The sequence below is a fragment of the Glycine max genome, chromosome 5, assembly GCF_000004515.6.
Source record: "Glycine max cultivar Williams 82 chromosome 5, Glycine_max_v4.0, whole genome shotgun sequence".
Lineage (NCBI taxonomy): Eukaryota > Viridiplantae > Streptophyta > Magnoliopsida > Fabales > Fabaceae > Glycine > Glycine max.
The window spans coordinates 6,873,571-6,936,235 of NC_038241.2; the positions used below are offsets into that span (position 1 = coordinate 6,873,571).

Below are 62,665 nucleotides of genomic sequence, written 5' to 3' on the forward strand. Positions count from 1 at the left end.
CCTAGCCATGGTAGAAGTCTCCACAGAGTCCATTGCCTCCCTCGCCCAGTATTATGATCAGCCGTTGAGGTGCTTCACTTTTGGGGACTTCCAGCTATCACCCATGGTGGAAGAATTCGAAGAAATCCTAGGATGTCCTCTAGGGGGAAGGAAACCATACCTCTTCTCAGGGTTCTATCCCTCATTAGCTAGAATTTCTAAAATAGTCCAAATCTCAGCGCAAGAATTAGACCGCCAAAAGCAAGTCGAAAATGGGGTGGTCGGGATACCGAGAAAATGTTTGGAGGCAAAAGCAAGAATCTTGGCAGGTAGAAGCGAATAGGCCCCGTTCATAGACGTTCTCGCACTGTTGATCTTTGGAGGAGTCCTTTTTCCGAATGTGGATGGGTTGGTGGACCTGGCAGGGATCGATGCTTTTCTCGCCTATCATAACCACAAGGAAAGACCGGTTGTCACTATGCTAGCCGACCTATATGACACCTTCGACCGAAGATGTGAGAAGAGCAGTACGAGGATTGTCTGTTGTACTCCCGCTCTATATGTATGGTTGGTTTCACACTTTTTTCGCCAAGAGGTAAGGCATGCTTGCCCGTTAGAAGGTCACCGTTCATGCACAGAGAAAAGAGGCGCAAATTGGGACCAACTCTTATCAAACAAAGAAGGAGCGTCTGTCAACTGGTTCCCTCGATGGAAAGAAGGAAGAACCGAAGTTCTTGTCTCGTGCGAGGATTTCCGAATGTTCCCTTGATGGGGACAAGGGGTTGCATCAGTTACAATCCTGTTCTTACTATAAGACAACTTGGCTACCCTATGAGAGGGGCACCACTAGAGGAAGAGCTCGCACTTGTCATTTCACGAGGGTTCAGTCAGACCAATGTGGAGACACTTCGGAAGGTCTGCAAAGCATGGGAAGTGGTACAAAAGAAGGACAAAGAGCTCAGAGGCAGCAACAATGGGCCCATTGGTGGCTACGGTAAGTGGTTGAAAGCCCACGTGCAAGGTTTGGATTGGCTCCCAAGTCTGAGGACCGCTAAAAGGGAAGAAGTTGAGGCACCGGAGGAAGACAAAGAGGTGCAGGCCCTTAGGGCGGAACTCGAGCAAGCCCAAACAATTAAAGAAAGGTTCAAATCAGCGGCTCTAAAAATCTGAAAGGAGAATACCGAACTGAGAGATGTAAATGTGGCTACCACCAAAGCCTTGGAATGAGAAACCAAGAGGGCTTGTAGGGAAGAACACAGCCGGAACAAGTTCCGAGGGGCTCTGTGGGGTAGCAACAACGAGCTTAAACTCCAAAGAAAGGAAAGGGACCAATCGCGAATAGATAGTTTGATCTTAAAGGATGAGTTGAAGGCTTGCTCGAGGTCCAAAAGAAGTCTATCTCAACGTTTATGCGAGACGGAGACCAACATGTTGGCCATCATCAGCAAGTACCAAGAGGAACTAAGTCTAGCCACGACCCACGAGCATAGAGTGGCGGATGAGTATGCCCAAGTGTACGCGGAAAAGGAGGCTAGAGGAAGGGTGATCGACTCATTACACCAAGAGGCAACAATGTGGATGGACTGATTTGCTCTTACCTTGAACGGGAGTCAAGAACTTCCCCGATTACTAGCCAAGGCTAAAGCGATGGCAGACACATGCTCCGCCCCCGAGGAGATCCACGGACTTCTCAGCTATTGTCAGCATATGATAGACTTAATGGCCCATATAATTAGAAACCGCTAGGAAAGTTTGTATTGTCACTCAGATCTTGACTAGTTATAAACTTTCTGAATAAAATGAGTTTATCCCACGTTTTTACTCCAAAAAATTATTGTGAATCAAGTCACTCCCACATGTTATCTCTAGCATGCACTGTATGTTGGTCTCGGGAAGCCGGAAGGTCCATATCACCTTCTTAACTGTAAACATGGGGCACTGTGCCCCCAAATGCGCAAGTAAGAAAAGATAATTTTCTAGGCTCTCGTATCCATAAATGCATTCATATCACGCATCACATAAGCATCTCTTCATAGCATCATAATATCGTTCCTGCATTTGTCCGTTATCATATTCCAACATCGCATTTTGCATGAGTCATTGCATCATCATGCATATGCGTTCAACATACTTTTTGTTCTACAAACTGCATACCTTTTGTTTTCACGTTTGCTCATGCGTGGTCCTTGCATTTTCCTCTACAAAACAAAAACAAGAAGGGAAGCATGAAAATTCATGATACATTCTTGGTTGCATATATTCGGTACCATGAGCCAACCATGTTGGGATCATAAATCCGTTTCACTTAAAAACAAAATGAGTGAACATGGTACCTAATGTGTGGTTAACTAGGAAATGATATTTCTTTGGGCATCTCAATTTCATAATTACATTTTCCATGCATAGCTAAAGTATGCTCGAGTCATTCATCCCTATGAAAGGTTGTTGAAGTATTGGCGATCAGAATTGCCATTCCTTGGATTATAGGGTTGAACCAAGCTCACGCTTTTACGAAAATGTTCATCAAGTCAAGTTGAAGCATGGAAGTAACCATCTTTCAAAAATTGGGGCAAAAGATGGATCGAGTTACATCGTTGTTTCATCTACTGCCAAACACATTTAGGACTGTTCATGTCCTTGTTACTTCCAGTTTCACCCTGACAAAGATATCATGGACCATGTTGAAAATCTAAATTGATTCAACCCCATGTCCTGCGTAAAAATTCGCAATACTTCAAATTGTGCATCATTCACATACATCCATCCTTTTCATTGGTTGCATTGCTCATTGCATTCTTTCCTTGAAAAAAAAAACGAACTTAATCATTGTTATAAAAAAGAAAAGAACACACTTTACGGCGCCCTTACCGAACTCGTGCTAGAGCTAGAGTAATAAGTGAAGTAGAGGAGGTGCAAGAGTAGAGGAAGGCCGACATGGAGGCCATGAAAGAGCAAATGACCACAATGATGGAGGCCATGATGAGCATGAAGAAAATAATGAAAGCCAATGCGGTTACAGTTGCCGCTACCAGCGCTATTGCTAAGGTGAACCCGATGCCCCCATCTGGCCTTTACCAAATGAATCATCCAACCTCAGATATGGTAGGCAAAGATTTGGGAAGTACGGGCGACCCCCCATTATGCGCAAATTCAAAACAAGCATGCCTTCCCACCATATGGCTTACCTCCCAACTATACACCACCCAATGTGGCATACATTCCCAATGAAGATGTCAATAACTCCGCTCCCATACTCATTGAAAGCTGACAACCTCATCATGCACATCTCTCTTAAACCGTGGGGGAGACACATGAAATGCCCCACCACAATCTAGCGGACTTTGAGCCTTGCCTCGGATATGCCACTGAAGGGCAAGCAGTTGGTGGTATACCCATGCCAAACACTTTGAAGGGCCCTCAGTTTTTCCCACAACCACAACCCTTGCATTTTGCGGTGGGAAGAGCCCCTCCTGCTATGGCTGAAAAGGGAAAGTTGGATCATATAGAGGAAAGGCTCAAGGACATTGAAGGAGGCGAAGATTGTGCCTTTGCTAACCTAGAAGAGTTGTTCCTAGTACCCGAACATGGTCATTCCCAAGTTCAAGGTGCCGGACTTTGACAAGTACAAGGGGACTACTTGCCCTAAGAACCATCTAAAGATGTGTTGTCGAAAGATGGGGGCATACGCAAAAGATGAGAAGCTGCTGATACATTTTTCCCAAGAAAGTCTTACTGGGACAACTGTCACCTGGTATACTAACTTAGGAACCTTCCTGAGTCCATTCTTGGAAGGACCTAATGGTTGCCTTCGTTAGGCAGTGTCAGTACAATTCTGATATGGCTTCGGATAGGATGCAACTATAGAACATGTGCAAAAAAGAGCATGAATCCTTCAAGGAATATACCCAAAGGTGGAGGGATCTGGCAGCCCAAGTGGTTCCCTCAATGACGGAGAAAGAAATGATCACAATAATAGTAGACACATTACCAGTGTTTTACTATGAAAAATGGTGGGGTACACACCTTCAAGCTTTGCTGATTTAGTTTTCACTTACGAAAGGATCAAAGTGGGTCTAAAAAGAGGCAAATTTAATCATCCTGCTTGGACGAATGAGAAAACTGGGGCAAATGAAGAGGGTGAGGATGAGGGAGAAACCCATGCTATGACTGCCATTCCTATACGGCTAAGTTTCCCACCAACCCAACAATGTCATTACTCAACCCTTCTCCTTACCTACCACCCAGTTATCCACAAAGGCCATCCTTAAATCAACCACAAAACCCTCCTACCACACGACCAATGCTAAACACCACCTTTAGCACAAACCAAAACACCAACCAAGAAATGAATTTTGCAGCAAAAAAGCCTGTAGAATTAACCCCAATTCCGGTGTCCTATGCTGACTTGCTCCCATATCTACTTGATACTGCAATGGTAGCCATAACCCCAGCCAAGGTTCATCAACCTCCATTTCTCCGAGAATACGACTCAAACGCAACGTGTGCTTGTCATGGAGAAGCCCCGGGGCATTCCATTGAGCATTGTAGGGCCCTGAAGCGTAAGGGGCAAGGTCTAATTGATGTGGGCTGGTTAAAATTTGAGGAGAATAACGTATGAGTCCTGACATTGACAAACGACACCACACATGGGGCAATTTTGAAAGCCGTTGTTAGATGTCTCTAATGACTCCTCAGGATTTTCAAGTTTATGCCATTATTATAAACCACGATTACAATGCTAAAATGGATGAATTTGACATCCTTGTCTCTCTCTTCCTCTCACAAACACATCTTTGCTTATTCAACTTCCATCGGAATGTGAGTGTGAGTCATTGGTTTGTTTGCTCAAGGCGACCTGCGCTCCTGAGTGTTGACTTTCAAGACCGTTCAATTAGAAATTACTCGTGCTACACATTTGGTGGGGGTGCCGTAAAACGACAAGTAAAGCAAAAAAGTTCAAAAAGAAAAAAAAAGGGCATTTGATTGACTGTGTTTTCAAGTAAAAATATAAACATTCATGTTACCTCATTTTATCATTCTAGAAAGTTTGTCTTTTTTAGAGAGAAGTGAGTTATCGAGAATAGGAGTCATTTGACTTAATCCATCAACTGAAAAAAATCCTTCAATTATTTCTCGAGAATCAATCGCTTCTTTCGTTCTTCCTTGCTACAAGGTTGTGAAAACAAGACAACGATTGATACCTCGAAGCCCTACACTGGGGCAATGAGGGGCATCGTGCATGAACCTCAAGTGAACCTAAGGGCAGATTAGAAGTTTCCACCTAATAGGTTCCCAGCTACAAGGTCATGACGAAAGATAAAAATTGGTACCTCAAAGCCTTAAACTGGGGCAATGAGGGGCACCGTGCATAAACCTCAAGTAAACCTAGGGGCAGATTAGAAGTTCTCACCCAATAGGTTCCCTACTACAAGGTCATGACAAAAGACAATGATTGGTACCTCAAAGCCCTACACTGGGGCAATGAGGGACATCGTGCACGAGCCTCAAGTGAACATAGGAACAGATAAAAAGTTCTCACCCGTTGATGTTTTTAAACAAAAAAAAAAGGCAGGGGGGGGGACAAACCCTGGAATTTATATGGATTGATTAAACGTCAAATGACTCTATTTCCGTCACTCCAAAATGGTCAAGAGACTAAATCAAACAGAACATACACTCTGAGGGAGTTCCCGAAAAGATTTGCAAAAGATAGGATAAGGTTGCATGAATTATCACCTCTTTCAAAAGGACAGTCAATCTGTGTTTTCCAAAAAAAAAAAAATCAAAATCAAAATCACAAAATAGGGAAAGAATGTCATAAACATTGTATAACTTTCCATTACATTGCATTGTTTCATATGAAGTCCGCACTTACCAAATTTCACGACAAAGGTTGCATGCATCTGCATCCCTAAAAATCATGTTAACTGCATAGATTTCCTACATCTAATCTTGTGAATTTGGGATGACCGGCCCTCTCGATGAGTCGATCTCTTGCTTTCTCATAAGGTTGGACCCTTGGGTACTAGTACCTATCACCTTCAGAGGACTGTACGTCCTCACCTTAAGAGGGCTACACGTCCTCGCCTTCAGAGGGCTACACGCCCTCACCGTCAGAGGACTACACGTCCTCGCCTTCAGAGGACTTCACGTCCTCACCTTCAGAGGGCTACATGCCTTCGCCTTCAGAGGACTACACGTCCTCACCTTCAAAGGGCTTCACGTCCTTGCCTTAAGAGGGCTGCACACCCTCGCCTTCAGAGGACTACACGTCCTCGCCATCAGAGGACTATACGTCCTCACCTTCAGAGGACTACACGTCCTCACCTTCAGATGGCTTCACGCCCTCGCCTTCAGAGGACTACATGTACTCCAAAGGATTACACGTCCTCGCCTTCAGAGGGCTACACACTCTCGCCTTCAGTGGACTCCACATCTGCACCTTAAGAGAATTTAAGGTCCTCTGCCCTTAAATGCTTAACCGAGACTTGCACTCCCGGTTAAGGGGCTAGTAGTTTCCTTTTATCAGTTCCTAGGCCACCCCTTGATCCTGGAGGAGTGCCAACTATGAAAGTACAACCAGAGGAGGAGGCTATCGTGCAGCTACTATGCATACCGGGGCAAGATTTCACCCGTGCCGCTGCAAAGAGACGAGTGCGGATCATACGCACCAACATGACCACTCATACACAGATATGGATGACGTTACTACTTAGCAACATTCCATCCAGCGACCGCAATAACGATCTCCCCCTACGGAAGTATCAGTTGGTCTGTGTCGTTCCGACATAGGTAAGTATGCATGTGGCTAAACTGATTTCTGATGCCATCCACTATTTGCAGGGATTATGCCCACAAGACACCCAGTGGACCCGGAGAAGTCCAACAGGGCCCTGGGGTTTCCAGCTCTAGTTACAGGCCTCTATCAGTCCTACAGGGTGCCCGTACCCCCCGGCAAGGTCATGCCATCGCGACATAGGTAAGTATGCATATGGTTCAAACTGATTTCTGATGTCATCCATTGTTTGTAGGGATCGTGCCCGCAAGACACCCAGTGGACCCGGAGAAGCCCAACAGGGTCTTGGGGTTTCCAGCTCTGATTACTGGCTTCTGTCAGTTCTACGGAGTGCCTGTCACCCCCGGCAAGGTCATCAGGTCCCCTACTAATCAAGCTTTCATCAAGGAGTACTGCGCCCCCAAGCAGGCGCGGGGCGAAACACCACAACAGCCTAGGGATGGCTGGCAGCGGGCAACAAACGCACCACCACCACCTCTATAGTTCATCTCAGCTCATCCACAAAAAAGGTTAGAGCATTGCCTACGACACATGGCCGACCAATAGGCAACCATAGTCCAAAGCCAAAGGTAAGCAAAGTACTAGGTCCGTGACCGACAAATCATCATGCATCCAGCTCAAGACGTTAAAGAAGCGCTACTAGGAGGCAACCTAGTACCTTTTAAATCTCTGCTTGTTATTTGATCACCTTTGTTTCTCAAGTCATAGTAGGACACACCTAGTTGCTCATGATCATAGGAATTTAAATAAAACAAGCACAAGCTCGGAAGGTAGTCATACCTCACAAAATATATATATGTATGTTTAGGTAGTGAAAATACCTTAGATATGCATGTATGTAAACAAAAAAATACTTCACAAAATATATATATGTATGTTTAGGTAGAAAGATACCTTAGATATGCATGTATTTAAACAAAAAATACTTCACAAAATATATATATGTATGTTTAGGTAGAAAGATACCTTGGATATGCATGTATGTAGCAAAGATACCTCACAAAAAATATATATGTATGTTTAGGTAGCAAGATAACTTGGATATGCATGTATATAGCAAAAATATCTCACAAAACATATATATGTATGTTTAGGTAGCAAGATACCTTGGACACGCATGTATATAGCAAAATACCTCACAAAAATATACATATGTTTAGGTAGCAAAATACCTCATGGAAAAAGAAAAAAAAGAGAAAAAAAGAAAGAAGAGATAGGAAATGAACAAATGATAAATAACTTAAAAAAGAAAAAAAAGAGGAAAAGGAAAAGAGAGCAAGTAAGGAAAGAAAAAGAAGGAAGGAAAAAAGAAAATAATAAGAATAAAAAGTTGTCTATCTAAAAAACAACATGCTCGTGAAAAGAGATAACTTCCATCTTTTCTTTGAAAAAATTCACCGATCATAACCAGTTTTTGAAAAAAAATGTGTGTACACATTTGAAGGGTAAATGCTGTGAAAGGTTTTTCGAACACCCAAGATAGACTCGGATGAATGCACAAATTGATAAAAGAACATATTTTGGAAACACTGGGTTGACTAAAATAGGGAAAATGAATTATGAGCCCTAGGCATCACATGACCAAAAAATTTTCGACATTTGAGTGTCCACATAGGTGCATGCATGATTAGTTTTGCATAAAATTTCCAAATCATCATTATTGCATTTTTGTCATGGAAATAATATGGGACATCCCCTTTTATCCTGGGACCAAACCAAACCCTGACATATATCAAGTCCAGCCGTGCTACAAGCCTTAAGCCAAAATCCCAATTTACCATAAATCTTGACCCAGGGTGAGAATGTCAATCCTTGCCCTTAGAAGAAAACAAAAAAGGGGAAGCAAAAAGAGAAAATTCTCAATCAAAGAGCGAGAGAAAGCAAAAAAGAAAAAAGAAAGAAAATTCCCGATCAAGGATCGGAATAAAAACAGAAGAAATATGCAGAAAAGTCTTTGGATCAGACAATATCTGAACAATACATAATTGTCACCAAGTAAAAGAAAGGAAACCACGACCTAAAGTGGTCCTCTCCCTTTGATTGCCAACCTAAATCCTATGCGTCGGTGACTTGTTCACCTCACACTAAACAAAAACAGAAAAGGAAAAAGTCAAAAACACTCAAAGCCAAAGTTCCCACCAAATAAACACCATTCCCAAGAAAAAGTCCTATTGATCCATGATCACGCATGTAATCTTTGATTTGATAGGAAATAATTTGCAAAATCAAGTCATGGCATATCTATGGTTCGGAATTAGGATGAAACACTTACCTGTGTGAGATTGATACACTTTGAGTGATTTTCTTCTATTTTTGTTGAACCCAGTGTTTCCTCTAAATGCTCATTTAGAAGCGAAATGCTAACATCCAAAATCTCATTTATGGTTATGAGAAGATTTCATCAGTATACTTCCCTTCCCCGGTAGACACATTGTTTTTCATCCGAAAAGCATATGTTGCTCTGATTAGTTGGAAGTTTTCTCTCTTTACTAAAGCATGTTCTCATTTTAGTGAAGAAAACACCGAGACTATTTTTAATCTCACGAGTTATCCAGAACTACGTAGGTCTGAGTTCCTCATTGAGGATACGTAGGAGCAAGAGCCTCGCTTTTTTCGGCCGCCCCACAATTTCTGTCATACTGACACTGGAGTCACGTGACATGCGGAGATACCCGAGTGGTTATCCGTTTAAACTTTCTTTTGATATCTCTAAGACTCAAAGCATGATAGCACGCAGAGACTAACGTTGTCTTTTGCACCCTTTGTCAATCGCGGCCAACAAGCCCGTTGACACGCGGAGATTTACGTCATCTTCCGCACAGACAATTTCTGTCATACTGACACTGGAGTCACGTGACATGCGGAGATACCCGAGTGGTTATCCGTTTAAACTTTCTTTTGTTATCTCTAAGACTCAAAGCATGATAGCACGCAGAGACTAACTTCGTCTTCTGCACCCTTTGTCAATCGCGGCCAACAAGCCTGTTGACACGCGGAGATTTACGTCATCATCCGCGCAGACAATTTATGTCATACTGACACTGGAGTCACGTGACATGAGGAGATACCCGAGTGGTTATCCATTTAAACTTTATTTTGCTATCTCTAAGACTCAAAGCATGATAGAGACTAACGTCATCTTCTGCACCTTTTGTCATCCAGAGGCGGCGGGCCCGATGACATGCGGGAACCAGTTGGTCCCGCATTTTTACCTTTATCATTCAAGAGCAACAGGTTGGATGGTAAACGCGCATAGACGAATTTTGCGCCTTTGTCATCCAGGGACAGCGAGTCAGTTTCATGCGGAGATATCTTATAGTCACCCGCGACTTTCGTCAACCGAGAGGAACGAAATTAGTGTCTTATCTTTACTTTCCTTTTATCTCCAATAAAAGACAAGTAAAGAGGGGCAACTGTCATACCCTAATTTCGTCCGGGGACCATTGTTTGGTGGCATTCAACTTTCGTTTGACCACTTTGAGGTAATTGGCACCCATCGTTAGGCAATTCGTGAAGTTCCGTGACATGCCGGAAATCAAAAGAAAGCATCGTTGCACAATTCGTGAAGTTCCGTGACATTCTGGAAGTAAAAAAAAGGGGATGGTTGCGTAATCCGTAAATTTTTGTGACATTACGGAAAGAAAACAAGTATCGTTACGTAATCCGTAAGGTTCCGTAACGTTACGGAAAAAGAATCAGCAAAGAAGGGGGGGTGAACTTATCAAGATAGGGGTGTAAATAGCAATTCAAATCTAGGCCCTTCCGGAACATTTTTGGAAGTTGGGTTGCTTAAGGAGGAAGCAACTGGGCGGCAAGCTCCTCCAGGTTTTTGAAAAATGGTTTCCGGGGCTTCCGTGGCTTCCGTAAAATTTCTGAAAATCTTGGGTAAGCATATTCCACTTAACATTGGTGAAAGGGAAGAGAAAAAAAATGAAAATCAAATCCGAAACACTTCCGTAAGGCTTCCGTAACTTTTCTGTAAAATACGAAAAGGGGGGTGAACTTAGTAATTTGGGTGCGCTTAGAAATCTTCTTCATTAAGTCTCTGGGCGGCAAGCACCTCCCTTTTTTCCTATAAATAGGGGAGGAGGGAGCTGCTTCAAAATGTTCAAGATCCCTTGGCTATGCATTTCGGCTATTTTGGGCAAAAAACACGTTTTCGTGAAGAAAAATCGAGTCGAAGTGCTTCCGTAACGCCTCCGTAAGCGATTCTGTGGAAATTCTTCATCGTTCTTCGTCATTCTTCACCGTTCTTCATCCGTTCTTCGTTCGTTCTTCGATCTTCAACGGGTAAGTTTTCAAATCCGAGACTTTCAATTCATTTCTTGTTTTGTGTACTTTCACTTTAATTTCTTTTACTTTCAGTTTTCTTTTCTTCCGTTTTTAACGTGCTTTAGTCATTTAATTAAGTCATTTTCTCGCCTAATAAAAAAATAAAATAAATTTTCACTGATCATTTGAATTGTAACATCCGTTAATTTCTGTTAAAATGAAATCCGACCGTTCGGTCATGCCGTAACCACGTTGGAAACCAAAAAGAGGTAAAATAATAATCAAAAATATCTTTTAGTAAAATAAATCAAAAAAATCAATCGGACGTTTTTCTTTGGGATTTCTCTTTCTTAAATCGAATCGACTAATAACCAAAGTGAAACTAAGGCTAAAATCAATTCATAAACCAAACTTTTGTCATCGCCTAAAAAAGCCATTTTCAAAGGTCCAACGCCTTGAAATGGTCTTTTCCGCTTTTATTGGTTAAGTGTAGATTTCTAAAAAGCCTAAAATCAATATGTAACTTTGTTACCTCTTTCAAAAATAAAGAAATCATTAATAGTCCAATGCCTTAATGTTTTCTCACTTTTCAAAAGAATCGAAAGATTGTCTAATGGTCCAACACCTTAAATGACCTTGCATTCAATAAAAACTAAAAAATAACTTAACCAAAACGCTTTATTCACAAAAGAACTACGTAGGTCTGATTTTCTCATCACAATTGAGGAATACGTAGGAGTGATCGAGGCCGTACCCGAATCAAATAAACATGAAAATGCAGTAACTAGGAAGTGATCCTAGGTTGTTTCCCAACGAGCAGTGACAAACCAAATGTTCATAATATACTTGCAGTAACAGTAACAGTAACGATTGGGGGGGGTTTGTTTGTTTTGTGATTAAAGAGCAGAACAAGTAAACTGGAATACGAAACTACTAATATTAAAAACGGGTTGTTTCCTCTGATTCAGAAGTCATTCTCTTATCCTGGGTTATGGAGAATTCGTCCATAACAGTCAACCACTTAATTCAACCCTATTTCAATTTACTAAGCGAAAATCAACTTAGGGTTTTCAATACGTGATTAGGCACCACATACACCAGTTAGCCCTTCGTCCATTAAGCATGAACGCAAGTTAGGCTCAGAGGCAATTAATCGAACACGAAGCGTGCACTGATTAATATTCACGAATTTGGGATACTGGTGAAGGGAGAACTGCCAGGAAACCACATTACAAGCGAAACCTCAAAAAGAGTTGGGCTTCGTCCTCAAAAGGAAACAACACCAGAAAATCTAGCCTTCCATGGATTCAAACAGAAAACGCAATTGAAACATGAAACAGAAACGTAAACGAACAAAAATGTAAAATGGAACAGAAACGTAAATGAGAGTAGAAGAAGAAGCAAGAACGAAATTGTAATTAGAAGCAGAAAACGTAAAATTGCATTACGAACTCAGAAGCATCAAAGCAGAAAAACGAAAACCCTAAAACAAAAGCTCTGAATAATGAATAGCATAACAGAATGCCTTCCACGAATCCCAAGGCTCCTATTTAAAAAGAGTCACTCAAAGTCATTGGGCCCTATTACAATACTCTGGCCCAAAACGAAATAAACACTGAACAACATAAAATAAAATTGTGAAATTTCCTAATTAACTAAGGTAACCGCTGCTTAATTTGCCCTCTTCAAGTCCATAACCAAAATCCGGATTAAGCTCAATGTTTCATTAATTCCTGAAATTAGATTAAAAACATCAAATTAGCTAAATGAGCCCAAATAATAAAACTGCCTTATTAATTGACAATTAAGACCAATCAGTAATTACAATGGTGCAAAAAGGGTTTAGAAAATAGAAGAAAATGATGGCACATCAAGGAGCAAAGGGAAACGCCCTTGTCGACCACAAAAAGATAAAAACATAAAAAGGCATAAAAAAGACATAAGAACGTAAAAAAGGAAAAGAATATAAATTGAAGTCATATTTGCACATTTGATTAAAGGTTGCCGTCTCTTGTGACGGACGCGTGGGGTGCTAATACCTTCCCCGTGCGTAAATACAACTCCCGAACCTTTCACTTAAAGTTCGTAGGCTACGTCTTTTCCGATTTTTCCGACGTTTTCCTCAAATAAACGTTGGTGGCGACTCAGCGCGTATTTCTTTCTTGGAAGACGCACCCGCGAGTCACGCGTCGCCCTCTCGCCGAAGGGTAGGTTGCGACAACTACCCTTTCATCCATAAAGTTAAAACCTTTAATGGATGACTTTGATTCACTAATCTTTTTTAACTCTTGGCCTGGATGTGATTCATGTCTCCTAGATAGAGCTCTCTCAACTTCAGTAACTCCTCGTCCATAAGCAATCCCAGCATTTGGGTCTTCACATTTGATGACAGCCCTAAAATTTTGAAAGTTCGAGTCTTCTTGCAACTTTGAAGTTGCTTTGGGTGCTTGTTTCAGCTTTAGATTTGTCTCTCCATCAAGATTCATGGTCTCAACATAGCAAATTGCATCATCATAGTTTGATGCAAGTAAGATGATGTCAAAAATAAGCAAGACTAGCAGACATACCTGGAGTGCTAATACCAGAATTGATAGCAAGACAAACAACTATCTTCCAGGCAGATTGGTGATCAATTATTTCCTTTGCAAACTCTGAATCCACAAGAAGGTTTGCCAAATTAGGATTTTCTTCATATGTCTGCTTGATTCTGTCTAAGAATATTGCTCTAATAACGCAACCTCTTTTCCAAATTCAGGCCAATTCACCCAACTTCAAATCCCAACCCTTTTCAATACTCTTTGCACAGATCAAATTCATTCCCTGTGCATAACTGCAGATTTTGGCTGCATGAAAAGCCTTCCTAACATCATCAATCAACTTCTGCTTGTCTACAGGTTGATCAGTCACAATAACACCAATGCCACCTGATTTAGAGACCTTTGCAGCTTCAACTCTTTCCTCCTTCAACCCACTTAGGAACCTTGCATCCAATGATGCTTCGATAGTGGGAGCAACAATTGATAATTCAGCAGCTTGCTGAACAGTCCACTTACCACCGTCCCTTAAGTAGCCTCCAGGGTCAAATGTGTCAATACGATGGAAATGCCTCAGACCTTGTGGCATAAAAACAACACCCAAGTGTGCAGCCATCAGGACATCAACATTACCCAATAAAATGTGTCCAAGTTGCAAGCGACCTTTGTTGAACTTGCTGAAGAGCCGAAGTGCTTCTCTGTCGTACACCCAAAAGGGGTTCTTCCTCATTACTTCGAATGAAACAACATTAGCATCCTCTAAGTCTGAATAGTCAAGTTCGAAGGACATGTGACGATGAGACACTGCGGTCGTGGATGCCGAATCCGCAGCCTCGTCCAAACATTGGTTTCTCATCGCTTCCCAGTGTGAATTTGGAACATCCGCCTCCATGGTTTGATTTTTCGTAACCCTCCCTTGACTAGAAACCGAGTTTAGCGACTCTTCCATGAAGCTTTGCACCTTTTTGTCTAAGCAAATAGAGCTCGGTTCGAACTCCGCGGCTCCGTCTTTGGTGTTCGACTAAGGAGCCTCGCCAGCGGCGGGTTTCTCGGATGAGGAGGTTGAAGAAGTCTTGAGCACCTTTGAAAACTGACAGCGATTTTTGAGAAGGGCCGGCTTCTAAAGAATTTCTTCTAGTTTGGCGACCATGGCGTCTTGGGCAACAATGAGTTCCACGATGGCTACTTCGATGCGATTGATAGTGGATGTGAAACAAGAGAAGTCGGCCATTGACTCTCAACGAGAGCACCAAATGTTATGAACTGAAATAATAATCCTTAGTTTCTAGGACTAAGGGCCTCCAGAATAAAAGGGAGAAGGAACAGAAAAGTTGATAATTCTTTTTCATATTCTCACAAACTGTAATTACATACCTATATATAGTATTCCTAGGTCCTAAAGATAAGAATCAAGCAGCAGCAACTAATGAACCTATGGCACTACAGACAACACTAGTTATAACAGAATCGCTAATTTGTTGGCAGACAACACTACTATTGTTATAACAAAATTGCTATAACAAACTATTCCATATCTAATTGTAATTCCTTTAATACCCTTACAGTAACTAATTTACTTAGGCTAGGTTCCTAACATGGATGTATAAAAATGAGTTCCTTAGACCTCATAAGAATCTTTACAGGAGTTTAAAAGCATCAAATACAAGAACTGAAGCACAAAGCAAACGGCTTGAGCATGTTCAAGAATTTAGGAAATGGGTGGGTATTGATTAAAGGTCTCTGGCAAATATTCATGTGCCGATTGACCTCCATGTTTTCCAGCAACACCATGGGTGTCTGAACCTTGTGAATGTTATGTCTGCTTAGGCTTATTTGAAGTTTATTTAATTATGGTTGTGGCTCAAATCTATCACTCCTGGAAATTAACTGGAAATTTGGTTTCATTAATCAACAATCCTATCGTGATCTTTAGAATGAATTTCCTCGTATTGGTGGTGTATTTCCCAATTTGAAGTGGATACTGTTAGAACAAAGGATGAAAGTTTGAAAAAAAAAGAAAGGAAAAAAAAAAGGTTTCAAGTCATATTTTCGGTTGGCTATAAGAGTGACTTTTCTAGTCATATTTTCGATTGGCTATAAGAGTGACTTTTCTAGTCATATTTTCGGTTGGCTATAAGAGTGACTTTTCTAGTCATATTTTCGGTTGGCTATTAGAGTGACTTTTCAAGTCATATTTTCGGGTGGCTTTAGAGTGACTTTTCAAGTCATACAAGAGGGTGTAATTCTAGAAAAGGTTCCCTAAGTGCAGTGGGAATCTTATACAGTGATCTGAGTTGTTTTATCCTGGGAACGTCGTGGTTGATAGTCTGTTTGCACAATTTTTGGCAGTGTCACGAAACGTCTTAAAGAAAGCGACATTGTCCGCGACTCAGCCAGTAATTTTTTCGGTTTGCCATAAACTATTGTTCCAACAGATACATTGCATGATCTCTCATCACACAACTCATAAGTTCTGCTATGTGGTGGATACTGCTGCTCATTGATGATGTGCTTCTTTGGTTGAAAGATGGCATGCTACTACCTGCTTGTTTTAGAGGTTCCGGATGGAATCAATTGTTCTTATTTGCTATGTAGTTGAAGGAATTCTGACAGAAAGGTTTGTGGCTGATGAATTGATGATGCTTATTCCAGATTTTAGTTGATTGGAAGTTGGAAGGAATGAAGGATTTATATCAACATGTATTAGCCCATTGTTAAACTCAGGTAAGTAATTATATAACTAGTCATATGGTGTTAAAGTTGGAATTATGTAAATTAACTTTTTGGTTATTCATTTACTAGCTCAGAATCTGAGACTTATATTTATCTGAATGCAGGGGAGGAACACCATTTGGTGTGCTCCAATGTAATAAAGGGTAAAAAAAATTCAAAGAAAGTTGTTCTTATTGATCACATAATGAGAGTAAAATCAAACTATTGGCTGGTATATTTGAACTGCTGCAAGGTGCATGGTGGTTAATCTTTGTTTTGGTTGACATGACAATTATAGTAAACTTTCCTCTCCTTCATGCTATTCGAATAAGAATCATTTAATATAGTTTGCCTTTAATTGCCTTTAGAGTATAAAAGAATCAAGAAATCTGATTTAACACTTCTTTTTCAATTAGTCAAAAATCTATTGGCTGGGAGGAGTTTGCTCGGCATTTCCTGATGAAGTATTATGCTGGCTGCCTGGCTCTATGAAACAGTGAAAGAGAGAGTCCTATTTGACCCAACAACAGTTTTGTTTATTGAAATGATGAAGTTCCCCGGAAAACTGCGTTTCAAATCAAATTAAAATGCATTTCATTCCGTCCATTAGTAATTTAGTGTGTTCTTTGATCATCCTTGCAACCTTTGGAACCTGGGAGCTTTCTTCAAGCCCCAGTTATGAGCAGATGTAAATACCAGTCATTTAGAGCTTTTGTGAATACTAAGCGAGGGGTTTCAACTCTGGATTTGCCCCTGTATCTTCATTAAGTTCAGTTTATAAACTTTTGGGGTTCAATCATTTGTGAACTAAAAATGTTAGGCCTCAATTAGCATATCAAATGAGGCACATGTTAATATTCCCTTAGTTTAAAAAATGTTTATTATAAATGTTTGATTTCACCGTGTGTAAAATTCTTAGATCAAAGATAATCACGTATTATGAATGAGATTGGTTCCTGACTCATATGTTAGAGGACATTCGTGGTTTCTAATAGAGGAAAAAAAATCTTAATGCAAAAATATTCAAACTCTAAGAGGTAATGAAAATGAGTGAAAACTAACAAAATGGGCCGATATGAGTGGGCCAAGAGCAGGAAACGAGCCCTATATAAAGTGTTTATTTCAGTTTTCAAAACAAATAAAATTAAAAATAGAGCAGAGATGGAGCAGAAGAAAGAGACGGTGACAACGACGATGAGTGATGAAGCGAAAGAGAGAATTTCAGAGAGACTGTCATGTTTGGAGAACCTCTACTTTCCGCGTGCTCTCGAATCCACCGTCACTCTCCCTTCTCAACGCAAGGCCATCTTCCGCGACCTTCTCTCTAGAGACGTTGCTCTTTTCTTAGGTTAGTTTTCAATTTTCTGATGTTGCAAACAAACCCTAACTAAACCATAACTGTATGTATTGTTGCATTATGTGTAGAACGATATGGGTCCAAACTCACGTGCAGCGAGCTTAGTGAATTTGATTCGATGAAAGACGATTATGAGATTAATTGGCACATAAAGCGGTTAAGGAGCATAATGAGTCCGACGTCGGAGGAGCTGAGGATGAGGTCGGTGACGGTGAAGAACCGGAGGCGCGCCTACTTGGATAAACTGGTGTGCCAAGGGCATTACTTCTCTGAGGAGGCAATGAGGGAGAGAGAGCCGTATCTGCATCATGAGTATGTGGGTAGGTTTCAGGACCAGAGTGGCAGACGCATGGCGAGGCCGGGGGAGCGGTGGTCGGAGACGCTGATGAGGAGGTGCGAGGAGGCGGCGCTGGTGGCAAAGATTAGAGGGGAGCAGCAGAGGATGGGTGTGCCGGAAAGGGACTGGGTTGGTAATGAGAGGTTTCAAGAAGAAGAAGAAGAAGAAGAGGAAGAGGAGGAGGAGGAGGAGGAGGAAAAGGAAGAGGAGGTGGTATTGGATGAAGAAAGGAGAAGAATTAGTAGCAATGGACAACCTGTAGAGGTACTACTCTTTAAACTATTGATTATGTATTTTTTTTTCTTCTGTTTAAACTTGAGAATTTGGTTTTTTAATTCAGCTTCAGAGTTTTGTGTGATCCATGAAACTGTTCACACTTGGTGGGCTAATAATGCTATTGTTGTTGTTCTTGTTTAACTAGTGTAGTAGCATGTAAGAAAAAAATAAGATAAAGAGAAAAATTACAAAGGGGAAGGATGATAAGGAATCCTGCTAAAGAAGAGAACAAAGCAGAAAGCAATTGGAAAAAAAAAAAAAGAGCTGTGAAATCCCTCCAGATATTTGTTATCAAAGTCCTGTTGAAAAGGTCACCTGCTTTACTCCAATTAGGCACCAAATGCCTTATCTTACCCCAAAACAAGTTCCGTGCCAGTGTTCTGGTCCTATTAAATGCACAAAAAAATTGAAGAAGCATAGGCTTCACATTGCCACAAAAAATGGTCTAGAGACTTAGGTGTTAGGACACGTCCAACATTCACCTTGAGTGAGGAATTCCATGAAGCAACCTGGCAGAACAATTTAAGAACTTGAGTAACAAATTCTCAGCACATACCACACATTACAAACATGCTAGGGGAAAGAACTAACCCCCTTGTTTTTTTTTAATATCACCTATCCTGTATTTTATCATTATAGTAAGTTAATAACCTTGACTTTTGAAATTAGATTTTTTTGTTGTTATCATCCCATTATCACCTTGTTTAGGATATTTTAAAATTTAATTTTATAAATTTATCATTGTCTTTGGTAGATACACAGATTTAGATTGGAATACAACTTTAGTTTGGGATTTCATGAGATATAAAGATCTTAGATCAATGTGTTGTCACTGTTTTGTACTTGTGTTTGATATAGAAGCATGAACATTGTGTGTACTTTTCCTTCCTTTTCTGGACAGATAGTGACTAGTGATATTTCTATCAGTAATCAGTTAAGTTTGGTTTAAGCTCTTTTATTATCTTCTGGTGCTGATGCTCTTTACTATTTAGGCCTAAATAGTTTTCACCACATTTAGACTGGAAAATCTGTTTCTGCATATTCTAATTTTTATTTAAATTGAAACCCTGCATCATCTTTACTCATCAAGAGAAGGATGATGGTCCCTCTCTAAATAAGATGGATATCCATTAATATTTATACTTTTTCCAATCAGCAATAGACTGTGCATTTTATGAAAGTTACTTTCGAACATTTGTGATAGGACCTAGGAAGTTATAGAATGAGTTACAAAGTAGTTAGAGAATTTAGTTCAATGGTGACAGTTGGAAGAGCGAGGGGGGTTAACATGTATAGTAGAATGGAGATTCAGATTTGTTAGTTTGAGAAAACAGAGCAGTGACTCAGTTGTGAAAGGGTGAAACCCTTTGTTGCAAGGGAAATCCTTAGAAGGAGAATTGAGATTTGGGTTTGCAGTTATTAATAACAGAATAGTTCTTTCTCTTTTTATCTTCATACATTTTCTTTGTTCTTATTTGCAGATTCAAGTTGGATGTCTGTTAGTGTTATTATGTTCGATAGTTAGTTAGGGTAGTGTTAATATGTAGACAGTTTGAAGAAATAAGGCATATTGCTTATAAATAACAAGGGAGGTTGGGAGTGAGAGGTATCTTGTCATTTTGTGAGAGAATTGGAGCCTTTGGGCATTTGGAGGTGCAGACCTTCAAGTTTGGTTACCTTATAATAATAACATACAGTGAAAAAATGTGTGGAAGAATTTGTGGTCCTGGTGGCTCAAGCATTGGTGATCGCTAAGGAACAACCAGAATTAGAGGTCTTGGGAGGGCTAAGACAGGTGGTGAAATACAGCAGGTTAGAAACCAGCAGATCAGCCTCTGTGAGCTCCCCCAGCCCAATCTAAAAGCAAAACTCTGTGTTTTCTCCACTTGTGAATGGAAACAGTTGGAAGGACAAGTCATTGTTTGCGTTTTCTGCCATCAATAATAGAATTGTCTGTTTCCTTTCCTTCTTCCATACATTTCCTCTGCATTTATGTTAACAGTTTCATTGACCAACAAAAGGCTGTACTTGGAGGCATTGGGCTATGATATCATCTATTTAAACTTTGCTCAATTGGTTTAACATTTAATTACTTTAATGGTCACCTCTAGCTTATGTTCCCAATAATTATGGCCATCCAGTGATGAACCCCATGTTTTCAAAACCTTGAAGTCGGTGTTGTTTTATGGATTGTATTCCAATATTATTATTGTAATCTATTTGACTTGAATTCTCTGTTTAAACAGTTTGACTATTAGTGAAACTATGTAGTATTGTTTTCGGATCCAATGCTCCTCATTCTTTTGGACTTGGGGACTTTAGTGCTATAATGGTTAGTCTCTATGTTTTATGAACTTCAATAATTATTTTCATATTTCCTACTGGCAGAGACACCTGAATGAGGCTGATCCAACCAAAGTGAGTGAGGAACCAACTTTATCTGCAGAAGAACTGGAGGACCGGATGAATCAATTCACCTACATTATGCAGCAGAAGTTTCTATTAGGAGAAGATCACGAACATCAAGATTACTCTAAAATAGATAATGACGAGACCCTTGACGATCATTGGCAGAGGGAGGCCAATATTGATGCAGAGGAGAGATATTTTGCTGATGACTGAACTGAACTATGGCATCAATACTGGTTTGTGGGGAATCAGATGCGCCTTTGTCCATCTTGAAATCTACATTGTACTTAAATTAACGGGACATGTGCATATTCTTAATATAAAGGTTTCTTTGATTGTGATAGGAAGCTTGGCATGGGTCGCGTCTTGCATTTCCCGCAATTACTCACATTTTTTTTATCGGTTGACTTAAATCATTAAATATTATAAATTTTTTTATACAAGACCAATACTATATAGCATTATTTAATATGCATACAAGAAATTATTATATTTTATTAAATATTATAGTAAATCATTACTTATAAAGTTTTTATTAGAAGTTAAGATGAAAAATGAAATAGTATTGATAACATTAAATATAATGCTTTTTTTAATAAAATTTTAATTTTGATTTTATATGCTAATAGATAATAGTATAATATTAATTAATTTAATTTCAATGCATATAAACAAATCATAGTCATAATTATAAATTGATAATAAAAAAAGCATATCTAAGTTGTTTTTTTATGTGTATCTAAGATGATTTACATATACCATAACAGGCACGAAAAAATTAAACTCTATTAATACTTATATAAGTGCCACTGCTATTTTTTTATTAAAAAAATTAAACGTTTTTTCTTAATATTTTTCTAGAAATCGTAAGTACTATACTGTATAAAATGGGGGTGGAAGTGGATGTCCTTGAGAACAAATATCTTGTTGTGGAACCAAAAACACGGAACGAGACAGACACCAAAAAGAGGGTCCCACCGAAACAATGTTGGAGCAAGCACGCAGGAGACACGTAGACGCAGAGAGAGGGAGTTACTAAAAATGAGGTTTGGTTTGGAGGGAGTTGCATCGGCGACAAATACTGTTGTTGTTGTTGTTGGAGAAGAATGAATTCTGAGAACAAGAGACTCACAAGAAGAAGCATTTAGAATCGAAATTGGAAGAGAAGAGGGTATGAATGATTACAAAGGAAGAGAAGGAGAAAGTAGCGTTGTTGTTGTTCGGAAGCGATTCAAGGAAAAGCAACAACCCTGTCCTTCCACAAGGCCCATCATCAACCAACAACACCGTCGCTCTGCTTCCCTCCCTAACACTCAATACGGTTCGTTTTCTCTCTTTATCCCTTATACAAGCGCGTTTCATTTCTTTTTTTCATTTATCAAAGAGAAAAAATCTTCCATGTCAAACGTGGCCTTTACACACATATGCATGCATGAATTGAACGTGGCCTTTTTATTTTTCATGGTTTGGTGTGGAAATCATGGAATTGAAGGTTGCATAAAGTTGTTTTTTTTTCCTCTGAATTAGCACACAACAATAATAATGCTATTTAATTCCGTGACTGTGGAAGCCCCCTCATTCAAAATGAAATTCAAAGGGGATGTTATTGGATGGCAAGAGGAGGATTATAGAATTGTCTAATGTAATATCTTCTAGTTTTCTACTTTTAAGGTTTTTAAATGAATGCTCCTCCGTGTATGGTTATTTGCAACTTTTTCAAACTTGTTGGTTCTATAAGATAAAAAGGAAAAGGATAATGAAAATGAAAATTTGCAAGCCGGATGGAATGAACCTATTGTGCATGGCAGAGTTTTGGAGTGGATATAATTACTTGGTAATGGTGTAGGATAGAACAACTGGGGCTGACTTCAATTCACTGATCTTTATTTTCTATGTGTATTGGGTGCAGAGGAATCTGAAACAGATGTCGAAGTATCTGATGTTAGTGTTTCAGAAGGGGATGACACATCTTGGATCTCATGGTTTTGCAATTTGAGAGGAAATGAATTCTTTTGCGAAGTTGATGATGATTTCGTGCAAGATGATTTCAACCTCTGTGGATTAAGTAGTCAAGTGCCTTACTATGATTATGCACTTGATTTGATTTTGGATGTTGAGTCATCCCACGGTAAGCATATTCTTTTCTTGCTTGAATTCAATATTTGTTCTATGATGCAATTTCAAGTTGTTGGATGAAATTGGAAATTCTTGTTTTTCTCTTGCTATAACCGTATTCTGATTGAAGTAAGGCAGAACTTCTTCCCTTGATGCTAAATTCAAGTTGTTCGCTGATATGACTTTAACTCTGAAACCCTCTTTGGCTATTCTTCTACTTGCTTGATTGACTGTATCTGTTGGTCCATTGATTAGGAGACACGTTCACGGAGGACCAAAATGAGTTAATTGAATCTGCAGCAGAAATGCTTTATGGTCTGATTCATGCCCGATACATTTTGACAAGCAAAGGAATGGCTGCAATGGTATGATTTTTCTCATTGTTATCCTGTTTTTTGATACTTTATTGTGGACAAAATTGGCACTTGTAAATGACACTGGATTATCTACAGCTTCACAAGTACAAAAACTACAACTTTGGCCGATGTCCAAGAGTTTTCTGCTCTGGACAACCCTGCCTTCCGGTTGGCCAGTCAGATGTTCCTAGGTCAAGTACTGTAAAGATATATTGCCCCAGGTGTGAAGACATGTACCACCCAAAGTCCAAGTATCAAGGTAGTATCCTTTGAAATGCCTTGTTTAACACTTGAACTCCTCTCAACTATATTTATCTTGGCTTTTGAAATTTTGGATTTTTTTATTCTTCCATCTATGCGCTTTAGCATTGCCTTCTAGATTTTGTTTAATTTGTCCGCAATCAAGGTTTTAACTCGTTAGCTATCATTTTAAGTTTTGGATTTCAAGCGTTTCACTTCTCTCTTACATTTACTTGCTGCTTGTTGCCTTTTCATTTGTATTGGTATCTCAAATAAAAAATAAAAAAGAAAATGTGTGTTGATCTCAAGGTCTTCCTCCTGTATGGTTTAATTATCAATAAGAATGACACAAGGAACTGATTACTAATCCTCAAAAGATTTCTTTAACTTGAATGAGCTTGTAGTATATACACAAAATAGACCAAGCTTCACTCACAATTTTTACTTGGACTTGTTGGTGCTGGTATTTGAGACTAAACTATCATATATAAAATATGTGGTGCCTTTTAAAGTTTTTATTTTGCCATAATAATGAGTGGATACTCAAACACATCACAAGGTATCTCATAATTAAGTCCTTTGATTATTACAGACATGCGATTAGTAATGCAGTAGGCCATGTCTCAACTACACTGTTTGATATTATATCTTAGAAGTTTCTGTTGGCTTGATAAAGACATGTTCTTCTGCCATACCCCTTTGATTATAAGTACAGTTTTTGGAGTTTGTGACTTGTATGCTTTGAAAAAAATAACAGAAAAAAAAAAAACTGGAAATTTGAAGGGTTGTTCTTTCCAAATTTTTTACACAGTTGCTATCTGAATTTATAGAGAAATAAGTGGTGAAGTGGTAACAAATTTAGCTTAGGTTATGAAGATTTTCTTGATTTCTTATATTTTTATTTCTTTAACTCAGTTAATTAATCATTTTGCTTAAAACTTTTGTAGCCTTATTTTATTGGGATTTTCTCATTATTATCTAAATCCTGAATATTTTTGGAGTGATAGTGTGTTACTTTGTGTTCTGGCATATGATTGTGGGTTCGATTTTATTTATTGGACGAAATAATATCCTGTATTTCATACGCAAATTTCATTAACTGTGTCTAGACATTGATGGAGCTTATTTTGGAGCTACATTTCCTCACCTTTTTCTGATGACTTATGGGAATCTGAAGCCACAGAAGCAATCACAGAACTATGTACCTAGAGTTTTTGGTTTCAAAGTTCACAAGTCCTGAAGCTGGATGGAGTTTCAAGCTTTCATCAAAGTAGAAATCTGAGCATGCCTTGCTTAGTTGTATTTTCTTTAAAATTCAGTTTCTGAAATCAGTACATTCTAGATCCACATGTTCTGTAAAGTGTGAAGATATATGCAGGCACCAACAGCAAGAGCTTAATTTGTTTTCTGCTTCAAATTCAGTGTGCCTTTGGAAAGCTTCTCTGATAGATTTTTAAGTTAAGTACTTGAATGCACTTTAAATACCAAGAAGTGGACACATGTTATTTTCTTATCAAATGAATTCTTGCCTCTTGCCAGTTTTATTTTCAATTTTTCTTTTGTTTTTAATTTTTACGTTTCTCCTTGTTTAAAATTCAAATGCACAAAAACTTTATTGATTGCTTACTTCAAGTGAAATGGTAATAACTTATATAACACTTCTTTTTCCGTCTATCTCTCTCCACGTGTCATCCATTTTATCTCACATTTCTCTCTTTTCTCTTTTATTTGTGAAAACTGGTATAAAAATATTCAATAGATAGAATCTTTTATTTCAAACTGTTCTCTTTCGGATTACTAAAACCGTGCTGATTTCTGTTTTAATCAATTACAAGTTATTCGATTTCAAGTTCCTCTATCCAAATCCCAAATATTACACTATTGATGACTACTATAAAAAAGAAATGGCAAAGTATATTGTATTGATATTTGGTGGGGTGTAAATGGCCTGGATTGGATTGAATTTAGTCTATTGTTCCAAGGCAAAGTATATTGTATTAGTATTCGATAAAGATATAAAGTCAACACGGCTTATATAAAAGTATTCACTTTTCAATTGGATTCTTGTATAAAATTTATCATAATTAACATGAAGGTAGTTTATTATAGCTATATTGTTCCAAGGCGCCTATATAGTCTTGTTTATTCCTATTGTTGTATTTTTTTTATCCGCAAAATATACTCCTTTTGTTTCTTACTACCTTTCTTCTAAATTTTCAACTAGAAACCAAAAGATGTAACAATTTTTTTCCTAATAAAATAATTGGCTTTACTTTTTTACCCTTTTTTATTTATACTCTACAATAAATACATGAGTAAATTAATTAAAATTTGGATGGAAAGTAAGGGTATAATTAACAAAAGAATAATTAATATGATATTAAACTTTATAAATAACATATAAATAGAAATGATTTTTAAAACAATCTAACAATTAAACAAGAACAAAAGTAATATCATTTATATTAATGACAAAGTACCGGGTGTATCCAACCCATATACATATAGATAAGATACTAAACTACTCTAATCCTTCAAAATAGATGTATAAATATAATTAAATATTAAATAAGTTTGTCAAATTTATCGAAAAGGACTCAACTCAAAGATTGCAGCCTATTTTAGATCAGATTAAATAGACAATTTCAAATTGATTTTTATCAATAAAATTAAAGGTGTTTGAGATAAAAATGTGTGGTGCGAAGATTAAAAGTTGTTCTTGGGTTGCCCTTCCTTTGAAAAAAACAAAAACTAGATAGATAAAAGTATTACTTTGTTCCTGTTCCATATTTTGTTGATTTCAAAACAAGCTAAGAAAGGACATTCACATTGAAAGTCGTAGTAGGTGTTGTGTGCTATTACGGGATAAGGAGACATGGAATATAGATGAAACAGATAAGGACAATGGTTTGGGTATAATATAAGGCCAAGAGTAGGGTTGGCAAAGATGGATAAGAACAAAGTAAGGCCACTCAACCCAACCATGGTGCATAATCGTACACATGTGGAGGCTTCAACTTTGAACTCTTATCACCTCTAATATTATATAGTTTATTAGCTTAATTAAGTGTTTCATACTTAAAATATAAGTCATTTTCATATTACTATCTAACATTCATTTTTTTCACCTAGGTACTTGAAAAAAATGTTTCATTTTACTATCCATTAGTCCGCATCCGTTAAGTAAATGATGTGACGTATGAACTGTCATGTCATCACGCGTTGTCACTAAACACGTAGATACAGGCGTTCATGTTATTATTTTTTGTTTTTTTAATTTAAAAAAATGAAATTTAATTCACACTAACTTACATTTTTGTATCTTTGGTTGTTGTTGCAAATTTGGAACCCTAAGGGAAGCATTTGGGATTTTTGAACCCTAAGGCTCTTTCGAGGCATTTGGGAATTTTGAACCCTAACAGAGGCTATTGGGATAATGGGTGAAAGGATGAATGGAAATGGTGAGTCATCATCGTCATCCTCATCTCTTGGGATGGTGAAGTGCAAATGCGAGGTATCCGCTATTATGTTCAATTCGCGTAATATGAACCATCTGGGGAAAAGGTTTTGGAGATGCCCACACTGAAATGTAAGCAAATGTTGATTTTGTGTTTTGTTTTGGATTTTACTCGATTGTGTTGCTTGTTCAATTGGTATTGTGTTGTAGGAATCAAGTTCTTGTAGATTTTTTCAATGGATTGATGGTATTGAGGCTGGCAATAATGTGTCTGCAGAAGGGAGTGAGTTGGTCCGGTATGTTCAGGAAAATGAAGAGCTGAAGCTGAAACTTGTTTCATTAATGGAGGAAGCTAAAGCATATGCAGAAGAAATAACTTATTTGAGGAAAAAATTTATTGCATAAGAGGAAGAATGTTGTGCATCCTCAGCTGAAGTTGTGCACTTGAAGAGTAAAATTGGAAGAAAAAAGTAAAATGTTGTTGTTGAAAGGAATATAGTGAAGTTGTTAGGTTTTGTAGTTGTAGTTCTTTGGGTGTTCATTTCTTTACTAAGCATTGTAATTGCAATGAATGTTGGTGGTCATAGAAGGAACTGATATTCGTTTTGTGTATTGATAGGTTTTTGGTAGTTGTCTTCTTAAATTTGGTAGCTTGGTAGGTTGAGATATAAATCTTGGAAAGTAATTATGTTGTATTTGATGTAGTTGGATGTTTCTAATGACATGAGTTTAGGATTTGTTAAATTTATATGGTACTGATGCTTAATTTTAAATGTAGACCTGTTATTGATTTGTGATCTTTTGTACTAGCTTAATAAGCCAAACAATGTCAGGTTTAAAGTACTTTATTGGAACCCAAAAGAATTTGAGGTAGTAATATGAAAATGGTTTGTTTTACCGGTATTATTTTGTAATAGAACAAAAATTTTAGGTACTAAAATGAAAAAATTTCATTTTACAGTTACTTTTGATGTTGAAAAAATAAATTTAAGGTAGTAAAATGAAGATTTCTTATTTTGTAGTTTCCATTATTTAAGTGCAACTATTTCAGTTTCTTTTTTTTTTTGTCCTGTTGTTTTCATTCATTGAACACTTGAGTGTGTTACTGTCTACTTCAGCATTTGTGGCAGTTTCTACTTAGCAAAAGAGATATCAATATATTGATAAATGAGAATTGTTTAATATAAGCCACGTGGTCCCAAAAGGCCTAAAGTAGTAGTTAATATGTCCATTGTCTGGAACAAATACACAAAAGGTGCAATAAATTATGCACATGGTTTCAATAAAGTAAAAAACAAAGCAAGCAAGATTCTCACACCCTAATACAAAAGTATTTCACATTGTCTTATTTTTGTCCATTTATACCTTTAATTGATGCCCCTGGCTTGGTCTAAGTGTTAGTAAGTCCAATTCCCAGCTCAATGTTCTTATCAACAATTGGTAGTTGACAACCTTTAAGTTTTTTGCTTGTTGTTGGTGCCTTACGTTTAGGAACAAATTTTTGTACTTTTTCATTGACAGCAGTGTTGTGCCCATAATGCCCCTACAAAATTGAAATTTTTGAAAAATTAATGCAGTGAGTACAAAATTAATGCAATTAGTATCGTTGTGTCCTATTTGTAGGTTTGGTCTGCTGATTTTGTTGAGGACCAACAACTTTTCTTACAAACTGTTGCACACATTTCCCCTACAAAATTAAATTACCAAATTAATCTATATGAAGTGTCATGTGGTTTGTTGAGCATTTGTGAAAACTTTACCTTATTGTTTGTGTTTGAACATTTGATTTGTGTGATGTCCTTCTTTTGATGTTAAGTCTAAACTCCTACATGTGCCCCGTCATTTCCACCCAGAACAACATTCATTTGCTTAGCCTGAACTCCAACAGATGTACCTTCTTTTTCAGCCTCAACAATATTGACTTGCTGAGTCTAACCTCTAGTAGGTGCACCCTCATTTCCACCCTGAGCTACTCCTTCAATGCCAACCTCTGCTACTCCTCTAGTGCCACCCTCAACTACATTGATTAGTCTAGACTGAACTCTAGCAACTGCACCTTGAGTTGCACCCTCAACTACACCTTCAGCAGCTTCACTATGTTCCTCATTTTGTTCTTCAGGTACTACTAGAGGTGGCAATGGACACCTCCTCGTATTATGACACGTTCCTCGACATTTGTTGCATGTATATGGAATTAGGTCCCTTCTTAGTCTAGTCCTGTTAGGGTCCTCATCAGGCTTTCTCCTTCTTAATTTTTTGGTCTACCAGGACCCTTTTTGTATTTTGGTGGTTGAATCTCATCAAACTCTGTAGTAGGCCACATATCCATATCATTAATTGATGTCACCTTATGGCCATAACAAACACCATATATTTCCCTTGAATAATAATTATTCACATAATCCACAAACTTAAATTTTCTGAATTGTATGGCAGCCACTGCATGTCTGCAAGGCATGCCAACCAATCCCCAGAAGTTACATGAACAATTATGTTTGTTTATATCAATAATAAATTTCTCACCAGAATACAAATGAGTGACTTTGAAATCTCCATCTCCTCCCCAAGTAGCTACCTAATTCCCAGACTTTTCAACCTTCCAGCCCAACCTTTTCAAGGAATTAGGCATCACCTCACCTTTGTAATTTTTCAATTTCTCTCTAAGGGTTGCAAACCTATTCATGAGGTACATTCTAATCCACTCACACATGGTTATGATAGGCTTATCCCTAACTACTAGTAATGTACTGTTAAAGTACTCACTAAGGTTGTTCATCAAAATATCACACTTTGGGTAATGTGAGCATGCATACTTACACCATGTTTTCCTCTCCAGGTTATACAACAAATGATATGCAACTTTGTTGATGTCCTTAACCTGCTACATTTTTTTGTTTCCACAAATGTTCATAAGTAGCTTTAACAACCCCCATCATCAGATCTTTCAGCATTATCCCACCACCAAATTTTTTCTTAAAATTGTTGTAAAGATGTCGCGGGCAGAACCTGTGCTCTATCAGGGTTGGGAATTCCAAAACAACTTGTTGTAATCCCTGCACATGAAGTAACTCATGAAAATAATCCAAAAAATGTTAGCAACATAATAAAGTACAATCCTAGTGTATAGTTTTTTTACCTTTTGTTGATCACTAATGAACACTCATTTGTTGATTTCAACATCACCAATATCCTCGAACAATAAATTCAGAAACCATCCCCATATTTCCTTGGTCTCTGTTTCTACAACAGCAAAAGCAATAAGCATGTACTAGTCATTGGGATCTCTATCAACAACAATCATCAGTTGTCCTCCAAACTTTGATTTCAGATGACATTTGTCTACACCAATCAAGGGTCTGCATGCCTTTTTGAAAGTAGTTTTTGGACCTTCTAAGCACATGTAGAAACTATCAAATCTTGGTAGCACTTCAATGGATGGTTTCTCCACCCGAATCAGGCATGAATTGTTTGAGCATCTATCCTTCAGTTCAACAGCATATGACCAGAGTTGGGAATACTGTTTGATAAAATCACCATCAACAGTCTGTTTTGCTAGTTGTTTGGTCCTCTATGCCTTGGACAATGCAATTCCAGTTGAGTAGTTAGCCCTTATATCACAAATTATGTCCTTTATAGACATGTCTACATATGTTGCCTTCATCTTGTTGACTAAGACTTTAGCCACCCAGGTAGACTTAGCACTTGTATTATTGAAAACCCTCACAGATGTGTGTTTAAGCTGTAAGGTATTAAGCCTATATGTGTCAGTCTGACCTACCTTACTGACATATACCAAATACTCAGTGCAATGCTTACACCTTGCTCTTGCTCGTCTCTTATCATTGAAATCAAACCTAATTTCTCTCCCATTTAAAACATTATATTCCAGTATAACTTCTTTGAACTATTTCAAAGAAGCAAACTCCAATCCCAACTTCCATTTAAATTCCTTACAAAGAAACACAATGTTGAGTCTTTTATACTTTTTCTTGAATACATCTTCATTTGAATCATCACTACACGACTATTCATAGCATACCCATCTTCAATATCATTTTCAGGCAAACTGGGTGACACCAAAAAACTGCCACTAACATTCAAAAAATTATGGTCAGCCCTCTTACCCCTACCGGCATGCTTGTTACCTTCACCAGTACCCTTGTTACCCCTAGCAATAGACTTTTACCCCTACCAGTAGGCTTTTTACCTCCACCAGCAACCTTCTTGCCATCAACATCTTTATTCACCTGCTTGAAATATGCATTACTCTGCACTTCACTTGGTAAGTTTAAGTTTTCCTCTTGGCTGAAGTAATCATCAGATACAATTAATTCAACAAGTACATATTGACTGTTAGGTATGTCATCATCTTTATGAATAAAAACATTGGCACAAGTATCATCACTTGAATCACCTTTCTCCTTCAGATTACACACTTTTTTTTAAGCCGACCTCTTTATTCATTTATTTTTCATTCTACCAATTTCTAGAATAGGTAAATCAAAATCATCATCCTTTCCAATTGTCTTTTCCTCTTCAGAGTCATCTAACTGTACATCCTTTAGTGATTCATCACTACTGTATCAAAAAAAATTTCATCCACAACCCCCTCATTACCACCAGCACATTCCACAAAACAACTCCACCTAACAACTATTAGTCATCGCATAATTAGACAACTCCAATGCATGACTGTCCATGGTCATCTCCTTATACTCACCATCACTTCCTTTCCACCATAGCCTCATTGGTTGATCACCATATTAAAAGTCTTCTTTTAAAATCCCAATTGCTTCAAAGAATGAACACTTGTCAACATCTATATCAATGACACTTACAAAATTGCTAGTCCCAACATATTGCATCACAGGGTCTCTTTGAAAGAAACCACCGTGATGCAATTTTAATTTGAAACTCATGCCTGCAACACATATAGAAATAATGATTTAACTCCAAATAATTTAAGCGCAAAAGGATGTTTTAACAATGTTTTAAACACACACACACACACACACACACACACACACACACACACACACACACACACACACACACACACACACACACATATATATATATATATATATATATATATATATATATATATATATATATCAATGTTAATTCTACGAATTGTACCCATTTTTGCCATTAACTGCTTTTAATTTACTGTCAACCATTAATATGACCCTAATCGAACACTAATCAAACCTAACCGAACCTAGTTAAACCATAAATCAATCCTAAACAAAACTCAAAATCATTTGATACTCAAACCTTCATAAAACCCAAAAAAACCCAAATACAAATTTAAATTTTTTTGACTTCACAAAATAGGGATCACTGCAACGAAGTCATAGGAGAAAAAAAGACCATTAACAAAGGGAAAACAAATAAACAAAACAAAAAAATCACAGTACCTGCTATAGTTTGAAGATGACTCTTCTCTCATTTTCGAAGATAACAAGGACCACTAACAAAGGGAATGCGATGACTCGTACACATCAATGAAGATGAAGTCATGTTTGTGAAGAAAGCCACTAAGAAAGGGACCACTAAGATGAAGTCACTACCTTGATAACACTCGCAATCAGCTATTGAAGAAAGTGATTATCATTGTCGAAAAGATGAAGTCACGTTTGCGAGAAATCAACGTTTTTCAAAGACTAATGATTTTTTTTAAAATTTTATTAATGTATATAATAATATTATTTTTTTAATTAAAAAAACAAAAAATAATGACGTATATTTTTTTATTCTATCTTATTTTAAAATAACATTGTAATTTATACTTGGAGACCAAACTAAAAAGCATAATCAAATCCACACGAGAAAAATATTTAAATAGGTAACTATTTTTGAATAATAAAATCTGAAGCGTATATTTTTTTCTCTTTTTTTTGTGCATATTCAATTTTTTATTGTGTTATTACTATGAATTATCTATTAATTTTGTTAATTATTAATTTATGTCAACAAATCTGTCATCTTTAAAAATATTTATCTTTTTAATTATATTATTTTATACATAAAATTAGAATTCAAAATCTTATTTAAGATAATCAACTTCAATATCTATTCTTAAGCTGAATAATCTCAAGTTTGAGATATGTCAATTCAAAACCAAAATTCCAATACTACCGGATCAATGAATTGTTGATTGTATGTTTGGTATCATTTTAAATATAAGTAAATCTATATGTTATTAACATTTACCGAAGCAAAGCAAAACAAAACAAAACCCACACTTCCTAAATTGAATTGTAGGCATTCCACTTCTTACGCTGGGGGAATAGGACAAAGCAGAGTGGCGTTTACGAATTTTGGTGAAACATGTGATTGATTGTTCTCAAGTTCAAAGCTTCTTTCCAAATTCAGGATTAGCAATACAGAGCCAAAACGAATTCAACGTGTCAGTGAAATTGTGGACCACATCGATACGGTTCCTAGAACCGTTATCGTTAGCTTCTACAGTTGTTGATATGACAGGGTAGCTGAGTGATTGATTGCGCATTTGTTCATAGCTTTGAGGTTATATGTGGCAAATTTTTCAATATGGGTTTCTTTTCGAAACTAATTTTCGATATGAGGTTCTTTTGAAACTATTTTTTATATGGGACTGTTTTTTTACGTAAAAATCATGCAAATCACAAAAGCTATTGGTGAGTTTGGCCAAGTTTTGACACGTGGCATTGGTCTCGCCAGTGTTATTGACGATTTCAACATGAAGAGATTCACCAGTTTGTCTGTCAGTTTCAAAATGCAGGGACTCGCCAGTTTCAGCATGCAGGGACTCACCCAGCAGAAGCTTTAATTGGAACCTGCTGCTTTCTCTGCAATTCTCAGAAACGAGATCACCTGGCTCAACTCGCCAGTCAAACTGGCGAGTCCAATGTGCAGTGCTTTCTTCTGCTGCAACTCTGTTTCTTCCTGCAACCGCCTGCAACCCTCGGAACTCCCCTACCTCAACTCGCCAGTCAAACTGACGAGTCCCTGCATGCTGAAATTGCCAGTGACATTAGCAAGACCAGTGCCACGTGTCAAAGCTTGGCCAAACTCGCCAATGACTTCTGCGATTTGCATGGTTTTTACGTAAAAAATAGCCCCATAGTCCCATATCGGGAATTAGTTTCGAAAAGGAGCCCATGTTGAGAAATTTGCCAATTATGTATTCTTTACATGTTTGCCGTTAATATGCCCTAATTTTACCTAAACATGAGATAATTTCCACTCTCTAAATTAATTATAATTATCTAAGAGCAATATTGTTTTGTCTTTAAAATAGTTTATTTATAACTTATTTAGACTTATTATTATACGACAAATATTAGTGTATAAAAATAGCTAAATATATGTTAAGTTGTTTTTATCTTATTCCAATAAATTTCTAAACTAACTTATAACTTATATGAAAATTCAATTATAATTTTCTTTAATTGGGTGTTCTTAACTAAATTAACTTATAAGCTCTATGGATTCATAAGTTAATTTGATTGAATTGAAAGTTATTGTAAAAATTATTATTAAGTTGATTGATACATATAAAATGATATAAAAATGATATATATATATATATATATATATATATATATATATATATATATATATATCATTTTTAATATTTGAATTTATTTCTAATAAGTTATTATCTTAAAAATTAAGGCAAGAATTTTTAAATTTTATATTATAAATAAATGAAAAAATTTGATAATTTTATATTATAAAGATTAGTTGTGGATTCAATCAAAGATGGATATTATCGTTGCGTGGGTGTAAAAGATGTAAAGGATAAAATGTGACATCACTAAGAAGTAAGAATAACAAGATAGCAAGAGTTTCTAAATTGAAGAAAAAAAAAGGTTTAGCCTTGTTGAATACTATATGCTTATATTTTAAAGAGTTGAGTGTGAAATCACAACTTCACAAGATACAAATCACCACTCACGTTTAGTCTTGTTAAGTATCACATATCATGTTTAGTCATCTAGCGTGACCATTCACATCTGCGTGACAAGTCTCAGTTAACTTCAAGCATGTCTACGAATGAATTTTCTTTGTTGGAGTCATAAAACATCAGGATAAGAATGAAATTGATCCGGATGGAATAGTCAATCCTTTTCCTATATAACTAGTTCACTAAAACAAGGAACTAATTTTATCTCAATTAATATTTTTTTAATTTATTCATGAATTAATATAAAAGACAACTCAATTAATAAATAAACAAAACAGATATGATTAACCATTGAAGTGCCAAACAATCCAATGAATTTAATGGCTTATGTACAGCTAATGTAAGAATTTTTACGCAATTAATTAATATAAAATGATTATTTATACAACTTTTAACATAATTATTTTAATGAATAAGCTATAAATCATTATTATAAGACTAAGATCTTTCATCAAATATTTCTTAATTTTTGCGCATTAACTTTAGGCAAATGCTAACTAAAGACACTTTAAGAAATTCAAAATACTTAATTTCCAATGCATTCTAAATTTGAATCCTAATAAAGTATTTTTATCTTGATTTTGTTAACCAATGCTTTTATATCAATGGTTAACAAGACTTTTACTTTAAATATTTAAAAATTTTACTTTTTTATTATAATTATTGTGTAAGAGAAAAAATCCAAAATAATTATTATTTTAACTTTTTAATATAACATCAATTATTTTTTTTCCACTTATATTTATTATAATCTTAATATTAGACAACAAAATTTATAAATAATTGAAGAGGAGACATTCACTTATTCATGAGTAGTTACTCTTTATTCTTATTATTTATTTTTTAAAATTTAATAATTAAAATTAATTATTTATTATAATCATTAGATTTTAACAAAAGATAAGGAGGATTCCTCCCATGAATTAATTCTCCAAATTGAACCAAACAAAGTTCAAATTACTATATAAGTGGCAATTTAGAAAATCCAAACAAGGTCCAAGTCCCTTTATTTGCATATAGGCCGGTTTCCAAATCCCACTTATTATTATTATAACATCCCTCGTCCCATTGGACCCTAAAAACAAACACAAACTGCGGCAAATTTCTTGCATGGGGTTACTTTTAGAAACATTTTCTTGAAATGAGTTTGTTTCTAAAGTAATTTATGCATGGTGCTCTTTTTTACGTAGAGCACATGCAAATCGCAGGAGGCAATGGCGCGTTCCGTCTCGACGCGCCACCTGGCAGTGGTGTCGCCAGCTTCAATGGCATTTTGCAGGCTTGGACACGCCAGTTTGACTGGCGAGTTGAGGGTAGGGGATTGTTGTCCTCAGACTACGTGCAGCAGCGTTGCAGGAGGGAGGGACAACTTTTTTGCAGTGGAAAGCGCCAGTACTACTGGCGATTTGCGCTGCAGTTGGGAGTAGCCAGTAGCACTGGCGATTTGAGCTTGAAGTAGCCATTCCCAATGGCGATTTGAGCTCCTTTATAAACCACAACTCGCCCATTTCATGTGCGTTTCTTGAAAATTACTGAGAGCTGATATCTTTATAAAGGTGCAAATCCATATTTTATGTGCCTTTTCTAAAAAATAGTGAGTTTCAAATAGTTTATTATCCTATTTTGTGTTCAATCCTAAAAACGTTGTTGAAGGCAGGTTTAAGGTACAACTTTAAGGTATAAAAGTTCAAATGTGTATTGCATGAATGTTATTTTATGAAGTAATTTTTTGATGCCGGAAAAAAGTATGAATGTGAAATGTTTATTATAATTTTTTGTAATTAAGTTGTATTTTTTTGAGTTAAATTTGTGAGGGTTAAAATAAAAGTTTGTTTTAAAAAACAATTATATCATCATATTTATTTGAAGAAAATATGTTGAGTAAAAAAATTGTTTTGAATATGAAGTTTATAGTTATTTTATAATTATATTAAGTTGGTGTTGGTGTTTATGTTGTATTAGTGTCTTAAAAATTTATGAGTGTTCTTTGAAGTGTGTTTATGTTGGTATTTTTTTAAGATGAAGTTATAGTATTTTTTTAATTAGATTAGGTTCATTTGTTGGTGTGTTAAAAATTTATATGCGTTGAAGTTGAAAGTGTTATTTATTTTAATATATTTGTAGTAATAATTTTGTAATTACCTATTTTTATTTTGAAGTTATTATTGTGAAGATTAACTATTTATATGTCCACCTAATTGAGATATTGTACAAATGATTGATGCTATTGATATTTAGACACTTACAAATTACTGACACCATAACAATACGTTTAAATTTTTGTTATATTTTTTTCGTCAAATCATTTAACGAAAGACACCATAATAACTTATTTGATGATGCTTTGTTGTTTCTCGTATCATATTTATTTTAATATATTTGTAGTAATTTTATAATTACCTATTTTCATTTTGAAGTTATTATTGTTAAGATTAATTATTTATATTATTAACTTCGTTCATGAATTTTTTTATTTTGTCTTTAAAATTACTATGTTAAAATTATTCATTTTTTTAAGTGTGTCCCATGAAATTTATTTCAAGTTAATTAAATTATTTTAAAAGACAAATAGAATGTGAAATTCCAATAAAGGAACCTTTTGTGATTAGATTTTATTAGTTTAGATTTAAAGTTTTATAAAATTGTTTGTGTTATTTAAGTGTGTTGATGTGGAATTTATTTAAATTTAATAATTTTGATTACATCTTCATTAGTTAAAAATTATTACATTGAAATCGTTCATTTTTTTTAAAGTGTCTTAATGTGAAATTGATTTGACGTTATTTTTTTTTAAATAAAGTTTTATTTTGAAGTTCCAGTAATGACTTTTTGTGATACCCATTTTATAATTTATTTGACGTGTTAAAATATTGTTTTTGTAGGTACACGATGAATTCGGTTATAACAGTGTTGTATTTCAATGGAAGGGTATATGAAGATAATGATGGTGTAATATTTGAAGGCAGTAAAAAAGCAATTCAGATTAAACGTGGAATTAGTTTCAATGCTTTGAAGAAAAAAATTAGAGATAAGGTAAAGTTACAAAATAATGAAATTATTTCTGCTATCAGCTGTAGATTTTTAGTGTCAGGAAAATATATTGCCTTGCAAATTTGTGATGACGAAGACGTCGAGACGATGCTGGAAAGTTTTAAACAACAACAAGAAATGTCAGTTCTAGAATTGTACATAGAAAAGGATGTGACTGGTGGTTCAATATTTCATTCTGCAAATTCCCTTACATCATGTGGAAATTATGTATCTAACGATGATACACAACCGCCAACAAATATGAGCAATTTAAATCTTGACGAAGATGATGATCATGATGATGATGATTATCTTGCGTCTAACTCATACGTTGAAGAGTCTTTAGACGAAGATGACAGTGTTAACGGTATATCTGATACAGACGATGAAGTCACCAACATTCCTCAACCAGTAAGAATTGTTCACCTAGCAGAAGGTATAATTTGCTGAATTAAAAAATTAGACAATACATTTATTATTTGATGTCAATTGAATTTAATGCTAAATAAGCATTATTTGAATTTCAATGCTTTGAACTGTTAGGTGCACAACGAATTGAAAATCCATTTTGGAATGATGCTTTACATTATAACAATATCAACTGGAGTTATCCTGATGAGGAGGACATTTGTGGTTTAGAGATGCCGTCGACCTTTAATGTTGACCAAGAATTATATGTCGGCATGGAATTTGATAGTAAAGATGCGGTCAAAAATGCACTCAAACAATATGTTATGAAGGTGCATCAAAGTTTCAAAGTTGTTGAAAGCAAATCGAACAAGTATGTGGTTTGTTGCTTGAATAAACATGCAGAGTGTCCTTGCCCTTTCTATATAAGGGCAATTTTATCCAAAAAAACAGATACGTGGAAAGTCACACAATGGGGTGGACCACACACATGTCTGAATATGACCATGACACAAGATCACGAGAAACTTGATTCAGATTTAATTGCCACTTGTGTAGTAGGTACGTATTTTATGTTCATATTATGTTCATTTTTTGTTAATTGTCATTTAAATTTTGTTATGTTATTGACAGGCATGGTCAGAGAAGATCCATCAATAAAAATTTCTTTGATTCAAGAGAGGATTAATAGTGAATTTGCGTACAAGGTGTCGTACAAAAAAGCGTGGTTGGCGAAACAGAAAGCCATTGCAATTGAATATGGCGATTGGGATGAGTCCTATGCGAAACTTTCGTCGTGGCTAACACACATGCAAAATCATTCTCCTGGATCATATTTTCAAGTACTACATGACGATTTTAGCGTTGGGAATACGGTTAGTCGCGAACACCGTCAGTTTCATAGAGTTTTTGGACTTTTGGCCAATGTAAAGAGGCTTTCAAGTACTGTAAGCCAATCATACAAGTTGACGGCACACATTTGTACGGCAAATACCGTGGGACCCTCTTAATGGCCACATCACAAGATGGAAATGGTGGTGTCCTTCCTCTAGCATTCGCGATGGTTAAAGGTGAGACATTTACAGCGTGGTCATGGTTTTTGGCACACTTGCGTGAACACGTCACAGATAAAAATGGTATTTGTCTGATATCTGATCGACACGCGAGTATAAAGTCCGCTGTCACTAACGAAGCACTAGGTTGGCAACCTCCCCACGGTTATCATGTCTACTGCGTGCGTCACATAGCAAGCAACTTCAATCGGAAATTCAATAATGCAAAACAAAAGAAATGTTGAAGAAATTGGGTAAGATTTCATATTTGATGGTCCCGTTTATTTACCTTTCATATATACTTATCCACGTTATTCATAACTAATTTTATGCAGCCTACACTCCTTGCAAGCACATTTTTTATCAAAATTTAGAAAAATTTCGTGAACTGAGTCCAGCCATAGCAACATGGATTGATCGCATTTCAAAGGAAAAATGGACGATGGCTTATGATAGAGAAGGACGTTGATATGGCCACATGACAACCAACCTCTCAGAATGTATCAACAAGGTTTTGAAAGATTGTCGCAATATTCCCATAACAGCATTGGTCAAATCAACGTACAGTAGGTGTCGAAAGTACTTTGTTGAGCGTGGCCGCCAAGCGCAGAGACAGTTAAATGAAGGGCTAGTATATTGTTCAAAGCTTGTTAAAGAACTTAGAAAAAATCAAGAACAAGCTTGTTCGCACATCGTTCGCGTGTATGACATCCACTCCACAAGGTTTGAAGTAGAGGAGACCTTCAATCCTATTACGCAACGTGGCGGACAAAAATGGGCAATTAACTTGAATGGTCATTATTGTCAATGCGGAAGGTATTCTGCGCTTCACTATCCATGTTCACATATTATTGCAGCTTGTGGTTACGTGAGCCTGAACTACTACCAATATATAAATGTTGTTTATACAAATGAGCACATCTTAAAAGCTTACTCCCCACAATGGTGGCCTCTTGGGAATGAAGTGGCTATTCCTCCTTCTAATGATGCATGGACACTTATCCCTGACCCAACTACAATTCGTGCGAAAGGTCGTCCAAAATCAACAAGGATAAGGAATAAGATAGATTGGGTCGAACCATCTGACCACCGACAAAAATGCAGTAGATGTGGAGCCGAAGGGCATAATAGGCGTCGCTGTCCAATGCAATCTGAGCGTGGGAGTTGTTCAAATAATTGATTTATGTATATTAGTCGAGTGACTTGTATTTGTTTAAGTTGTCTTCAATGTATTGAATTTCTGGGGTTGAATCAATTTGTGGGGTTCTATGAATTCATTAGTTAAAAACATTACTTATTTTTGTTTGTGTACATTAACTATTTGTGGGGATCCATGAATTCATTAGTTAAAACCCTAACCCAAACACCTAAACCCTAACCCCAAGTCCTAGGAAACATCCCTAATCCCTAAAACCTAACCCTAATACATAAAACCTCACCCTAAAACCTTATCGTAATCCATAAAACCTAAACCCTAACACCTAACCCTAAAACCTATCCCTAATCCCTAAACCCTTACCCTAATCCATAAAACATAAACCCTAACACCTAACCCTAAACCCTTACACTAATCCATAAAGCCTAACCCTAAAACCTTACACTAATCCATAAAGCCTAACCCTAAAACCTATCCCTAATGCATACAGCCTAACCCTAATCCATAAACCCTTACCCTAATCCATAAAACCTACACCCTAACACCTAACCCTAAACCCTTACCCTAATCCATAAAGCCTAACCCCAAAACCTAACCCTAATCCATAAACCTTACCCTAAATCATATCCCTAATGCATACAGCCTAACCCTAATCCATAAAACCTAAACCCTAACACCTAACCCTAATCCATAAACCCTTACCCTAATCCATAAAACCTAACCCTAAAACCTATCCCTAACCCTAATACATAAAACATAACCCTAATCAATAAGAACTAACCCTAAAACCTATCCCTAATGCATAAAGCCTAATCCTAATCCATAAAGCCTACCCCTAATCAATAAGCCCTAACCCTAATCCATAAAACCTCACCCTAAAACCTAACCATAATCCATAAAACCTAGCCCTAACGTAAACTTGTTTTATATTTGTAAACTTAGTTTATTATTATAGTTTGATGCGCCACATAAAAATTATTTGTAAACTTAGTTTACTATAGTTTGATGCGCCACATAAAAATTATTTGTAAACTTATTATAGTTTATTATTTGTAAACTTAGTTTATTATTTCGTTTGTCTACTTTAGTTTTATTTCTAAACTTAGTTTATTATTATACTTTGATGCGCCACATAAACTCTATACATTAGTAAGGCATAATAAATCAGATGCGATAGAATAATTGTCAAAATCAAATGTCTTACAAACAACAACAAAATTACACAAATACATCAAATTTAGTCATTATGGTGTCCGTAATGTCGTGAGGATGTGCCACATGGTCGATCCTATCTTCGCGCTTGACGATCAGGATTTCTTCTGCCGCCGCGTTGTCTCCCCGCTTCTGCTTGCTCAACCTCTGCAGAAAACTCCTGACGCAAATCAACACCTAATAAATCGCCTATATCAGGTATTGCTCCGGGTACATTCCATTGCGGAGCAAATGGGGTGTTAGGTGTTGCCGTGGGGGCATCGTGCTGTTGTGAAGGAGTCATAGTGGGCCATGAAAAATGAGGTTGTGTTTCCGCAACACCACCGAACGAATGTGAGGTCTCAGAAGTATCAGTATGATGACCTGCAAAAGGATACTGATACATCTGTGAAGGATATTCGAAAAATGTTGCTGGCGTGTAACACATTCCATGACCACGCTCCATCATTTGTTGGGAATATTGTTCCGCTTCAACAGGCTCCCTTCGTCTGCCTATGCCCCGAGTTTCAACACTTGACTGAAGAATGTGAAACTCTTGTGCTGGGAATTCACGCTCTGATGCTGGACCATGTGACACTGGCTCAGTGATTCTCTCTTGCTCTTCAGATATAATCGCTAACTTATCCACGTAAGGCACGAGATCATCAACTGTCCATGTGTTCCTCCCTTGTGGTGACACCATATATTGTAAAGTCTCCACAACTTCACCCTGCAATTATTAGCGTCAAGAAATTAATGCTCATGCTTAATAAATTAATTAGAAGTTAAACATTGAAAAATAGATAAATATCAATGCAGCTGTGTTTGCATTGTTTAGGTCGACAAACATCTTTGTTTAACGCCTAAACCACACCATGTAGTCCGAGTTAAAACCCAGTAAGCCCTCCTGTCGAGGATAAACATCGACCCTAAACTCAACTGCATTGTTCCACTGACTAATGATTGGAGCCAACAGGTGGAACCAATTCTCATCTTGTTTGCCTTTGAGCGTTAAGCCATGGAGATTCTGCGGTTGCGAAGGAAACCCGGGAATAGGTTGTTGCAATCCAAATTGTCGTAAAACTCTATCGGGTTGGTGCCACTCAATAACATGGAAACAAATCAGTGGCACCACCGCAAACCAGGCTACACTTCCAACCACACAAATTGGAGGCAACGCTGCCATCACAGTTGTTGTGTATGGCTCCCAGACAAACTGCATATAACAACACACTTGTCAATTTCCAGTAAAACATAACATATTAAGATTTCATTTAACCATTACATTACGATGTTCTTACCTCATGTCGTTTCATCAGATCCAATTTGCGACGGAAAAGTCTAAGATCATCATTACCAATATGTTGATTTCCACGTCGCATCCACCTACAATAAAAATGAAATCATCATTGTCAACATGTTCCATCATTAAATATTTTTAATTCAAATCTAATTTTTTAAATGACAAACATGTGTCCGAGTGGTTTATTTTCTATGACGGGAGGCGTCCTCTTTGGAGTTAAAGTCGTGCATCGTTCCCATGCCCACATTTGGATTAAGATGCACATACCTCCGATTGATTTAACTTTGTAATCGGTGGCACTGCACATCTCTCTATATAAATACACAAGCACAACAGGTCCCCACGCATACGTGCTGCACTGTTCAAAGTCACGTCAAAATTGTAGGTACCTTAAAGAAACTCTGCTACTACTTTTGTTAACAAAGAAGACACCTCCTATGAATCGAAGGATCCACGCACGGGTAAACCTTTGTAATTGTTCAACGTTACCCTCATCAATATTTATGTGAGAAAAATGGTGAGCCAGCCAACTTAATTTGACGACACTACCTTCAAGTTCGCCTTCCTGTGGTCTGACTCCTAATAATTCTTCACATAAGTCGGCCCAATCAAGATTTGTTGAACCAATTAGTGGTGCCCCGTCAGTACGAAGACCTAATAAAATTGACACATCTTGAAGAGTAATGGTAGCCTCTCCGCATCTCAGGTGAAACGTGTGGGTTTCGGGCCTCCATCTTTCAATGAACGCGCTAATTAAGGCCGCATTTATCTTTAGGTATCCCATCTTAATTATCCAATAAAACCCACATTGCCGAAGCAGAGGAAGAATTTCTTCTGGTATTTGTTCTTCACCTTGATACGTCGGCACTGCTCGTCTGATGTGTAGTTTTCTGTCTGCTTCCCCATTCTAAACATGTTCTGAAACATGTTTGGGTTGCATCCACAAAACGTCACCCTCAATTGGACCAGACCTTGTTTGTATACTTGATGCGCATGATGACGAAGATGCCATTGATCCTACACAATAAAATATAATACAATAAAATTAATAATAAAAATTACACATAGTCTCCAAATTTCAAATAAATAACAAATAATATTTTTCATATTTCAAATTTCAAATATTTCAATAACAAAATATTTCAAATACGTTAAACTATTCTAATTTTAACATATTATATGAAACTCATAATAACTACAACTTACGTAATATAAAAAATGTAATTGTTATCTAATTTAAAATTAAATTTATAATTTATAGTATCTAAAACTATTCCTAATTTTTCGTATAAAATATTTAAACTAAATGTAACGTAGCATATAAAAAAATTTAAACTAAACTTAATCTAAAATTAATAAGTTACGGAACCTAAAAGTATTTTTAATCTACTATATAATTTTTTTTAATTAAACCTAGTCTACCATATAAAAATTAAAACTATTTATAATTTATCATATTAAATATTTAAACTAATTCTAATCTAAAATTAATAACTTATGGAACATAAAATTATTTTTAATGTATTATATAAAATTTAAAGTAAAATTAATCTAAAATTAATAAGTTACGAAACGTCAAACTATTCTTAATCTACTATATAAATTTTTTTAACTAAACCTAACTTACCATATCAAAATTTAAAGTATTCCTAATCTATCATATAAAATTAATAACTTACATTTCCTAAAACTAAAACTATTCCTAATCTACCATATAAAAAATTTAAATTAATTTTAATCTACTATATAAAATTAAGAACTCAAACTAATGATATTAACAAATAAAACTAATAATATTAACAAATCAACTAAATCTAATGTTTCTTATAACACAAAGAATAACATACTAAAACTAAATCTATAAATTAAATTAAATTTATCATTTTTAACTAAAACTAACTTAAGATAAAAAAACTAATAACACATATTAATAAAATTATAATTATCAATTCTAACTAAAACTAACTTAAGATAAAAAAAAACTAATAACACATATTAAATTATCAAATTAAATTAAATTTATCATTTCTAACTAAAACTAACTTAAGATAAATAAACTAATAACACATATTAATAAAACTATAATTATGAAATTAAATTTAATTTATCATCTCTAACTAAAACTAACTTAAGATGAAAAAGCTAATAACACATATTAATAAAATTATAACTATCAATTCTAACTAAAACTAACTTAAGATAAAAAAAACTAATAACACATATTAATAAAATTATAATTATCAATTCTAACTAAAACTAACTTAAGATAAAAATACTACTAACACATATTACATTATCAAATTAAATTAAATTTATCATTTCTAACTAAAACTAACTTAAGATAAATAAACTAATAACACATATTAATAAAACTATAATTATGAAATTAAATTTAATTCATCATCTCTAACTAAAACTAACTTAAGATGAAAAAGCTAATAACACATATTAATAAAATTATAACTATCAATTCTAACTAAAACTAACTTAAGATAAAAAAAAAAACTAATAACACATATTAATAAAATTATAATTATCAATTCTAACTAAAACTAACTTAAGATAAAAATACTACTAACACATATTAATAAAACTATAATTATCATCAGAATACAAATAAAATAAAAAAATAATTAAACAAACTTACAAATGAAGAAGTTTGCTCAAACACAAACACCACAGCAACAATCCTTCTTCGTTTTTGCTCAAACACAGCACCAACAAGCTTCTCTTTTCTATTTTTTTTTCTCGCGTGAATGGTCTACGGGGGAGGGGGGATTTAAGCAGCTCAAGCAACGCAAATCGCTGCTGGTGCTGGCGCTTTTGGCCAACCAAAACGTCATTGAAGCTGGCGGCATCCTACAGCGTTGCAGACTGCAACCCTCTTGGAAACAGCCTCTGCTGCTTGCACCCTAGGAACTCTGCACCCTCAACTCGCCAGTTTGACCGGCGAATTCAAGCTCTTGCAAAACGCCATTAAAGCTGGCGACACCACTGCCAGGTGGCGTGTCGAGACGGAACGCGCCATTGCCTCCTGCGATTTGCATGTGCTCTACGTAAAAAAGAGCACCATACAGAAATTACTTTACAAACATACCCATTTCGAAAAAATGTCTCTAAAGTAACCCCATGCAGAAAATTTGCCCACAAAGTGCACAGTGTCCCCACCCTCCTTTTCTCTCGTCTCATTCCAACAAAACCAAACCTCAAAACAGCAGCAACCAACAAAGTCACAATAGTAACACCCACCCGCCGCAAACTGAACAAAAACGAAACCAGATACAATCACATAATAGCAGAACACTCTTCATAGTTCATAGTACATAGTTATTCTCACACCAAAACCACGCAACAATTAAACAAAAAGCAGTGTCACTTCTTTGGTGTGTTAATGCACCACCACAAGCCCGAGCTTCACATCGGAAAAGAGAACCCCACCTCTCTTCTGATGAGAACGCCACTTCAACCCCACTTCAACCAAACGCAAACCCATTTCTCAATTAAGGTTTCACCCTCCTCACCCCATCCACCGCTACCAAACTCACCAAACACTCCGTGCCACCATGAACGCTTCTCCAACAAGAGATTAATACCCATCATGACTTTCCCTCTGTTTCCGACACCCTTTGGCGCAAAGTTTCCAACTTCGAAGCTCCTCCCGCGTTTCCGCTTCCTCCTCTTCCTTCCCCTCCCCTCCCTCTACCTCCTCTTTTCAAAGCCTAGTCCCTTAGATTTCTTCTCCGTCATCGCTTTCTCAGCAGTACTCTTCACTTCCCTCAATTTCGCGCTATCTTTCTTCACTCGATTGTTCCCCACCAAATTCTCATCATCATCCTCTTCTCCTCACCCTGTTGTATGGTCTATTGGGTCGAATCCGAAGCAAGTAAAGAACACAAATTGGGGGTGTTGGGTGCAAGTTTACAGCAAATGGGACGTGTACGAGGGTGAATTTCAAAAAGGGAAGTGCTGGGGGAGTGGGGTTTATCACTATAACATGCACGGGAGGTACGAGGGTGATTGGGTTGATGGAAAGTATGATGGGTATGGTGTTGAGACATGGGCTAGAGGGAGCAGATATAGAGGGCAATATAGAGAGGGTTTGAGGCATGGAATGGGGATATATATAAGTTTTACTGTGGGGATGTGTATGGTGATGAGTGGTCTAATGGGCAGTGTCGTGTCATGGGCTTGGAGTCCACACTTGCATTGATGGCAGCCGCTATGTTGGGGAGTTCAAAAGGGGTGTCAAACATGGACTCGGACAGTACCATTTCAGGTGTGGTTTTTCTTTTCTCAATTTACAATTTGTGTCTGCAGATGCTTTAGTTGTAATGTTGCAAAATCTTAATTTACTTTAGTCCTTTAATGTTACTAGAGAAAGACTGCGTAGTAAATAATGTTTCGCAAAGGAGTTTAATTTCTATGTGTTGGTAGTATAAAAAGTTTGGGTCTTGCTAAACAGTATTTATTCTTTGCGACGTAAAGGGACGTAGTGAAATGAAGGTCTTGTAAAGATAGAGAGGAAAATAACTGATGCGTACAATCTCAAGTATAAGAATGGGATTTAGTCTAGAGGTTTTACAGTAATCAGTTTAGGTTTGGTCTTCTCGTAGTTCAATGCAATGGGACTCTGATTTTCTCGTTGAAACTTGTTGGGCATTTCTGAAACTATGGTTGATGTGGGAACTTTTGAGTTTTTTCTACATCTGATTCAAGCCTGTTTTATTTTCTTTTTAAGAAAGCATTGGTGTTTCTGTGGCAAGAGTTTAGAAATATGTTCATCTGGCTTCTGTAGAAGTTTGTGTCAGAGCATGATTGGATCCAATATGTCAATGCTTAAATTATGACTTCATAAATTTACCCATGTCAGGTCTGTTGATATTCACGTATGCCAGTCATTATGATTCTAGACCCCTTTTTATATAAAGTTTTGGTTGCAAATATGACCATTCACATTGTCAACAACCTGTTTCATTTGTTAGTTGTTACATTCGTACTCTTGTTTTAAAATTTTAGGGAGATATTGATTTGGATTTACTATGCTTCATAACAAGCCAAACAAAAAATGCCAACACTTTGCTGCCCAAACTCACCAAAATTGTATTTCTGTCATCTTTGCTTTTATTCTGGTGTTCAATCAGTTGTTTGTAATATTTACTGTCAGAAGCCAAAGGGGTTAGTCTAGTTTCTTACTAACCACAAGGCAACAATTTAATTGAATGTTCTGTAAATTTTCAACTCATTTTGATCAAAGCTCGGTCTATTTGTAAGCATGTCAGTAAATCAAAGCTTTTCATGCCACATTTATTGTGAACAATTACTAACTTATTGAGGATCTTCTTGAAGACAATAAATTTGCTTTGTTCCTGGTAATATCAAGTATAGTATGTCTCAACCAGTTTTACCTATAATATACATATGCAGCTAAGACACTCAAAAAGTGATTGGAATTGGAATATTGAATCTATTACTTTGTAGCAGTGTAAATGCACTTGAAGTATTTCTCAGTTACTATATCAGTATACAACAATATAACTTTCTGATTCTGTCTATCTTCTTCAACCTTGCATCATTAATAGCTGGAACTCGGTATTGAATTTGATTCACATTTCCAGAACTGTATGATTTCCATATTTTTTAACCACTTCTCATTTTTTAACATGAACCAAAGAACAATCTCATTGGAAGGTGGTACAAGACTGTTATTGTCTTTGTTGCTGTGGGTATTTTAAGATCTCTACGTATATTGAATGCATTACAAAAGAACAATTGTGATGGGAAGGTTTATTTTTGAACAAATACAAAAAGTATCTCTTTTGAGTGGGTCTTTACAATTATTTTATGTATACTGCAGAAATGGGGACATATATGCTGGTGAATATTTTGCAGACAAGATGCATGGTTTTGGAGTGTATCAATTTCAGAATGGTCATCGGTATGAGGGGGCATGGCATGAAAGAAGAAGACAAGGATAGGGAATGTACACTTTCAGAAATGGGGAAACACAATGTGGTCACTGGCAGAATGGGATTCTTGAAGATCCTAAAAGACATAATAGTCCTACTGGGTCTCCATGTGCTGTAGACCATACCAAGGTTTCTAATGCAGTACAGGTAATAGTACATTTTGCACTTGAGATGGAGTAATATGAAATTATATATATAACAGATACATTGGAAAAGAAAGGGATGAGGGTAGTTATTCTTTATTTTTTATTGGGAGCAAAAGGGCGTTAAAACACAATGATACTAGAAAAGGCAATCATTGAATTACTTTTGTATTTTTTATATGATAAATGCTTTTTATTTTTGGCTCTATATCATGTACCCAGAGACACATTAGAAAATCCGTTTAAGTATATGTTTTGCTGCTTCTTGTAGTTGCTTTCCTTGTTTTTTCCTGGTTGTTATTATCAAGGACCTTCAAATAACAAAATCATGAATAAACCTGAACCTTCCCTAATTTGATCAGAGTTGGCTTTCTGCATAAGCTACGCGGGTCTTGTGGTGGACCTTAAATCACCTTGATTTCATAAGCACTAGATCCTGCAATAATAAATATGAGAAGTCTTTATACTTGGCACTTACTTCTCTCATTCTTAACAGGACGCACATTCTGCTGCTGAAAAAGCTTACAATATGGCAAAGGTGGATGGCGGGGTGAATAAAGTAGTGGCTGTAGCTAATAAAGCAGCAAACACGGCCAGAGTTGCAGCTGTAAAGGCTGTGCAAAATAGGATGCACCATAAGTGATAATAAATGATAATAACCCATTTCCTCAGTGTCATCCTCCATCTTAAGTTTGCAAAATAGGATGCATCATAAGTGATAATAACCCCTTATTAGATATGCGAAAGCAAAGGAAGCAGAATGAATGCAAGGAAGGAGAATCACAAAGATGTGCAAAAAATGATATCTTCTCTGAAGTTTGATTGCCATTTTCTTCTCCTCCCCACTTGAGAAGTGTTTCAAATTTCAATTTCTTGTATCTTGGTACAGCTGCGAGGTGTCAGCTTGGAACCACTTTCTGTCATTGAACTCGATGGCAGATTGTGGAACAAGTAGGTTCCTCACATTTGGTGGCTGCTTTTATGTGTATTAGTAAGAAGAGTAAGAGTAATAGAGTATATAGTTACAATGTGTAAGGCAAAAGTGCCAAAAAGATGGCCAAGTTGCCACAAACGTGTTAGTGTATCTATCCATCTGGGTGCATTTATAAAGTTGCCCACCAATTAGTGCTGTATGTGTTTGGTGAAGAGTTAAAGCTTTGGAAAGCTCAATTTCGTTATCATTTTGATAGAAATTGGATAATAATGACTGAATTTTATAGAAACACTCTACAGGAATTATTCTTTCCAAAACAGAGACAGAATTACAACAATTAGAATTAGAATATTCATTCAAACAAGTAAAGATTTCGAGAGCTTGGTTCTCTCCCTTCCAAGGTCTAAATCACACATCTTCGAGATAACCATAATATGATTCTGTTTTTCCTTCTTATTCTACACATACTGTCTAATTAAAATAATTGTTCCTAATAAACTACTCCTAATAATAGTAACTGTTAACTATTCCTAATAAACTGCTCCTAATAATAGTAATTGTTGTCCTATTAAAACTAATTGCTATTGACAGCACATAACAATTATTTCCCCCCCCCCCCCTTTTTTTATAAACATTCTTTATAAGAGGTTTAACAATACTCTCCCCCCCCCCCCCCCTCAAAAGAATCACCTTGTCCTCAAGGTGAAATGAATGAAACTATTCTTTGATGACTTTCACGAATTGTCAAGTGGCTTCAAAATCTCGAAGATCTTCCCATTGAATTAGAACTTTAGCAGTACCATTAGGATTGTTATGGACAACTTTGACTTAAGCGGGAAAAACTCGAAGCTCCAAATCTTCAGATAACATCGGAGGGAGTGGTTGAGGATTAGCTGTGGCAACCACTGCTTTCTTCATAAGAGAGGCATGAAAAACATGATGTATTTTGCTTGTAGGTGGTAAATCCAATTCAAACCAAGCCGATTTGCTTTTTGATTTGGTACGGACCATAAAACCTTGGGCTCAACTTCTCATTTCTCTTTTTAGCAAGAGATTTCAGCCTATAGGGTTGGAGTTTTAGATAGACCCAGTCACCCACAAAAAGGGTAACAACACGCCTGGATCGGTCAGCATACGCTTTCATTTGCACTTGAGCTTTTATCAGATTATCCTTCAAGTCATGTAGAATTTGGTCCCTCTCTTGGGTCAATTGATTCACTTCTTCAACGACAGAGGGAATAGTGGTCCCTCTAAGTAGATGAGGAGGATCTCTACCATAAAGAGCCTTGAATGGGGTCAATTTCAAGGAGCTATTGTAATTGGTGTTGAACCAAAATTCGGCCCAACCTAACCATGTAGTCCATTGCTTGGGTTTAGTCCCGGTGAGACACCTCAAGTAGGTTTCCAAACATCTATTGACAACCTCCGTTTGGCCATTAGTCTGAGGATGATAGGCTGAACTGAACTTCAATTTTGTACCCTAAGCCTTAGGCAAACCTTCTATGAAATCCATGGAAATGTCAGCCCAAACTTGAGTAGGTATGGGTAGTGGTTGCAATAATCTAGCAGGAGACAAAGTTTGATACTTGTTTATTTGGCAAACTTCACAAGTAGCAACGTATTGTTGAATATTCTTCCTCGTCCCCTCCCAATATATAATGGCTGAAATTCTTTTGTAGGTCCTAAAAAACCTAGAAAGCCTTCCTATGGCTGAATTGTGGAATTCTTCCAACAACATAGGAATTTTTTAGGATCCTCGAGGCAACACTAACCTTCCTTTAAAAAACAGCTTCCTATCCTTGAAAGTGTAGCCCGGTTGAGAACTTATATCTTGCATCAAGTCCTGTATTAGCCCTAGCAATTTCGGATCATTTTGGACTTCGGTTTCCCATTCTTCTAATTCATCAAACTGCATAGTAGATAGGGTTGCATAGGTCATCCTCCTGGAAAGAGTATCAGCAAACTCGATTTTCATGTCCAGGTCAGTACTGGATTTCAAAATCCAGACCCATCAATTTAGAAGTCCATTTGAATTGTTCCTCTCCTAAAACTCTTTGATTCGAGAGAAATTTGAGACTCTTTTGATCAGTGAGAATGATGAAAAGTCTTCCCATTAAATAATGTCTCCATTTTTGGACTGCTATCACAATAACCATCAATTCTCTCTCATATACAGACTTAGCTTGTGCCCTTTCTGACAAGGTTTGACTATAAAAAGCCACTGGTCTCCCTTCTTGTAATAGAACAGCCCTCAATCCTTTATTTGAAGCATCAATCTCTATTGTGAAGTCTTTGGAAAAATCTGGAATAGTAAGTATTGGCAACTCAGCCATCTTCCACTTCAAGTGTTCAAAAGAAATTTGGGCTTCGTGATTCCAGTGAAAATTATCCTTCTTCAACAGTTGTGTCAAGGGTGTAGCAATTTTTCCATAATCCTGAACAAATCTTCTATAATATCTTGTGAGGCCTAAGAAACCTCTTAAAGCCTTTAGGTCTTTAGGAATGGGTCACTCCATCATAGTTGCAATTTTCTTTGGATCTGCTACTACTAAGAAACCTCTTAAAGCCTTTAGGTCTTTTGGAATGGGTCACTCCATCATAGTTGCAATTTTCTTTGGATCTGCTACTACTCCTTCCTCTGAAATGATACGCCCCAAATACTCCAACTGTGTTTGGCCAAAAGTGCATTTCTTCTAATTAGCGAACAACTTGTGCTCCCTTAGTAATGCAAGCACTGCCTAAAGATGAACTTGATGCTCTTGCACCGACTTACTATAAACCAGAACAAATTTCCTCAAATATGACCTTAGCATTTCATTCATAAGGGATTGAAAGGTAGAAGGTGCATTATTGAGTCTGAAAGGCATTACGACAAACTCATAATGACCTTCATGGGTTCTGAAAGCCGTCTTTGGAATATCTTCTTCCTTCATTCTGATTTGATGGTATCCTGACCTTAAGTCCAATTTAGAGAAAATGGTGGCTCCCCCCAATTCATCAAGCAACTCATCAATGATAGGAATTGGAAACTTATCAGGTACAGTTATTTTGATTAGGGCTCTATAATCAACACAAAATCGCCAACCACTGTCTTTCTTTTTAACCAAAATAATAGGACTAGAATATGGACTTACACTAGGTCTAATAATACCAGAGCGAAGCATATCATCTACTAACCTCTCAATTTCATTTTTTTGGTAATGTGAATACCGATAAGGTCTAAGGTTTGGAATATTGGCTCCTTCTTTGAGAACAATTGCATGATCATGCCGCCTGGATGGAGGTAATCCTTGAGGTTCTTGAAAAATATCTTCATACTCATTCAGGGCCGCACTTACCTAATCTGGTTGGGGGGTATCATGAACTTTTTCTTTCGCCAAAGTCTCGTATTCCAAGAAAAATCCTTGTCCTTCATTCTTAATGGCTTTCATAATGGATTTGAATGAAGCCAAAGCTCGTGCCAATTCTGGTTCTCCTTTGAGTACATGGTAGCTACTTCCAAGGGGAATTTTAATCATCAATTCCTTGAAATTAGCCCGAATTTCACCAAGGCTTGACAACCATTCCATTCCCAAAACTATGTTCACTCCACCAAGTTCGAATACAAAGAAATCTTCATGAATTTCCAACCCTTGCATGACTAACTTCAATTTAGGACAAACTCCTTCACAAGGAATTTTTCTTCAATCTCCAACCTCCACATAGTAGGGTGGGGTTTCTTCCACTGTCATTTGACATTCCTTGACTAGTGGAAAGGATATAAAGTTATGTGATGCTCCACAATCGATCAAAACCACCATTTTTTTGTCCCCCAAGGTTCCCCACAACTTGATGGATTTCTTCGTTGTTAATCCGGAAATACTGTAAATTGACAATTGTAAAGCCTTCATCTCTATCTCATCTTCCCTTTTTGATTCTTGCTCTGTAGACTCTTCATCCATACCCTCCTTCAACAATAAAACTTGCAACTGTTTATTTTGACAGATATGACCAGGACCAAATTTTTCATCACACCTAAAACATAACCCCTTGGCTTTTTTATCTAGCACTTCAGCATCTGTCAAACTCCTAAAACCCCTCCCTTTAAAGGAAGGATTGGTTCTAGAGTTCCTTGTAGCGCTACCCACTGATGAAGTCACTTGTGTTTGACCTTTAGCATTTGGTTCTCATGTCACTGTCCTCGTGCTATTATAAGTTCTGAATCCAGCCTTAGTTCCCGAACTTGTTCCATTTCCACCATTCCCTTTATTCAACAAGTTATTTTTCTCATCCACCCTCTGTGCATAGTCCATTAATTCGGTTAATCCCTCAACTGGATGAAGCTTTAATTTTGCCCGTATAACTTCTTTGAGCCCATTCATAAAAATTCCTTTTAAATACGCTGGTTCAATGCATTTGAGAGGACCGACATACAACTCGAATTGTTCCCAGTAATCTTCCACACTTCCTGTTTGCTTGAGACTTAACAACAACTCAAACGGACTTTGTAACATGAACGGTTGAAAACGGCATATCACCGCGGACCAGAATTCGCTCCAAGTTGGGTCGTTCGCACTGAATTCCCACCATTGATACCAAGTTAACGTCTTTCCCTCCATCACCACCATAACCGCTTGTAGTTTTTCAGGGTCGTTCATTCCTTTCAGTTTGAAGTATCGTTTTACGCGAATTGTCCAACCGAATGCGTCCTCCCCATTGAAAACAGGAATTTCGAGTTTTCGCCATCTCTCCTCACGATTCCGAGGATTGTAAATTTTTCTAGTGTCGTCGTTGTTCACGATATGGTTGTCGCCGTTGATCGATTCGTCCCTGTCAAAACGTGTCGTGATTCCACATACAGTTTCCACCAATTCATTCAATTGCCTACGAATTTACAGTCTCTCTTGTCTGTCTTCTTCGTGGCTCTTCTCCCAATTTTCTCGCATGGCTAGTAAGCCTTCGAATTCGCGCTCAAGAAACTCCACGCGTGCATCCATTCCTCTCGTTAAAACCATCTACCGTCCCAGGAAACAAAAATTGCTATGATACCAGTTGATAGAAATTGCATAATAATGACTAAATTTTATAGAAACACTCTGCATGAATTATTCTTTCCAAAATAGAGACAGAATTACAACAATTAGAATCAGAATATTCACTCAAACAAGCCAAGATTTCGAGAGCTTGGTTCTCTCCCTCCCAAGGTCTAAATCACACATCTTCAGGATAACCAGAATATGATTCTATTTTTCCTTCTTATTCTACACATACCCATAACTGCCTAATTAAAATAATTGTTCCTAATAAACTGCTCCTAATAATAGTAACTGTTGTCCTATTAAAACTGACTGCTATTGACAGCACATAACAATTATTTTCCCCCCTTCTCTTATAAACATTCTTTATAAGAGGTCTAATACATTTGTATGATCAACATACACATCAAACAATGATGTGTAATTTTATATCTTAAAATAGTAAAAATACGATAGAAGGTGAAGGTCTATTACTTGAAAGAATTGTGTCTTGTAGAATGAAGCAGACATCGCAGCAATTTCTAGAGGAACTCATGCCAGAGGTGTTAAACAGGATGGTTCATACCAGTCACCAGGCTAATAATAAGTATTTGTTGAGTACAATGTTATAGAGAAATGCTAGAAATACTTTTTCAAATTCTGTGTGATTTCATCGGTTAAAAAGAGAGGTTGAAGTGCGATATCAAGAACCATTTCTCTTTCCATTTTTTTTTTTTCAGTGACTCTTGAAATTGATTAAGGGTTTTCTTTATATGTTAGCAACTAACATGTCAAAATTTTGTGCAATTTCATTAGATAAAATGAGATAGTGAATTGAATTGTTCTTCATGACCCATTATATCTCCATATTTTAATTGATTGAATCTCTTTAGGACTTTCTTAAACCATTAACGTGCAAGATTCATCCTAAAAATTTGTTGTTTCATAAAAAAAAAAAACTAATTTTTTTTGGAGAGATTTAAAGCTATTATAATTAAAAGAAAACTATACCAAATAAAAAAGTTAGAGGATTAAAATAAAACTTGCTTATTTTTATTAGGTGGACGTAAACAAACAGAAATAGAGAGAAACGAAATTACTGCCTTGGGAAGACAACACCCAAGGGGTCAGCTAACAGCATACTATGTATCTCTAAAATTGAAACTAGGATGCTACCTTAAATTATAAACTGTTGAGAATATATAAAAAAAGATAATGAGAAAAATAATGTTATTTTTTAATCAACAATTGATTTTTTCTATAAATTAAATTATAAATTCAAAAGAATTTAATAGATATATTTTATCATTGTTAAGGTATTTTATTGTCAACTACTAATTAAGAATTATCATCAATATAATTTTTTAAATAATTATTATAAAAGTCATGTTTGTGTTACCATTAGCATCTCACAAACATAAGTTGGCAAAAGGATGCATTTCCTTATAAGTTGGAAGTGTCTCAGAATAAACATTGCAACAATTCTAACAGTTTTCCTAACATGTGTTGATTGATTCAATTAATGAACATTGATTCGGTATTATCTTTTAAAAATGATGATTAAAAGTTTTTTTTGGAAAGGACAATGATTCAAAGTTAATAAATGCTTACACATATATTAAGTTAATATTTTTTTATCCATAGAATCAAAGATACTAATTACATATTCTTTACACTATCAACTAAATTAGACATTTATTAAGTCTATGTAAACTAGTTTATACATATTTTTTTATTTCTTACTATATAAATATACTAAATACTAATGATTTCTTAAAATGTTTATCATTGGTATTAATAGATACCCAAACAAAAAAAAATCATTTTGCATACAAAAATAATTTATAATTAAACTCTCACATTTAAAGAGATTTTCTAAATGAATAACAATTTTTTTAAGAAAAGCAAAAATACAGAATATCAAGTTCTTATTAATTATCACACCGAGAAATTATTTTTGTAAAAAAAATATTATACATCAATTGTGTAAAAAAAATTATATTATATTTTAAAAATTATATTAATAATGATTTCGGATTAGTTAATGATAGAATATATTTTTTTTACATTAGATTATAATTTTACTTGACTTAAAAAATACCAATGATAATCTTTACTGCTGAACTCAAGGAGAACTTAACTTAAGTCCTGAATGCTCACAAGTTAGGGCTGGTTTGTTTAAATTTAAAATAATTTTTTTTAAAAAAATGTTTTTTAAATAAGTAGAAAATATTTTTAAAAAAATAAAAAAAATAGACTAAAAAATTATTCATTTTATTAAAATAAATGCTTTTTTCAAAAAATAAATTTAAACAGAGTCAACCTTAATTAATAATGGCATTTAGCTTGACTTGCATTAATGTCTGGATATCCATAATTTCAGACAAAAAAGGGGAAAAAGTAGTAGTAACAATTTAGGATTGTGGTGTGTTGTTGTTGTATTGTAGGTATTGGTGGGTGAAATCAAAAACCCTAGCCCTCACTCTCATCACTTTTTTTGAGCTATGTTTCAAGAGAGTTAGTTAGGGATAATAGGGCAGGGAAGAATAAGAGGGATGTACAAAGAACGAGAGCGAGTTGGTGTTTCTGTTTCCGCTTCCAAATCGGAGGATCGGAAGCGAATCAACGACGTTCTCGATAAGCACTTGGAACGATCCTCTCCTTCCACTTCTCGCCCCATCACCTCCGCCTCCAAGAATTCCAACCTCCAAGGTACTATCTTTTCAAACATAGATAGGTAAATGAATATGCTTTAGGACATTGCTTTTGTTAATTTAATGTATAATATGCTTCAAAAGTTGGTGAATGTGCAATTGGGGAAACTGGGCTAACGTGATAATGATATTAATAATTTGGTGTGCAGTGGAGGAATCTGAAACGGAGAGTGAAGAGTCTGATGTTAGTGGCTCTGATGGGGATGACACCTCTTGGATCTCGTGGTTCTGTAATCTCAGAGGGAATGAGTTCTTTTGTGAGGTGGATGATGATTACATACAGGATGACTTTAACCTATGTGGGTTGAGCAGTCAAGTGCCCTACTATGATTATGCCCTTGATTTGATTCTCGACGTCGAGTCGTCCCATGGTGAGTTTGTGTGTTTTGTACTTTGTTGTGCGAAAAAATTGTTAGCATTGAAGATGAATTTGAATTGCTGTGATATGATTATGTGATATCGAGGATTCAAAACACGGTCAGCAATTGTGGTTTTGGCCTCAATGTTACGGTTTTTTCGTTTCTGAGGTTTCTGTGACTGCAATTTCCGTCAATATCAAGGATTGCAACAAAAGCAGAGCTGGGGCTGCAATTTAAAACCTTGTTAAGTGTTCATTTTTTTTATAATGGCTGCTTGGTTTGGTTGGAGTTTGTAGGTGACATGTTCACGGAGGAACAGAATGAGTTGATTGAATCAGCGGCGGAAATGCTTTATGGTCTGATTCATGCCAGATATGTGTTGACCAGCAAAGGAATGGCTGCCATGGTAAGTTTTTTATTGGTTGATTGACACTCTTTTTGTTCTTTATCATCCTGGAGATTAGCACTGTTAGTGACGTCGTTGGAACTTTTGCAGCTTGACAAATACAAGAACTATGATTTTGGCAGATGCCCAAGAGTTTACTGCTCTGGACAGCCCTGCCTTCCAGTTGGTCAATCAGACATTCCTAGGTCAAGTACTGTGAAAATATACTGCCCTAGGTGTGAAGATCTTTACTATCCACGTTCCAAGTATCAAGGCAGTATCCTTATATCTATTACTTTACCCTTTTTTTGTGGGGGAATTTGAGCTGATGCTCTGTTTCTGAAATTTTATTATATTCTCGGGCCTCTCATTTCATCTTTGCTTGAGTTTCTTTCATGAGTCTGACCATAGCAGTTTGTGAGGATTATACTTTTTGGTTTTGGTTTATTTGGAAATTCACTTCTTACTTAATTAAACCAGTTTCTGTTTGCTTTCTTAAAAGAAAAAAAAAAAGAGAGAGAGAGAGAGAAAAGAATGGCATGTGGAGCATAAACTATTTTCTGAATATGATTAACCATATATAAGAATTTCTGGAAATTCTGCTTTTTTTTTATCTTTTTTCTGAAAGTATACTTGTATGTCTTGTTTATGTGGACTATACTATACTGGTCCCTAATGGAGAAGAGGAAGTAATATTCAGATAACGAGTAGTTTAAGTTTAACTGTTATGAGAAGTAGGGTTCATGATCTAGATATTTTAGTAAGAGATATCTGATATCGGGCAAGTGTTTGATGATATATGAAAATTATACCGTATTTTCTTCTTTGACAAAATTTATATCTGAATTGTACTTCTAGCTGTTGTATGCTTCAAAACATAAGAACTGTTTCTGAAAACTTTGGTTGGCATACTTATGTTTAGAAAATGCTGCAGGAAGTGTACAACTTTTTGGAATTGTAAAATCTTTGGAGCAGCAGTTTTCTTTAACCTTTCTTTCTCTCTCGAAGTTAAGGAAGTTTGATCATTCTGATATTTCAGTTTATTTTTAAATTGCCTGACATTACTTTGTTATTTGTTTGGCTTCTGCATTCTTCGTGTAGATCGTTGATCTTTTAAAATCTGATGAATATATGACTTTTGGTATGATTTATGTCACTCTGTTTGGGCTATATGTAATTGTGGTTTAAATTTTACTCCAAAATTTCCTTAAGTCTATCTAGACATTGATGGGGCTTACTTTGGAACTACATTTCCACACCTCTTCTTGATGACTTATGGACAACTGAAGCCACAGAAACCAGCACAAGGCTATGTTCCAAGAGTTTTTGGGTTCAAAGTTCACAAGCCATAAAGCTGAAGTTGAAGCTTTCATGAAAGTAAAAATCTGCCCGTGTCTCATTTAACTCTTCCTTATGGTTCTCTTTGCAACATCCGGCAAATCATATGCTTTCCAAACCAGTACAATCTAGGCATCTGTTTTAATTGTTATAGGAGCTTGTTGTAAAGAAATATGCAGACATGCGAAGCAAGTGCTTAGTTTCAGCTTCAGATTCAATGAGAAAGTGCTTAGGTACTTGATGATACTTTTTAATGACTGTTTACGAATTGTATTCTTGCGATTAACTTAATATTGTCTATGGTTATGTCTCGAACTACAAATACCCTGCTATTTTTATATTGTTTTATTCCATTTCTCCCAATTTCTGTAGCCTTTGAATTTGTGGATTTGCTCCCAATGGATTCATACATTACTAATTTCCAAGTTCACTTGCTTGGATGTTATACTCAGCTATCCAACATTATTGGTTATTTGGAATGTGAATGCACAATATGACCTCAAGTCTGTCTGTCTTTTCTCCTGAATATATGATTGCTGACTTGTGAAACCTCTCACTATGCACTTGTTTGTGTGCATACATAATTACTTCCTAGTTCCTAGACACTGAAGATTTCTTTCCACTGCTGAAAAAGTTAGCTATTATCTGTTCATCTGGCGTATGCATGATACAAAGACAGTTTTAGGGCTGGGAGCACGGGATAAGCTATTGTCTTTTATTCTTTAACTACCATTTTGCTGAATCTCTCAATTCAGCTCTGTGAACTTGTTACTCCCCAGACTGACATAACAAACATAAAATTTAAGTGATTATAAATCCTTGGCTTAAATATGTTTTGTCCTTTAAATTAGGTCATTTTGTTTTTGGTCTCTCAAATTTAAATGATTTTTAGTCTTCAATTTTGAAAAATGCTTTTAGTCCTTTATGCAGTAAAGAACTGTCACAGATTGTGTATCTAAACCACAACAAATCTGTAATGAGAAACTAAAAAGAATATTTTTCAAAATTGAAGAACTAAAAAGTAAAATTTAAATGTGAAGGACCAAAAACAAAAGTTACCTAAATTTGAGGGATTAAAATCATATCTAAGCTTAAACTTAAAACTTAATTCTATTAAATTCAAATTGATTAAAAATTAAAAACAAGAAAATTACCTATCACTCGGGTTAGTTAAGTTGTTGTAATTTGATAAAATTGCCTGCGATTTATGCTTATAATAATCTTCTGAGTGGGCTTTTACAGCACCTTCAGTATTAGTAAAATATTTAGAATACTTCTTTTTTCTATCACTTTCACATCAAAACAAGGAGAAAATTACCACCCCAAATGCGATTATACAATTCCTTTTCATTTCCCGCAACTGAGTTGTCTCCAAAGGCACTAAATACATCTCATTCTTACTATGATTCGGCTAGGTTAACTTGCTGCCAATTACCAACATTTTCAATTGGTTTTTTCTTCGAAGTGGTCACCTACGCGTGATGAGTTGATTTGCATCACTTTAATGTTGTATTTGGTTTAGAAGAGAAAAATAGAATAAGCAAAAATAGGAGATATAATTTGAAAAGGGCAGAATAAAGTATAAATAAAATGATGTTTTGTTGTTTGATTTAAGAGAAATGGGTGAAAAATAGAATAGAAATAAGATAATATTGTAAATTTGTTAGGTATAGATGAGATAGGGAGGAGATAATTAAATAGACACAAAATACTACTGTAGCCTTATGTGAGTAGGTATGATAACCAACAAAAAGAATTAACTATGTTTTTGGTAACTTTTTAGAATTTTTCACTTTTAGTACTTATGGTCTTAGTCTCTTAAGTTTTGGTCCATTATTGTTTTTAGTCCTTCCGTTAAGTTTCATTTTTAATTGATGAGGTGATAAGTGTGAGTGACTCGTGTTAATATTTTGTGACAATTCAATTTTTTTTTGTTTAAACCGCCACACAAAATGATTAGTGACTCATTTAAAATTTTCAAAAAGGTTGAGGGAAAGGGGACTTTCAATTTCTTAACGCAGAAACCGGTGCCTATTTCTAAAATAGATTTTATTGAATGAGAAGGGTAGAGAATCTCTAAATCTAACAGTTTCTTTGACATTCTCAACCTTCCTCTCAACACATTTTATTCACCACTCTTGTTACAGACCACCTTCCTTCTCCTTCTCAACCCCATATCCCGATGCCCCTAAACACCACCTTTTCCCTCCAAGTGGAGAATTTGATGCGTCGTCAACGTCGATGAGTAGGGTGATAGTTGGATCTTTCCTATAGGACTCTTAGTGCAAGAGAGAAATTAAGTATGAATAGGGTGATAGTTTGTAGGGGTTTGGTGGTTCATGATTATTTGGTACTTGCGTACGTTTTTAATTTTGTAATAACTTTTAGAGCGTGGAGGCATGCTTATTTCAAAGTCTGCTTAGGGTAATTTTTTGGGCATTTTTGTTAAGATACTTTGTGCTGTAAATGAATTGGAAATTGATTTCAGAAAGTGAGAGGTTGAATGATTTGTTGTTTACATTAAGCTCATCTTAAGAATTTTCTGACAATTCTTAACTGTCAGAAATTACAAAAGTCATGTCACCATTTAATAGCTATACTTGACGATAAACAATTTATGAAAGTTTTTTACCGTCAGGAAAAAAAAAACCTTCACAAAATATAATGGTCATGTCACCATTTAACAGCCATACTTAACAATAAAGATTAAAAGTATTAACGGATCAAAACTTTAGGGATTAAAATCCATAAAAAAATTGTTTAATGACTAAAAATAAAAACCTCAAGAAGTTCAAGAACAAAAAACATAGGTAACTACAACGAGAATAGTCTTCTTTCTCCTAAAAAAATTGATTTTTTTTTTTTGCCTAAAATTATCTTGTCAAAAATTTTAAACTC

General features: G+C 36.1%; 4 protein-coding genes and 2 pseudogenes across 5 annotated transcripts; 4 read left to right on the forward strand and 2 right to left on the reverse strand.

The window, feature by feature from the left end:
* Positions 1-13,585: 13,585 nt before the first annotated feature.
* Positions 13,586-14,473, reverse strand: LOC102668953 (6-phosphogluconate dehydrogenase, decarboxylating 2-like; annotated as a pseudogene).
* Positions 14,474-17,431: 2,958 nt separating this feature from the next.
* On the forward strand, positions 17,432-21,013 carry LOC100793948 (coiled-coil domain-containing protein 97). Its single transcript, XM_003525541.5, has 3 exons — positions 17,432-17,641; positions 17,719-18,251; positions 20,652-21,013. The coding sequence occupies exons 1-3, from the start codon at positions 17,455-17,457 to the stop codon at positions 20,883-20,885; spliced, it is 954 nt and encodes a 317-aa protein (XP_003525589.1). The 5' UTR covers positions 17,432-17,454; the 3' UTR covers positions 20,886-21,013.
* A 724-nt stretch (positions 21,014-21,737) lies between these two features.
* LOC100789357 (putative casein kinase II subunit beta) lies at positions 21,738-24,898 on the forward strand. 2 transcript variants are annotated; one of them, NM_001357442.1, is made up of 5 exons: positions 21,738-21,993; positions 22,582-22,800; positions 23,043-23,152; positions 23,240-23,405; positions 24,493-24,898. In NM_001357442.1, the coding sequence occupies exons 1-5, from the start codon at positions 21,846-21,848 to the stop codon at positions 24,621-24,623; spliced, it is 774 nt and encodes a 257-aa protein (NP_001344371.1). In that variant the 5' UTR covers positions 21,738-21,845; the 3' UTR covers positions 24,624-24,898. The 2 variants fall into 2 exon arrangements, with proteins under 2 accessions (NP_001344371.1, NP_001344372.1); NM_001357443.1 differs by having other exon boundaries at positions 23,240-23,402.
* A 16,800-nt stretch (positions 24,899-41,698) lies between these two features.
* LOC106798711 (uncharacterized) lies at positions 41,699-43,012 on the reverse strand. Its single transcript, XM_041015343.1, has 2 exons — positions 42,933-43,012; positions 41,699-42,847 (listed from the first exon to the last, which is right to left on the reverse strand). The coding sequence occupies exon 2, from the start codon at positions 42,332-42,334 to the stop codon at positions 41,729-41,731; it is 606 nt and encodes a 201-aa protein (XP_040871277.1). The 5' UTR covers positions 42,335-42,847; positions 42,933-43,012; the 3' UTR covers positions 41,699-41,728.
* Positions 43,013-46,093: 3,081 nt separating this feature from the next.
* On the forward strand, positions 46,094-50,176 carry LOC100794468 (MORN repeat-containing protein 1-like; annotated as a pseudogene).
* A 7,131-nt stretch (positions 50,177-57,307) lies between these two features.
* Positions 57,308-60,089, forward strand: LOC100793573 (putative casein kinase II subunit beta-4). Its single transcript, XM_003524207.5, has 5 exons — positions 57,308-57,683; positions 57,835-58,056; positions 58,341-58,450; positions 58,541-58,706; positions 59,651-60,089. Exons 1-5 carry the CDS (start codon positions 57,527-57,529, stop codon positions 59,779-59,781), a joined length of 786 nt encoding a protein of 261 aa, XP_003524255.1. The 5' UTR covers positions 57,308-57,526; the 3' UTR covers positions 59,782-60,089.
* The last annotated feature ends 2,576 nt before the right edge of the window (positions 60,090-62,665 follow it).

Bases quoted from the DNA above. Each gene is read 5' to 3' on its own strand.
- LOC100793948 (XM_003525541.5), top strand. From the start codon at position 17,455: ATGGAGCAGAAGAAAGAGACGGTGACAACGACGATGAGTGATGAAGCG. The intron at 17,642-17,718 runs GTTAGTTTTCAA...CATTATGTGTAG, and splicing joins AGACGTTGCTCTTTTCTTAG to AACGATATGGGTCCAAACTC. The intron at 18,252-20,651 runs GTACTACTCTTT...TCCTACTGGCAG, and splicing joins GCAATGGACAACCTGTAGAG to AGACACCTGAATGAGGCTGA.
- LOC100789357 (NM_001357442.1), top strand. From the start codon at position 21,846: ATGAATGATTACAAAGGAAGAGAAGGAGAAAGTAGCGTTGTTGTTGTT. The intron at 22,801-23,042 runs GTAAGCATATTC...TCCATTGATTAG, and splicing joins GGATGTTGAGTCATCCCACG to GAGACACGTTCACGGAGGAC. The intron at 23,153-23,239 runs GTATGATTTTTC...GATTATCTACAG, and splicing joins GCAAAGGAATGGCTGCAATG to CTTCACAAGTACAAAAACTA.
- LOC106798711 (XM_041015343.1), bottom strand. From the start codon at position 42,334: ATGGTGTCACCACAAGGGAGGAACACATGGACAGTTGATGATCTCGTG.
- LOC100793573 (XM_003524207.5), top strand. From the start codon at position 57,527: ATGTACAAAGAACGAGAGCGAGTTGGTGTTTCTGTTTCCGCTTCCAAA. The intron at 57,684-57,834 runs GTACTATCTTTT...TTTGGTGTGCAG, and splicing joins CAAGAATTCCAACCTCCAAG to TGGAGGAATCTGAAACGGAG. The intron at 58,707-59,650 runs GTATCCTTATAT...AAGTCTATCTAG, and splicing joins ACGTTCCAAGTATCAAGGCA to ACATTGATGGGGCTTACTTT.